General features: G+C 42.8%; 2 long non-coding RNA genes across 4 annotated transcripts; one reads left to right on the top strand and one right to left on the bottom strand.

The window, feature by feature from the left end:
• Nucleotides 1-26,794: 26,794 nt before the first annotated feature.
• On the bottom strand, nt 26,795-54,903 carry LOC139041156 (uncharacterized). 2 transcript variants are annotated; one of them, XR_011495946.1, is made up of 3 exons: nt 53,738-54,903; nt 34,450-34,641; nt 26,795-28,021 (listed from the first exon to the last, which is right to left on the bottom strand). It is a non-coding gene; the product is annotated as an uncharacterized lncRNA (long non-coding RNA). The 2 variants fall into 2 exon arrangements; XR_011495943.1 differs by lacking the exon at nt 53,738-54,903 and adding an exon at nt 53,125-53,217.
• On the top strand, nt 34,602-44,900 carry LOC139041162 (uncharacterized). Of its 2 annotated transcripts, none has more exons than XR_011495974.1 (3): nt 34,602-34,734; nt 34,919-42,980; nt 44,767-44,900. It is a non-coding gene; the product is annotated as an uncharacterized lncRNA (long non-coding RNA). The 2 variants fall into 2 exon arrangements; XR_011495971.1 differs by lacking the exon at nt 44,767-44,900 and having other exon boundaries at nt 34,919-39,552; nt 42,901-42,993.
• Nucleotides 54,904-72,089: the final 17,186 nt, after the last annotated feature.

Here is a 72,089-nt window from a genome sequence, read left to right as displayed (position 1 = left end):
CATGGCACTGCTCATCGGGCCATGCTGGGGAGGCATCCCACCTGCCACAGCTAGAAGAACCCACAACTAAAAATACACAACTATGTACTGGGGGGCTTTGGGAGAAAAAGGAAAAATAAAATCTTTTTTAAAAAAATAAACCCAGCTCAGGTCATGTTGCCAGAAATAAGTGGACCTGGCTGGAATAACGTCTTTGTTAAAATCTTCTCCTGATCCAGGAATTTTATACCTTCTATTTATTCTAGGAGTGGAGGCACCATTTCATCTACTGACAGACAAGCCAAGAAGTGATCCCAGTCCTCAGCATTTCCAGGTGAATTTCACTGTCACCAACCTACTCTATTCCCAGGACATAACCCAGCCAAGCACCAGCAAACACCAATAGAACAAGAGAAGTATGGAGGGTGCGGTGAGAATGGAGATGCTTGTCCACTCTGTTCTCATATAAGGACTGACCTATGGACACTGGGTGGTCAGAGTTTGACTTTTCTTAACAATTCATGGATACAGGTTCTTGTTTCTGTTTTACAAATTAAGAAATAGGCACTGAGAGTTCCAATAGCTGGCCCAGGGTCACATAGCTAAGTCATAGCCTGGAACAAGACATCCTTCGGTACACATACCTGGTCTAGTGTTCATTGAGACAAGAAAAAGTAAATGGGGAAGTTCATTCAGTAGCTTAAAACTCTCAAGATGGCGCCGTGAGTAGTCCTCTTTGTCTCTCGCCCTTCGAGTCTACAATTATTTGGACACTTAACGCTTGACAAAGGATATCCAGACAGCATCTCAGGACGTCTGAGACACCCACGCGACTATACATCGGAAGGCGGATGGACTTTCCTCCGGGAGGATGTGGAAATAGGTGAGGGCTCTCCGACCCCGACGGGCAGCCTGGTACCCGCAAGCGGCTTTCTTCCAACGGACGCCCCCAGAGGATCCACGCACGTCTAGGGCAGGAGCGAGAACACAACAGAGGAGCGACGGTGGAAACAGGTGACCAGAACCCTACCTAAACCCCCTGCAATTACTCCTAAACGCAGAGGGAAACTTTGGAGTTGCACACCTGAGCCCGCGGGGAGAGTCTCTCCCCGCCATTGGCGGGGGGATCCAGCCTGGTGCTCGGGGCGCCTGGAGGGTCCCAGAGAGAGACATGGAGGGCACGGAGATCTCCCAGCTGCCGTTGCCCGCCCCGTGGGACTAGGGATTGCCAGAGATCTCGGAGAGGACCAGGGCGGGGGGAATTTTCAAAGGCCGGTCCTGCGACCCGGAGGGGAAGCGCCGGAGCTCCGCCCGGGCAGCAGACAAAACTCTCTGTCTGCCATTAGCAGAGGGGCCACGCTGAGCATTCACGGCTCCGGGAGAGGCCCGGAGAGAATCCCTGAGGGCGGGGCGACCCCCAGCTGCTGTTGCCCGCCCCGTGGGGCTAGGGATTGCCGGAGATCTCGGAGAGGACTGGGGCTGTGGGAATTTTCAAAGGCCGGTTCTGCGACCCGGAGGGGAAGCGCCGGAGCTCCGCCCGGGCAGCAGACAAAACCCTCTGCCTGCGGTTAGCAGAGGGGCCACGCCCAGCATTCACGCTCCGGCAGAGGCCCGGAGAGAAGCCCTGAGGGCGGGGCGACCCCCAGCTGCCATTGCCCGCCCCGTGGGTCTAGAGATTGCCGGAGATCTCGGAGAAGACCGGGGCGGGGGGAACTTTCAAAAGGTCGGTCCTGCGACCCGGAGGGGAAGCGCCGGAGCTCCGCCCGGGCAGCAGACAAAACTCTCTGTCTGCCATTGGCAGAGGGGCCACGCCCAGCATTCACGGCTCCGGGAGAGGCCAGGAGAGAAGCCCTGAGGGCGGGGCGACCCCCAGCTGCCATTGCCCGCCCCGTGGGTCTAGGGATTGCCGGAGATCTCGGAGAGGACTGGGGCTGGAGAGAGTTCCAGAGACCCAGCTTAGTAGCCTAGGGGGAAACCCTACAGGCTCACAGCAGCCTTAGGGAAAGCCTCTGCACAGCACCAGTAGAAGGCACCCAGCCGCCAGCCACAAGGCTGGAAGACCCCAGGGCAAAAGCAGCATAACTAGGTGTACTAACCACAGACTGTAGAAGATGCCAATAGCTCTCCTGCGACCTATAGAGGACAAGTGAGATTTGGTGGGTGCCGACAGCAACGGAGCGACAAATATAAGTGATCCCACCCCTGGCTGCTGGAAAAGCCCATAACACCGTTGCAGACCCCAAGGAGAGAGCACATCTAGGTGGGCTGCAACAGTAGGCACCTGCAGCCTGAAGCCCCCCTGTGACGGCCCCCACAGCAGAGGAGGGAATCCAAAGGGCCACTGTGGCTACGAAGAGGGGCCCAGGCCCAGTTAGCAACTACGGACAGGGTTCCTGGTTGGTGAAATATAAACAGCTGCTCCTCCCACCGCAGCAGCTGAAACAAATGAAAGGAGCAACTAAACTCTATCTCCATGCGGAGGCACAAATCAACAACATCAAGCAATATGAAAAAATACATTAAATCTCCAGAACAGAAAGAAAGCAACAAATACACAGAAAACAATCCCAAAGAAAATGAGATGTATAACCTAAATGACGATGACTTCAAAACAACCATCATTAAGATTCTCAATGAGTTAAGAGAGAATTCTGACCGACAACTCAACGAGTTCAGGAGCTATGTCACAAAAGAGTTTGATACGATAAAGAAGAACCAAACAGAAATATTGGAAATGAAGAACACAATAGAGGAGATTAAGAAAAATCTAGATGCTCTGAACAGTAGGGCCGATAATATGGAGGAAAGAATTAGCAATTTGGAAGATGGCAATATAGAATTGTTGCAGGCAGAGGAGGAGAGAGAAGCAAGACTTAAAAGAAATGAAGAAACTCTCCGAGAATTATCAGACACAATTAGGAGATGCAACGTAAGGATTATAGGTATACCAGAGGGAGAAGAGAAGGAGAAAGGGGCAGAAAACCTATTCAAAGAAATAATGGCTGAGAACTTCCCAAATCTGGTGAGGGAGATGGATCTTCAGGTGACAGAAGCCAATAGATCTCCAAACTTTATCAATGCAAGAAGACCAACTCCACGGCATATAGTAGTGAAGCTAGCAAAAGTCAACGACAAGGAGAAAATATTAAGGACAGCCAGGCAAAAGAAACTAACCTACAAAGGAACCCCCATCAGGCTATCAGCAGATTTCTCAGCAGAAACTTTACAGGCTAGAAGAGAGTGGAATGATATATTCAAAAATCTGAAGGACAAAAATCTACAGCCGAGAATTCTCTACCCAGCGAAAATATCCTTCAAATACGATGGAGAAATAAAAACTTTCCCAGACAAACAAAAATTAAGGGAGTTCATTGCCACAAAACCTCCTCTTCAGGAAATCCTCAGGAAAACCCTCATTCCTGAAAAATCCAAGAAAGGAAAGGGGCTACAAAACCAAGAGCAGAGGAGATAAGTAGAAGGACAACAACAGAGAGTAGCAGCTCTACATCAGAACAGATTAAACCATGGGACGAGAAACAAAGGAAACTGAAGAAAACCGGAAAACAAGACACAAAATGGGAGTGGTAGGCCCCCACGTCTCAATAATCACTCTAAATGTAAATGGATTGAACTCCCCAATCAAAAGACACAGAGTGGCAGGATGGATCAAAGAACAAGATCCAACAATATGCTGCCTCCAGGAAACACACCTCAGCCCCAAAGACAAACACAGACTCAGAGTGAAGGGATGGAGAACAATACTCCAAGCTAATAATGAACAAAAGAAAGCAGGTGTCGCTATACTAATATCAGACAAGGTAGATTTCAAAGCAAAACAGATAAAGAAAGATAAAGAGGGACAGTATATAATGATAAAAGGGACTCTCCACCAAGAAGACATAACACTTATAAATATATACGCACCCAACACAGGAGCACCAAAATTTGTAAAGCAACTCTTAATAGAACTAAAAGAAGACATCAACAACAATACAATAATAGTAGGGGACCTCAACACACCATTAACACCAATGGACAGAACATCCAGACAGAAAATCAACAAGGAAATAATAGAATTAAATGAAAAATTAGACCAGATGGACTTAATAGATATATATAGAACACTTCATCCAAAAACAGCAGGTTACACATTCTTCTCAAGTGCACATGGAACATTCTCAAGGATTGACCATATTTTGGGAACCAAAGCAAACATCAATAAATACAAGAGAGTTGAAATAATATCAAGCATCTTTTCTGATCATAACGCTATTAAACTAGAAATCAACTACAAGAAAAAAGCAGAGAAAGGTGCAAAAATGTGGAGACTAAACAACACGCTTCTCAACAAACAATGGATCATTGAAGAAATTAAAGAAGAAATCAAATATTATCTGGAGACAAATGAAAATGAGAACACGACATACCAAATCATTTGGGATGCAGCAAAAGCAGTCCTAAGAGGGAAATTCATCGCAATACAGGCTCACCTCACTAAACAAGAAAAAGCTCACGTAAGCAACCTCAAACGACACCTAACAGAACTAGAAAAAGAAGAACAAACAAAGCCCAGAGTCAGTAGAAGGAGGGAAATAATAAAAATAAGAGCAGAAATAAACGATATTGAAACAAAAAAGACAATAGAAAGGATCAATGAAACAAAGAGTTGGTTCTTCGAAAGAATTAACAAAATTGACAAACCCCTAGCCAGACTCACCAAGAAAAGAAGAGAGAAAGCGCAAATTAATAAAATCAGGAATGAGAGAGGAGAAATCACAACAGATACCAATGAAATACAAGAGATCATAAGAGAATACTATGAAAAACTATATGCCAACAAATTGAACAACTTGGAAGAAATGGACAAATTCCTAGACTCCTACAATCTCCCCAAACTGAATCAGGAAGAAATGGAGAATCTGAATAGACCAATCACAAGTAAGGAAATAGAAACGGTAATCAAAAACCTCCCCAAAAACAAGAGTCCAGGACCAGACGGCTTCTCTGGAGAATTCTACCAAACATTCAAAGAAGACTTAATACCTATTCTCCTCAAACTGTTCCAGAAAATTGAGAAAGATGGAGAACTCCCTAACACATTCTATGAAGCCAACATCACTCTGATCCCCAAACCTGACAAGGACAACACAAAGAAGGAGAACTACAGGCCGATATCACTGATGAACATAGATGCAAAAATCCTCAACAAAATTTTGGCAAACCGATTACAGCAATACATCAAAAAGATTATACACCATGATCAAGTGGGATTTATACCAGGGACACAGGGATGGTTCAACACCCGCAAGTCAATCAACATGATACACTACATCAACAAAATGAAAAACAAAAACCACATGATCATCTCAATAGATGCAGAGAAAGCATTCGACAAGATCCAACACCCATTTATGATAAAAACCCTCAGTAAAATGGGTATAGAAGGAAAGTACCTCAACATAATAAAGGCCATATATGATGGACCCACAGCCAACATCATACTCAATGGACAAAAGCTGAAAGCCATCCCTCTGAGGACAGGAACAAGACAAGGGTGCCCACTTTCACCACTCCTATTCAACATAGTACTGGAGGTGCTGGCCAGAGCAATTCGGCAGGAAAAAAAAATAAAAGGAATCCAAATAGGTAACGAAGAAGTAAAACTCGCGTTGTTTGCAGACGACATGATCTTATACATAGAAAACCCCAAAGAATCCACAGAAAAACTATTAGAAATAATCAACAACTACAGCAAAGTAGCAGGGTATAAAATTAACGTGCATAAATCAGTAGCATTTCTATACACTAACAATAAACTAACAGAAAAAGAACTCAAGAACTCTATCCCATTCACAATCGCAACGAAAAGAATAAAATACCTTGGGATAAACTTAACCAAGGAAGTGAAGGATCTATACAATGAAAACTACAAGACTTTCTTGAAAGAAATTGACGATGACATAAAGAGATGGAAAGACATTCCTTGCACATGGATGGGAAGAATAAACATAGTTAAAATGTCCATACTACCCAAAGCAATATACAGATTCAATGCTATCCCAATCAGAATCCCAAAAACATTCTTCACAGAAATTCAACAAACAATCCTAAAATTCATATGGGGGAACAAAAGACCACGAATTGCTAAAGCAATCTTGAGCAAGAAAAACAAAGCCGGCGGAATCACAATCCCTACAAAGCTACAGTGATCAAAACAGCATGGTACTGGTACAAAAACAGGTGCACAGATCAATGGAACAGAATTGAAAGCCCAGAGATAAAACCACACATCTATGGACAGCTAATCTTCGACAAAGGAGCAGAGGGCCTACAATGGAGAAAAGAAAGTCTCTTCAACAAATGGTGCTGGGAAAACTGGACAGCCACATGCAAAAGATTGAAAATCGACCATTCTTTTTCACCACACACCAAAATAAACTCAAAATGGATCAAAGACCTAAAGATTAGGCCTGAGACAATAAGTCTTTTGGAAGAGAATATAGGCAGTACACTCTTTGACATCAGTTTCAAAAGAATCTTTTCGGACACTGTAACTCCTCAGTTGAGGGAAACAATAGAAAGAATAAACAAATGGGACTTCATCAGACTAAAGAGCTTCTTCAAGGCAAGGGAAAACAGAATTGAAACAAAAAAACAGCTCACTAATTGGGAAAAAATATTTACAAGCCACTTATCCGACAAAGGGTTAATCTCCATAATATACAAAGAACTCACATTGCTTAACAACAAAAAAACAAACAACCCGATCAAAAAATGGGCAGAGGACATGAACAGACATTTCTCAAAAGAAGATATGAATATGGCCAATAGACACATGAAAAGATGTTCATCATCGCTAATCATCAGGGAAATGCAAATCAAAACTACACTAAGATATCACCTTACCCCCGTTAGATTGGCAAAAACATCCAAAACCAAGAACGACAAATGTTGGAGAGGTTGTGGAGAAAGAGGAACCCTCATACACTGTTGGTGGGAATGCAAACTGGTACAGCCACTATGGAAAACAGTATGGAGATTTCTCAAAAAGTTAAAAATAGAAATACCCTATGACCCAGCCATCCCATTACTGGGTATCTATCCTAAGAACCTGATATCAGATATCTCAAGAGTCCGTTGCACCCCTATGTTCATCGCAGCATTATTTACAATAGCCAAGACGTGGAACCAGCCTACATGCCCAGAAACTGATGATTGGATAAAGAAGATGTGGTATATATACACAATGGAATACTACTCAGCCATAAAAAAAGACGACATTGGCCCATTCACAACAATGTGGATGGACCTCGAGGGCATTATGTTAAGCGAAATAAGTCAGTCAGAGAAAGACGAACTCTATATGACTCCACTCATAGGTGGAAATTAGTATATTGAGAAGGAGATCTGATCGGTGGTTACCAGGGAAAAGGGGGGGTGGGGGGAGGGCACGGAGGGGGAAGTGGTGTACCCACAACATGACTAACAAAAATGTACAACTGAAATTTCACAAGCTTGTAATCCATCATAACATTAATAAAAAAAAAAATTAAAAAAAAAAAAAAAAAGAACTCTCAGAGGCCACGGAGCCTGGGATTCTGACCTCGGAAATATTGCCGTGTCTTTCAGCTCAACCAGCTCTTCTGAAACAGCAGTGGCAGGAGTTATTTTTCTGACTGTCAAGTTTTAGCATTCAGTTGAGTTTCAACTCAGGACCTAATGACTCTGGAAAGTTCTCATTCTGTAAAAGTATTCCCATTCAACAGTCTCTCAGTTCTAGCTGTTATGGAAGAGAATCCTTGGAATATAGAACTGTTACCTAAAATCCAGTGTCTTCCTAAACCAGTGAGCCCAACAGGTTTAGAACCTCAAGGAAGCCTGTGTAAACTCAGAAGTCATGGAGGTACCTAGTGCTGGGAACCATGGAATATAGTGTGTAGGAATCATGCCTTAGTCAAGATTCATGGAAGATGGGGGCCTAGAACCAGTTGACTTAGGATCCAGCAGTCTAACTGTGCTGTTCAGTAGTGCATCCACTAACCACATGAGGCAATTTAAGTTTTTATACACCTGTTGTGATAGGGTTCACATACCGTGTGTTCATCTGCTTATCTCTTAGGATTTTCTATATATGATATGTCATCTGCAAAAGGAAATAGTTTCACACCTTCCTTTCCAACCTGGATGCCTTTTATTTCTTTTTCTTACCTAACTGCCCTGATTAGAACCTCTAGTACAATGTGGTTACCACATGAGATGAGGGCAGACATTGCTGTCTTGTCCCTGGTCTTAGGGGGAAAGTTTCAGTCTTTCACCATTGAGTATGTTGTTAGCTGTGGGTTTTTCAAGGATGATATTTATCAGGTTGAGAAAATTTCTTTCTATTCCTAATGTGTTGAGTGATTTCTTTTTTAATCCTGAAGGATTTGTATTTTGTGAAACCTATATTCCATGTGTGTATTGAGATTATGTGGTATGTGTCCTTTATTAATACGGCATATTACGTTAATCAATTTTTCAGATAAACCAAACTTTCAGCTAAAGGTGAGGGATTAAGACCTTCTCAAGTCTTTCCTGGTTATGCACAGAGCCCTGCACACTTACAGCCTTCTAGATAACCACAAATCCACTGGAGCTTTCCAAAGCCCCCTATGGACATTTCATTCCCACAATTTTTCTTTTATGCTTCTGCTCACCTCTTGCCTGCCTCAACTGGTATAGCTCACTCAGGCCTCTGAAATGTAAAACACTTACCACTGATGTTTTTTCTTCAAGTGCTCTGGGCTAAAGCTTTCCTTACTGAGCAAGCTCTGAGTCAACTACAGAGAAGCCCTGAGAGTGAGGCTTTTTCAAGGAGCTGCCAGACAGGTCAAATAGTGACAGTTCATTGGGGATGGGTCTTTTGGGAGCTCCAAATCCATTATGGCTGCTAAGGTGTTGGTTTTCAGAGCGACCATGGTTCTGCGACTGATGGTTTTCAAAGTTATTGAGAATATTGTGAGGACAGGATGGGAATAGTGCACGTTATAATGCCACAGAGCTTACTCTCTTCACCAAGAATCAAGTTTTTCTTAACCAAACAGTCCTCAGATTGCTGTAAGCCTTTGGTTCATTTCTAGACTTCTGAAAATATTGATTTTGACCATTTTGACCAGTCTTCTCATTTTTTTGTATTTTCAGAAATCCTTTCTCCAACATTTCCCTGTGACTAATTATTTATAAATCAATTATATTAAATTAAAATATATGAGAAATTTAGCTCCTTGTTCACACCCAAAAGGCACATTTTAACTTCTCAATAGCAACATAGCACTAATGATGACTGCATTGGGTAGGGCAGACAAATGTTCACATCCTTAGAGAAAGTTCTCTTGAACAGGACCTAGAATCAGGGTAGAATTCCAGACACCCTTGTGCATCACTTGCGCCCTTCTAGCTCTGTCCCCACAGTAACCACACTGGGGGACCGTCTGTGTAACTTCTCACCATTGATGTGGAGACTGGACAGAGTTGCCATCTGTGAGGAATTCCTGTGACTGACGCAGAATGGTACCCAGCTACAGAGCCTTACCCTTACCCTGGACAAGATCAGCGTCTTTGTGGATGGGAAGGCTCCCTGGTCACTGGGGCTGGAGTAGGTTTCCAACTTCTACACCTGGGGTTTTTCCTGGGAATCGGGAGGACTGGAGCTGAGAGAGCATGGAACCTTCTCAGGCTAGTGGGAGGTGGCATAGTCCCCCAGGCTTTACCCACCATTGAGGGAGAGAAAAGGAGACCCAGTGGAATATAAGAGGCCTTCTCCTAGACAGCTCTGTGAGCTCAGGCTGGTCACCTCCCCTCTCTGGACTCTGTTTCCTTATCTCTGCACTGAAAGCCACTTGGCCAGATGGTCAGTGAGGGCCTCTAGCTGTGTGTGAACCAGCATTGACAAGTGTGGCAGGGTGGACCTGTTTCCACATCCATAGGCTGTATAAAAATAGGAACGAGCCTGACTTGGCCCACAGGCTGTAGTTTGCCCAGTCCTGCTCTAGATCAGCACCATGCACTAGAGCTTTCTGCAAAGATGGAAATGTTCTATATCTGTGCTGTCCAGTGCATAACTACCTGTGGCTATCGAGTACTTGAAGTTACATTATTGTGACTAGGATTTATGGTTACCAATTTCTAACGGTACTGAAGTACCAGATTTTTAATTTTACTTAATTAAAATTAATTTTAATTTAAAAAGGCACTTGTTGCAACTCCACATTGGACAACACATCTATAAGAATTTGGCTGGAGAGAGGTTGCACAAGTACAGGTACCTGAAACCCTCCCCCCATGCACAACAGGTGCTGTGTGTCCAAACTCTCCCGGAGTTTATGTTGTAGTTGGTAACAACAATGATAGGTGATTCAAAATTATAAATTATGTGACGTGAAGCAATCCATGATTGGGAGTGGTAATCTGAGAAGGCTACTTGGAGGAAATTACGTTATAAGACAATCCTTAAAAATGAGTATAAAACAACTCAGTAAAGGAGAAGTGGATGAATATTTTTCTAGGCAGAGAAGAAAGCGTTTGAGTGAGAATTTACAAATTTAGAGAGATCCCATGGGCTTGCCAGGTATGATGATCCATTCTGCCTGCGACCATCATAAGGTGACTCAGCCCAATTTCAGTTCTCCGTGCCCAGAGGTATAAGTTTGATTTAATTTGTTACTCTCTTGTCGTGCGATAGTGACCTTGAATATGTAGCAAAATTCCCTGATTTTTCAGAGGTGCAAAATGGGGTTGAAACATCACGATGTCTACTTGACTTTAATATTTCAATGAAAATATCCATTTTCATTGAAGCAAGGGTGGCAAGTTTTAAGAATTTACACACTGGAAGAAATATTGTTTCACTTGGCTAAAATATACATTGTTAAATCTAGGTGATGGATGTTTCTGATATTGTTCTACTTTTCTGTGTTTGAAAAGTTTTATTTAAAAAAGTAAAACACACATGCATTCTCCATTCCATTCACTTCCAGGGTATTCTCCCAACAGAAATGGTGCCTTGACTGAGAATTCTGGTCAACCTCAAGGAAACCCCAGCCCAGGGTGGGGAGGCAATATCTTGATGCTCTGACCCATAAAAGATAACCATGCAAACAGGGTCTTGGGTGATGATGAAAGTTGGCCAACCCATGTCAAGGAGTGTTGCAACACAGTGAGGGGACAGCAGCAGCCCTGGGAGAATTACAAGAGGTGGCTCACAGGAACAATTGTCTGCCCATATCTCCCCTTCTAGACCATCGTTCTCATTTGCTTGGCAGGATTCATGGTGCTCATCACATGCCGGATCTGCTGTCTCCTGGCAAGCAGGGAAGTGTTGCTTGTCTTCTTACTATTGGGTTGTAAGAGCTCTTTGTATATTATAAACACATGTGCTTTGCTAGGGATATGTTTCGCAAATGTTTTCTCCCATTGACCACTTGGTATGCAGAGCTCCTTTAGAGCTTAAATTAATAGTGAAATTATCTACATGACTCTTAGTGACTCACTCCCACATCCCAGATATTTCCATCAACCCAAATGGTCTTGTGCAAAAATAAATAACTCAGAAAACATATCCGCCCACAACCAATTCCTGATTTCCAGTTTTTACTCAAATGCTCATACAACAGATACTCATTCCTCAAGATTGGAAATAATGCCAGATCACCACATCCTCACCTTCATTTCTCTTCTCCTCTTCATTCTCCTCTCCTATCATCCCAGGATTCCATGGGCTATGATCTCAATAATTCCCTTGGAATGATCCAAACTTTCTTACTGCTCATATCTGTCTTGTAAAACTTCAAACCCAGAAGATCCTGGTTATCTGCCATGCCCTACCTGCTGCTGGTCTTATGTTAACTGCTAAGAAAAGCACATAACATATGTTGGTACCACTGTATATCCAATATCATCTACCTCAACTGGGAAGCATCCATAAAGCCTGGACATTTTACTTTCTTTTTATGTGTCAGTAATTTAGAGCCTGTTTTTAATATTCTCCACTTTCCTTATTCCTTCCAACATATTCAAAGTCACTTAACTTTCCTCACATTTCACAGAGAAATTGCTGTCTATAACTCCTTTTCTGTAGTGGTGCACCATTGCGAAAAGATCATCTATCTTATGTGTCTCTGTCCCACCACCTCCTCAGATCCCCCACACTCCATCTGCCCTCAGTATTCTATGAGTGATTCCCTTGGTAAGGCCGCACTGACTCCTTTCTTACTAGACCCAAGAGAAACTTTTCATTATTCATCCTACGTGATCCTTAAATGGAAATCTTTTAAGCATGGTTCCAGCAACTTAGAGATGTGAATCTTGTTACAACTGTCAACGTTATAATATAATGTATATACGAAAAAATTCAAGTTACGAATGGAGATTATGCTACAGCTGAAGGGTACAAACTGGATTTGTGGAACCAATAAAACCCCCCAGAATGTAAACTCTCTCATTATTAATTTTTATATAGATTGCATCACGAATAATATCATGGTTATAATGGGTTAAAATATACTATTAAAATTAGGTTCAGCTGTTTGTTTTTACTTTCTTAAATGTGCCACTAGAAAGTTTTGATTTCATGTTATAGAGTGTAAATGCTACTATTGCACAGCACCGGTCAAGGCAGGAGTGAAAATAAAGCACAGAGAAAGTGGTTAGGGGGGCCCGCTGGGTGGTGCAGCGGTTAAGTTCACATGTTCCGCTTCTTGGCAGCCTGGGGTTCACCGGTTTGGAACCCGGGTGTGGACATGGCAATGATCTGCAAAAGCCATGCTGCGGTAGTCATCCCACCTATAAAGTAGAGGAAGATGGGCATGGATGTTAGCTCAGGGCCACTCTTCCTCAGTGAAAAGAGGAGGATTGGCAGTAGTTAGCTCAGGGCTAATCTTCCTAAAAAAAAAAGTGGTTAGGGAACATTTTTCCCAAGAAAAGGAGTGTACTCTGCCCCACACTGCAAGAGGCAGTAAACACTCTCATTCACACACACAGACACACAAAATGAAACAAATGTCATCCTAGGGTCCCACCACTACTTCTCAAGTGGCATGAAGTTGCACTCCTACATAGTCCTAAATAGACTAATCTCAAGAAAGTAATCAGAAATCAAGATAATTTACCAATCAGGAAGATCTAAAACCAGAGACTAAGGGTCAAAATTTTTTGTGTGAATTTTCCATCAATGGCTTCTGTTATTAATTCAATATGCTAGGGAGACTCTTTGAAGGAGAGTTCTTTTAAAACTCACTTTTTCTTTACTATGTAAATGTATACAAGATATGTAAAGAATAATTGAATTACACTAGCCAATCAATGAAAAGGAGATGATAGAATACAAACATCACTACTATAAATCACTACTGGATTAGCGAATTGGTCAGGGAACAGATGACATTGGATTAATTTGGACCTCATTGGGATGATTCTGACTTCATGAACCATCATATTGCAGGTATTATGCTAGGACCTATGAAACAGCCATCCCCACCCCACACACAGTTTAACTATCAAGGCCCACCAGCAAGACCGGTCCTTGCTGACAACTCCCCTGACTCCACCCCTCTGACAACACCTGGAGAGTTTTACACAAATCCCACCCTGTCACTGCATGCTTCTACCTGCCACAGGCCAGGAAACGTTTCTACAAGGCTCATGTTCTGTGCATGCCCAGATCTGGGGATGACACTTCTCCTTAGTGTGAAGAAAAGGATCAGAGTGCAGACCCTGTGAGCTGCAGCAATTAGGACAAGGACTGGGGTTTGTGACAGAGAGAAGAGAACTTTTAGAGGGAATCTTCACTAGGGTCCAAGAAGCCCCAGTGATTCCTGGATAGAATCAAAGAAGACACTTAAGGATAGAACACATAGGTTTGGGTGTGATTCTGCTTGGGAATGCCTGTAGGATGACATATGTGACAGTGGTAAAGCATTCAACAGTGTTGTTCATTCTTTTATTCATTGTATGTCATGGAGTGCTTTCTACATACATCCGGGCACTAGCCTCACCCTCTGGAGCTTATGAACAGGGTCAGAAGATTTTTTTAATTTTATTTATAATGCATAGATACAGTGCTTATGATATGCTAGGTGTTCCAAGCATTTTACAGACATTAACGCCTTTAATACTCTCCATGACTTTACAAAGTGGCTACACTTATCATTATTGCAAGATGACATTATTGACAGATGAAGAAACTGAGGCACCAACGACATAGTAATTTGCCCAATACACATATCTAGTAAGTGACTGTGGTAGAATTTGAGCATGAGATGTTTGCTCCATTTTCTATGCTCCTAATAATGATATTTGCTCTCTAAAGACTTCACACATTGAAAAAATTTGATCAACTTATCCATTTTCTTGGTGTATTCAATAGCCTATCTTATCTGTTTGAAAAAATATAATACCTGCATAGAAACTATTGCACATACACACCCAAAAACATTTACTATGTACCAGGGGACTTTTGGAGAATAAGCAAAAAAAAAGATTGGCAACAGATGTTAGCTCAGGTGCCAATCTTAAAAAAACAAAAAACTTAGACATGATCCCGTCACCTTGGCTGTATTAAGTTGTTCAGAATCCAGTAACTAACCACATCATGGTTACATGAGGATATGCACACCAGGAGGCAGGGAGTATTGGGAGCCATTGTGAAGAACCCATAGGCCAACATGAGGCACTTGGGTCCATAAAACAGGAGACCCTGGAAGGTTTAATGCCAGTGGATGACATTAGATGAATATCTGAATTTCATTTACTTTCAACCCTTTAAAGATGCAGGCCTGAATATGAGGCCTGGTGGGGCAGTGAATTTCCCAAGATCACACAGCTGAAACCCAGGCCAGCATTGAGAGATAGTCCATGGTATATCCCACGCTTTCTTGTAATTATTTCATCTGTAAGTTTGTGCATCAGACACATGTGACGCTAGCCCACAGGTGTTGTAGATGTCATCTCATATACACCTGACCATATGCCTAGGTAGTAGTTTTGAGCATCATCACCATTGTGCAGGTTGGGAGAGTGGGGAAGCCCTGAGAGGCACAATGGTTTTTCCAGGACACAGGACTGGTAGAAAAAAAGAGGTCTGAATTCAGTTCTGCCTCCTCAAAGCTGGAGCCCTGGCTTCATCCCCAAGGATCTGTGGGCAGGGTTGTGATGGATATTTGTGTACAGTTATGGAGATGACATGAGCAAGGAGGATGAGCAGTCAGAGCCCAGAAGGCTCAATGCCTCAGCACAATGCCTTGCGAGCACAACACAATGTCTGCCTGTTTAGCACTCAGCAGAGTGCTGTCCATTTGAGCATTCAGCACAGTGGTTGGTGAGCACTCAGCATAACGCCTGCATGATGAGCACTCAGCACTGTGCCTTCCTGTGACAAATAGAAATGGCAAGCAATAGGATATATTGGAGAATATGAGGAAGCCACTTGATGTAAACCTAATTTGGCCTGACTTTGTTTTTTCCAAAAGGGACTGAGCACAGCCATTGAGCACGCATTGTATATCTGCTTTAAAACATTTACTATGGCAAGAACAAATGGCCTTAATTAAGATAAAGGTGCAACTTCCCCCCACATTGGCATTTCCTTAGGGGTAAGCATCTTTCCTTAGTCTAGGAACTGATTGCTGTGCTCACCCTTGACCACCCAGCTCACCTGTGACCACCCAGCTCGAGACAGCAGACCTGCCACCCTGCTGTGTTCACTGAGACAGCAGACCTACCTGCTGTTTCCATCAATCATCATGCCGACACAGCAGTCTCACGACTGTTGTAAAAGGACATTTCAATCCTGTGTGAAACATCCTTTTTGGGGGTATATAACCACTCTGTGCACCCCACTTCTTTGGTGCCCTTTCTTCCTTTGGGAAGAAAGGGCCCAGGCCATGGTCCTCACATTTTAGCTCAGAATAAGCTCACCCAAATTTTCACTTATAGATTGGTTATGGATTATTTTCATTGACACCTGTGAGAACTCAACACTGTGCATGGTGCTCACTCAGCCGAGTGCCTTCCTGGTGAGCACTCAGCACAAGGCCTGCATGGTGAGCTCTCAGCATATTGCCTGGTGAACATTCACAAAGCTCACGCCAAGTGAGTGATAAGCACAGTGTCTGCCTGGTGAGCATTCAGCACAGTGACAGCCAGGTGAGTACTCAGCATAGTACCTACACTGTGAGCATTGTGCAAAGAGGCTGGTGAGCAGTCAGCACAGTTCCTATCTGGTGAGGACTCAGGATATTGCCTGTCAGATGAGCACTCAGCAAAGTACCTGGTCAGCATTCAGCAGACTACCTGCCTGTGGAGCACTCAGCAAAGTGCTAGGGGAGCACTCAACACGGTGCTTCATGAACACACAGAACTTCCCATATTTGCATTCTTAGCCCTGGCACCTCCATTCCCAGGTCTCTTTCTCTGAGGCCACCAACAGAGTTCTTCCTCAGGCACCTCTGCTACACATTTCCTATGAAGGGAAGAGGAAAAACCTGAAGACACTTTTTCCCTCTCTGACTCAGTAATCCACACTTCTCCACTCCTATCTCATCCCTCCTAGCCCCCAGCATCCAGAGAAAAAAATGAAGCCTTTTGTCTGGGGCTCTCCAAACAGTGAGATGACCCACATATCTGTGCTGATCCACATGACTCTCAACCAGTAAGCCATTCCATGGGAGAAAATTAAATAGGAGGAGACTAAATTTCCAGTTCTAGTTTCTTGCTTATACCATCACAGTAAGTGATTAAAGGCTTAACTCCTTCATTTTGGGTTTGTATTTTAATCAGTCACTCTGACACCTGGCAGTTCAGCTGTCTCTCTCTCAGCCCAGCTGATCTCCTGACACTATCTTTATATAATTGTGTTACAAGATTCAGGAGGATAAAAGACAAGTTTAAATATTCTGTTGGAGGGGCTGGCCCCTTGACCGAGTGGTTAAGTTCACGTGCTCTGCTGCAGGTGGCCCAGTGTTTCGTTGGTTTGTAATCCTGGGTGCAGACATGGCACTGGTCATCAAACCATGCTGAGGCAGCATTCCACATGCCACAACCAGAAGGCCTCACAACAAATAATATACGACTATGTACCGAGGGGCTTTGGGGAGAAAAAGGAAAAAAATAAAATCTTAAAAAAAATTCTGGTGGAGAAGTGGAAGATAAACTTTCAAAAAGACAAAGTAAATTTGGAGAAAGGAAAATAAAAATTCTAAAACTGACAAGTAAAATAATATTAAGAACTCAACTGATGTGTTTGAAAGTATACATCTTAGAAACAGCTAAGGAAAAATTAATAAGCAGGATAAATGGTTGGAAAGAAATCCAAAATAAAGTCCAAAGAGGCAAAATTTTGAAGAAGAGAGAGAGAGACCATGAGAATGAAATAGAAATAATTCTAAAATGCATTCAGCTATTACCACAGGTTAAAGGGACACATGGGCAGCAACAATATTGAACTGAAAATGACTAAGCATTTTTAAACTAATGAGTGACTACTCCATAGAGACAATAAGCTCAGTGGATCACAAGCACAACACAAAAAACAAATTCCACATCTACAGTGAGTATAATAAAATCACAAAAAAGAGAGGAATGAAAAGACAAAGAGAAAACCTGAAAGCAGTCAGGAGGGGGCAAAAACAGGAAGGAGAGGAGGAAATAAGGAAAGAGAGAAAGAACAAATTCAACAGATATCTCTTTTTTCAACAGCAAAAATGGAAGCTGGATCACAGTGGGAAAAAAATAGCTTTAATGTGCTGAAACAATAGAATGACAAACTCAAGAACTGTAAAGAAAACAAAAATATCTTTTGGAAAATAACAGAAAACGAAAACATTTCTAGAAAAACAAAAACTGAAATTTATCATTAATGTGTTGTCACAGAGCAGAATTTGCTACCCCAAAATGTGCATTTTTGGCTTGATTATTTTTTTTTAAGATTTTTAAAATTTTTTCCTTTTTCTCCCCAAAGCCCCCAGTACATAGTTGTATATTCTTCATTGTGGGTCCTTCTAGTTGTGGCATGTGGGATGCTGCCTCAGAGTGGCTTGATGACCAGTGCCATGTCCGCACCCAGGATTCGAACCAATGAAACACTGAGCCGCCTGCAGTGGAGCGTGCAAACTTAACCACTTGGCCACGGGGCCAGCCCCTTGGCTTGATTATTTTTAGGAACAAAAGACCAAGAAGATCCGTTGACTTTCCTCCTAACTTCCTAAAGGATTTTAAGATAGAAGGCCTGTTCCAGGAAGGAGCTCTCACCATAGATAACTATAGTGTAATATGTAGTAGGTGTGGCAGACAGGGAGGAGCCTAGCAAGGCCCATTTGATCAAAACTCTCCTCATGTCCCACACTCTCTGCCAAACATGACAAACATTTGTTGACCAAACACTTACTTTTCCTTCTCTTAGTGAATTGCCTCCCTCCTCTTTGAAGTCTCAAGCCACTACCCTCAAAACCCTCTTTTGTCTTCAGCTGAAGTATTTAAGGTATTTCAGGTGGTGGCTCCAGCCATTTTGGGGAATTACTCAGTTTTCCTGTGTTTCTCCCATGTATACATGTTCTTAACTTTCTTTGATTTTCTCCTGTTATTCTTTCTCATGTCAATTTAATCCTTAGACCAGCCAGAAGAACCAAGAGGAAAGAGGAAAATTTCTTGCTCCCCTAAAATATCAAACTGAAGGATAATAGTGAAGGATATTTTTTGAGAGAAAGGGAGGAAATCTCATGATGGAGAAGTAGGAACAACGTAAGAACAGCAAAATTAATAAATATGTGGGTAGCTCAAAATAAATAATCTATAAAACAAAGATAAAATGTGATAGGCTTCAAATATATATTTTCATATATTACATTTATAGTTTTATAGTTATATGATAATTTAAGCACACAACAATAATAATCTAGAAGTCAGAAAGAGGTAAATGGGATTCTTGCACTCTGTGGGAAGAAGGTATACATACTAATTAATGTTAGACCTTGATAAAGTAGGGTAGCCACTAAGATAATAGGAAAAATATTTACTCCTCTGAGAAGAGAGAGCACACAGGAACGAGAAGGGAGTATTACTAGAGATGTGGTGGAGGAGAAGGAGCAGGAGGAGGGAGAGATGGGGGAGGGAATTCAGGAGAGAAGGGGTGTCTGGAAATCCAGAGGAAAGTGTTTCAAGAAGGAGGAGTGTTCAATTGTATAATCGGTGTCAAATGCAGCTGAAAGGTTGAGTGAGATGAGAGCAAAAACTTAACCTTGAATTTAGCAAAATGGAAATCATCGGTGACCTGGAAAAAGACATTTCAGTGAAGTGATGTGGAGAAAACTCCTGAATTGGTTCAGGAGAGAACCTGAGGAGAGGCAGTTTGAATTTGAGCAGAGAAACAGAATGGGAAATGGAGAGGAATCTTGGGTCAAAGGAGGTCTGCCTGTTTAACACACATTAGGGCATGTTTGTACATGGATGTTGGCAAGGAATCAACCCAGATACAGGACTACAGCACTCTGAGATGCAGCCTGAAAGGACTTCCCAGCCCAATTTTACTCAAAGTTACCACTTTAGGTCAAGATGGTGGTGTAGGCAGACTCTGAACTCACCTCCTCCCGTGGACACAACAAATCTACAACTACCCTTGGAAAAATTAACCCTAAGAGAGAACTGAAAACTGGGTTAAAAGAACCCCCACAAAATGGGACAGGGCTGACTGAGGTGGAAGAGGCAGAAACTCCTTTCTGGAGAGAAAAAGACCACCTTCTAGCAGAGATGCTTCACGGCCAGCTGGGAGTAACCTTAAGCCTAGCCTCCCCAGGCACCTGCAGCAAGAGCAACACAAACAGAAGGGCACATATAGCGCACACAGGCGATACTCCTGGAACATTTGGAACTGGTGATGAGAGGGAAGCAAACTGCTGGACCTCATAAGGCATCTCTTATATAAGCCCACCTCTCCAAGATCAGGAGATGTAGCTGGCATACATGATACATAGATATAAGCACAGAGAAAGAGGCAAAATGAGGAGATAAAGGAATACATTCCAAGTAAGGAAACAGGATAAAACCCCAGAAAAAGTACTAAATGAAACAGAAGTAAACTACCTATGTGACAAACAGTTTGAAAAAAGAGTCATAAGGATGCTTGTTGATCTTGGGAGAAGAACTCAGTGAAAACATCAACAAAGAATTGGAAAATATAAAAAAGAACCAATCGGGGGCTGGCCCCGTGGCCGAGTGGTTAAGTTCGCATGCTCCACTGCAGGCGGCCCAGTGTTTTGTTGGTTCAAATTCTGGGTGCGGACATGGCACTGCTCATCAAACCACGCTAAGGCAGCGTCCCCCATGCCACAACTAGAAGGATCCACATTGAAGGATATGCAACTATGTATCAGGGGGCTTTGGGGAGAAAAAGGAAAAAAAAATCTTTTAAAAAATAATTTAATTTAAAAAAGAATCAATCTGAAATGAAGAATACAATACTAGAAATGAAACCTTCACTAGAGGGACTCAATAGCAGACTAGATACAGAAGAATGGATCAGCAAGATGGATGAAAGACCAGAGGAAATCACACAAGCTGAACAGATAAAAGAAAAAAATTTAAAAAGAGTGAGGGCAGTCTAAGGGACCTTTGGGACAACATCTAGCATACTAATATCTGTGTTATAGGTGTCCCAGGAGGAGAAGAGAGAGACAAAGGTGCAGAGAATCTATTTGAAGAAATCATAGCTGAAAACTTTCCTAACCTAAGGAAGGAAACAGACATCCAAGTACAGGAAGCACAGAGAGCACCAAATAAGAGAAACCCAAGGAGGCCCACACCAAGACACATTATAATTGAAAGGTCAAGAATTAAAGATGAGCGAGACTCCTAAAAGCCACAAGAGAAGAGCAACAAGTTACATGCAGAGGAAACCCCATAATGCAATCTGCTGACTTCTCAGCAGAAACTTTACAGGCTAGAAGGGAGTGGCGCGATATATTTAAAGTGCTGAAAGGAAAATCCTACAGCCATAATACTCTACCCAGCAAGTTTATCACTCAGAATGGAAGGAAAGATAGTTTCCCAGACAAGCAAAAACTAAAGGAGTTTATCAGCAAGAAACTAGCTTTACAAGAAATGCTAAAGGGACTTGATTGAATGGAAAAGATAAGACCACAAATAGGAATAAGAAAATTACTTTTTAAAAACCAATAAAATCACTGGTAAAGGCAAATATACAATAAATGTAGCAGCTAATATGAAGGTCAAAAGACAAAAGTATTAAAATTATCTATTTCCATGATAAGAGGGTAATGGATACACATGCAGAAAAAAAGAGGTTAGATATGATATCAAAAACAGAAAATGTGGGATGAAGGGAGTAAAAGAGTAGAGCTTTTAGGGCCAGCCCAGTGGTGCAGTGGTTAAGTTCACATGTTCTGCTTCAGTGGCCCGGGATTTGCCAATTCAGATCCCAAGTGTGGACCAATGCACCGCTTGTCAAGCCATGTTGTGGCGGCGTCCCACATATAAAGTAGAGGAAGATGGGTATGGATGTTAGCTCAGGGCCAGACTTCCTCAGAAAAAGAGAGGAGGATTGATGGCAGATGTTAGCTCAGGGCTAATCTTTCTCACACACACACACACACAAAAGAGTAGAGCTTTCAGTAAGAGGTCAAACTAAAGAGACCAGCAACTCAATATTGACCATGATACATGTAGACTATAATATATGAACCTCGTGCTAATGACAGACCAGACACCTATAATACACGAATAATTAATAGAACGGAACCCAAACATAATACTAAAGAAAGCCATCAAACTATAAGGGAAGAGAGCAAGAGAAGAAAGGAACTGAGAAGAATTACTAAAACACCCAGAAAAAAAAGCAACGAAATGGCAATAAGTACCTTCTTATCAATAGCTACTTTAAATGTCAATGGACTAAATGCTCCAATCGAAAGGCATAGGGTGGCTCATTGGATAGAAAAGTCAGTGGATACAGAGGAAATTATTAATAAATGCTATTTTGTATCAAGAAAGAAAAAGTACCAGCTCTAAGAGATAACACTAACACGTTCCCCATTAGCTCTTTCAAGAACGAACTTAAGGTAAAAGCAGAGCCCATGCCCACAAGTTCCTTTAGCTCATTATCAGAGCACTGCACACTATTTGTTGACCTTCACTGGAAGAATGGCTGCAGTGGACTTGCCGGGATGAGTTCTCTTACATATGAAGGGGGATCAGAATAAATAGTCTTAGTTGCAAAACGATATATTCTCCTGGTAAGAAAATAGATTCTTCATCATAGTAAATGTGGTGGCCACAAGATCATACCAGCTACAGGGAGCAGAACTGACCAATGGCCCCAGCCGCTGCTCTGAAATCCATCACTTCTTTGTGCTGAGGCCACGCCTCCCACAAGCTCTTCCCAGCCCATTACTGAGCTCAGCAGGGATAGCTTGGCTGCCCTCTTCCTGAAAGATGTGAGCTGCAGGGTTCCTCTATTGGTTGACTTTGGTTCAAGGTTGTCCCCCCTTTCCTCAAGTCAGACCTCTATTACAGTGTGAGAGCCCTGCCAGCTTCTCTAACTTCTACCACAATTTCTCTCTGAAATATTTCCCTGCCAAAATCCTTGTCATCTCTTGGAGGATCCAGATTTTCTTTAAGCAAAACAAGAAAATACTCAGTTTTCAAAAAATTTTTGCATCTATAATAACATCTATTCCTTATAAATATCCAATACATTACACAAAATGGAAATTGTAACCCCCACAGTTTGGATGAGGAAACGAGTTAAGTGATTTAGCCACGGTCCATTACCTTATTTTTGTTCAGTAGCTTCTCCATTTCCTAGTCTTCCATGATCAGTGTTCAGAAAAGAACTTTGAGTCTGCTTTCCCTTTTGATTAGTATTTCCCTACTATGGATAACAATAACACCTATAGTTTACTAAGCAGGCACTGTGTAAGCACTTTGCATATATTCAATTTTTCATTTAATCCTCACAACAACTCAGGGAGGTAGATACATCCCCCTTTATATATATGTGAGGAAATAGCTCCCAGGAATCAAGTGACCTGCTCAGGTCACTCACCTACTAAGCAGAAGGCCTAGGACCAGCCCCTGACTCTAAATCTAGTGCCATTAGCACTTATCATAACACGTCATATCTGTCAGCATTTTACTAAGCACACCTACATTCATTAGGAAGTGGGATGGGCACCCACCAGCAACTCCCCCTGCAGAGGTCTGGAGATGACAAGAGCCAGGGAAAGGAGGAGGTGGTGATAGGAGGTGACAAGGTACAGGCAAAGGTGAAGATGAGTAACCTTCTCCCAACTGCTCCATCTCAGGTTGCAGAAGAGTTGCTCATGGCCACCTGTACTCCAAGGGGTCTTATTTCAAAGAAAGTATGGGGGGAAGTAAGCTTTTATTTAAGAGGTTGCAGCAATTATTTTCGCAAATAATTCTCATAAAAATGTTAGGAGATGGGACCCAGCTCCCTCCCACCTGCCAGCCATGGAATGGGGAAGAAAGTATTAGACACTCAAGCTTCTCCATGGTCCAATCTTTAGCCTCCTCTCCAGCTTCATCTCCCCTCATACTCTGTTTTACTTGATGCTTCAATACAGCAGCATCCTTACCGTGCTGTCACATATCACTGTACATTCAGTCATGAAGTTCACTGTCTAGTTCACCCTTACTTCCCTTCCCTTGGCGAACTCTTACTCATTTCTCCACATCTCAGCTCAGCCACCATATACTTCAGGAAGTCTTGCTCAACAACCGAATTGAGAACTCCCAGAGGACACCTCCTCTGTGTTCCCCTATCCTACCCTCAGTGCTTACCTTGCCTCAACATTTCCCTTATTACGTGAGATTATCTCACACTAGAGATACAAACAAAATTTTCTCCTTAAAACCTCACTCATACCACATCACTCTGGCCCATAAAGTGCTTCAAGAGGCATCCTATGGAAGGTAAGAGAAGATACAGGTCCCATGCTCTGACCTTTAAGGCCCTAAATGGCCTGGTCCCTGACCTTCTCTCCAAACTCCTCCTTTGTCCTTGCTTACTGTGATGCCACTGTCTGTTTTCAGATCCATCACCCTGCCAAACCGTCTCATGCCTTAAGACTTATTTCCTGAGCTCTTAGCACAGTTGTTCCTTTTTATTCTCCAGGGCTTTGCTTGAAAGTTGCCTTCTTACAGGCACCTTCCATCTCCACCTCTAGAACTGTCATCCTTTCCCACTGTTCCCTATTTCTTTTCTTCACTGAAACCACAGAATTTTATAATTAAGATATTTATTGACTTATTCATTTATTGTTTTCTTGTTATTTAAATCTCTAATTTAGTGGAAAACACACCGTCAACTCTTCATGCTACTGGAAAGCACAATCCAGACTTTTTAATCTGTATCCTTCCAGGGTGTTTGGTGCACTGTTACATCCTCAAACGTGCCAAGTAAATGAATGAGCAAGCAAAGTTCAGGAATGACATAAAAAGAGAGGGAATTACAAAATAGCAGAGATTTAAATAAATTAAATATTAGTGTTAGTTTCCATAATAACTTGCATTGAGGGAACTCTGAGTGCTTTAAAAACACTAATTTACACTCTGCTCACAGGAAGAACTCATTATCTCTAACTTACGAGCAAAGAAAGTCAGCCAAATGAAGCGACTTTTCCAAAAGGAATATAATGCATTAAATAGGGAGCTTGGTCTAAACTCTGAATAGCTTTATTTTATACCCTGTCTTGTTCCCAAAGGATTTTCGATGGCTTTGAAAGACACAGACAGTTACACAATTTAGAGTGTTCACAAAAACAAAACAAGCCAGTTGCTCAGGAGAAGCACGATTATTCCTGGTACAAGGTCTGAAAGAAACTTCTTTCTTGGGTCCACACAAAGGACAGAAAACCACATCCTCAATCACATCCTCCAGGCAAGGAAGCAGTGGGGCTCACGGGGTTGTTTGCGGCACTCCTCAGTGTGGGCCAATGGCGCGGGGCCAAGGCTCAGATCCACAGAGCAATTCTCCAAGGAATCAGATCAAGACAGCCCAGGTGTGCAATTCTCTGATGGCCTGTCTTAATCCAAAAAGAACATCTGGAGATTCTGGAGGAATCATTTAACAGCACACTCTTCATACGCTGGGCTCTGTGAATTTTACTTTTCACCCAAAAACTTCTAATAAGTACTACCTAACAGTGAAATTGAATGTGACAAGCATCTGGAACACGGTCAATGTTGTGTAACAATGAAGATTTCCATCTGATTTATCAGTCAGATGACCTGGGGAAGGGTATATTAGCTAAGGTGTAGGTTAAGCTGTTCTAACAAAGAGACCCCAAAATACAGTGACCTAGATAAAACCACACTAACATTTTGGGAAAAAACACTGGGAACTTCTGGTCCTGTTGCCTGTGTTAACTAGGCCAAGAGGCCCATGGTGGGTAAGGAGGTCCTGTGGACCCACTGAGTGGGGCCTCAGAGAAGGGGCTTAGGGGGTCACTTACTGGGCTTCTGCGTTTCCTGTCTATAGTGCAGGAATTAGAGCTGTCCACTGTGATGTTTCCTCCTTTTAATACTATGGCTGGGGCTGTTCTTCTATGAGGCATGACCAAAGTGTAGACCCCTCAGCCAGGAGTTCTCCACTGTGAGGGTTCCAGCAGCCCGACCAGATGGAGGGGATGGAGGGAAAGGTGGCTTTGAAAATGCAAGTTCCACCTACCCGGGTCCCAGTATTTCCATTTTAGCCACTGAGCTTTTATCAGCCAGGGAGCTTTTGCTGGGTTTCAAGCTGCCTCAGGAGCCCTCAGGAGCCGGCCTCAGGCGCCATTAATTAAACCCGCTTTAGCCCGGCAGCATGGCTGCAGGGTCAGAGTGTGGAGGATGCCGGGAGGAAGGGGAGGGTCGTGAAGAAGGAAGGGGAGGGCCGTGAAGGAGCACAGAGCGTGGTGGGCGTGGGGAGGGGTGTGGGAAGGGGTGTGAGGGGAGGGGCTTGAAGGAGCGCAGAGCGTGATATGCGTGGTGACGGGCATGATGGAGGAAAGGGTGGATACATCGGTGCCTTCCTAAGAGCTGTAAGCAGCAGTGACTGTGACTCCTTTCAGCCCTCAGGCCATGGAGCAGTGGGCCTTTTGCTGCAATTTGCGCTTGCCCTGAATCTTTGGGGTGGGGCCTTCAGCCTGGGTGAGGCGTGAAGGGGGCGTTCCTGACGCCACAGGCGTCCAAGTCTTATGGCAGGCACCACTGTCACGCTCAGACTTCTCAGACTTGGTCTCAGGCTCACCTGCTGTCTCTATGGGGCGGCTGTGGACTCTTCAGGTGGGTCGGACTCACTTTGGGGGGCTCAGAGCTGGGGTGGGGTGAGCACAGCTCAGCAGGCAGGGGATGAGGGGCAGGGTGGGGGATGGGGTGGAGGGTTCTGTGGCCATTTGGGGTCTCCTGGAGTGACCATATACAATTGAGAGGCTGCTGTTACCTGTTATCAGATGCATAGGACTAAACTAAATGATAGCGGATGCTTGGAGGTCCCAGAGAAAATTCACAATGGAAGCCTCACTGCAGGTGGGGCAGGCTAGGGCCATCCTTCTGTATAGAAGTATCAGGGAACCTTGGGTTGTGTTTCTGGACCATCTGTCCTTCTACCTTGTAGTGAACACAGGGAATGTGTACAGATAAGAGACAGAGGCTGTACCTGCCGATCCGGGTTCTCTAAGTCTGTTCCATTCTGCAGAATGGTCAGCATGGCTTCATTCAAATAACATACTTATTACTTATATGCATTGAGTGTTTGATGCAAAAGAAGTGCTTTGCAAATTAGCTCATTGGGTTGGTCAACATTTGTAAGAGGTTGTTAAACCATTTCACAAAGGAGAAAGGTAAGGTTCCTATAGGGGAAATGTTTACACATAATCACAGTTATATGTCACAGGCAATTGATATTGCCTGCTGTGTGATGAGTCTGTGATTCACTTTAAATTGGTGAGGAGAATCTAGTTATGTATTCTTAAGTTGACAACCAATAAACTGTATTAAGCGTGCCAGTCTGTAAATGAGATTTACCATATTATTGCACATCATGTGATATTCCTTAATAATGAAGCTAGTATGTATTAAGGCTGTGTACAGACTGTATATACGTTTGCGGTTATGCAAGAATAACACATGCCAGATCAGCACAGGGAAGCGTTTGGCTAGAACCCCAAAGAGGACTTCAGCTTTATATACCTACAGCCTCATTTCCCCAACTCTATCATGTCAACTTTCTGCCCCTGGACTCTGGTAGAGATGTCCCTGTCTGAACCAGAATGTCCACAATGTTTTAGGAATCAGCGACCTTCATGGATGTGGTTCTGGGCTTCACCCAGGAAGAATAGGCCTTGGTGGGCGCATCCTGGCAAAAGCTACACAGAGATGTGATGCTGGAGAACATCATTCATCTTCTCTCTGTTGTTGAGTCTGTCAATAAGGATTTATTTACTCAACAAGTATCCAGAGAAGTTTCCACATATCATGCTCCCCTCAGCTCTCATTTTTATTCTTTCATAACACAACTACGAGAAGGTAACTCTGTTTATTGATTTAATGACATGTAGTTTGCCCCTTCACTAGAATATAGTCTTCTTGACCACAATTTTATGTCTTTGTTGCTGCTCTATTGCCAGCACCCAGAACAGTGCTGAAAACTCAATGGATTTTTTTTAATAACTAAAAAATAAGATTAAACAGTTCCTAAGTAATTATTCTGTTCTAAGCAGTAAGCCCAAAGTTTGAGGCCACAGTAGAAAAAACCACCAGGCAACATAAATTTAGGTTATTCTGGATTAACTAGAAACATTTAATTCCTCATTTGTTGAAAACACTGGGAATCTTTACTCTGTGAGCTTGCTCATGCACATCCACGAGTTCCTCAATGCTTTTGGCTTGGTGTCATGGTGTTCCTCCTGCTCTGCTCAAGGACTTACAAGGTTTTCTTCAATGCTCACTTAGTCGTTCATTGAGATCCTGTCCTTTACTTGAGGAATATGTATGGTTCCTAAAAGACAGTTCAAAATTCAAGTGGCTTTTCCCCATGAACAGGGTGGCAGGTCTGCAAATAAGACAGAATTTCCCATTGGAGCAAGGAGAGGAGTTGTGGAGGGAAGAAAGGGGATTCCCACAAGGCCTGAGGCTGGGTAAGCTCCAGGCATGTGTGTTCACTATGAGGAAAAGCCTAGTCAGTGAGGGATCAGGACCTTGGTAATGCCAACTGCAGATTTCCTTAAGTCCATGGTCTTTTCAGGAAAGTATGGGAATCCAGTGGGGAAAAATTCTCAATGTTGTCATTATTCCTAGCATTTATCAATGTCTTTTATTCATAGTTTATGTCCTCTTTGGATTGAAAGTTTCATATTGTGAACTTTGCCCTCATCCCTTCCCCTTGATGATTTCTTCTCTCATAACCTTACCAAAATCCGTCTTAGTTTTCTCTTCAATCTTGAGAACATTTTGTAATTGACAGTGCCCTAAAACATGTTTCTAGACACTAGTGCATTGCTCCATTTCACATTCTTGCCCTGTGTAAGGGTCAATATTTGCCTTGCATGCTGTACAACACTTTGGTTCCCTAATGCCTCTTGAGAAATTTATTTTTTAATTGACTTTAGGCAGGAGAAGTAACCTTTAAAACCAAGAAATGGTACCTATACCAGATATCTGCAGGAAGGATCCATCTAACTGCACAGTGATGGTAAGTTTCTTGGGTTGAACCCTGGTCCCCTACGTTAGAGGCCTGGGAATGGGATGATTACTAGTAAAGCACAATAACGGGACTATAATTTGAGTTGGGAGTAAGTGCCATCCCAGCAGAAAGTTTTGCATAATTTTAATTTAGGAAAGATATTGACCTGAGCTCAGAGCTACAACCTGAGTTCTTATAAAAGGAAAATTGTATAAACACGGCTCAAATACCTAGTCTATGAAACACAATGATGTTACAAAATTAACCAACTGTACAGTTGAGGTGTTATAAAGAGGAAATCTCTGGGCTGGTCCAGTGGCACAACAGTTGAGTTCACACGTTCCACTTCAGTGGCCCAGGCTTCACGAGTTTGGATCCCCAGTGCAGACATGGGACCACTTGGCAGGCCATTCTATGGCAGACGTCCCACATATAAAGTAGAGGAAGATGGACACAGATGTTAGCTCAAGGCCAGTCTTCCTTAGCAAAAAGAGGATTGGCAGCAGATGTTCGCTCAAGGCCAGTCTTCCTTAGCAAAAAGAGGATTGGCAGCAGATGTTAGCTCAGGGCTAATCTTCCTCAAAAAAAACAAAACAAAACAAAAGAAGAAGAAATCTCAATGCATGCAAGAGAGTAACACACCGTGCATATGTAACTTACATAGGGAAGGTTTTTAACCAGGAACTATGACTGACTGATTAGCCTAGAATTCATACATAGAGAAAAGAACAAATGAACGTCTGTGGGCAGTCTTTTAAGTGCCTCTTATCTCCTCCAATAAGCAGAAATCTCACGTTGGGGAAGAACCCATTGAACAGAACTAGTGTGAGATGTTTTCACTCACAGATTCACAGTGACTTAACATATGTGAAGTCACGTGGGCCCAGGAGGCCCACCTCTGTAAGCTGTTGGACCAACTGAGGCAGCAAAGCCATGAGGAAACACTGAAGTTTCACCTGGAAAATACCCAAGATATTCTCCAGAACATGAAATACTGGTAGGCAGACCAGATTCAAAAAGACAGAAGGGGATGGCCTGAAATCCATAATTAACGTCAGATGAAGCCTGCTTAGGAGCCCAGGGGTGTGCCCAGGAAGTTCAAGATGAAAATCTTGCCTCTAACTTTGGAGAATGTTGTGGACTTTGCTGCTCTGTTCTCAGCCAACTCAGGAGGTTCCAGGGAGAATTTTGATCTGAATAACTTATGGAGGGAGGTTTCAAGGTCATGTAATTTAAACAAGTGCAGTCAAAGAGATGGCTGTAAGTGAGGAAAGCAGGGCTCCTGGAGTGGTGAGAGTCACTAGGCCAGATGGGAGAGATGGGGGGCTGGGGAGGGTGTGGGTACACCAACGATGCACTCCTCGGGTCCCCAAGATGCCAGATGTCTGGGAAGCAGCTGCCACCATGGCCTTTACTGCTGCAGCCACCGCCAGTGCCATTTTCCCAACCACCAAGAACACCACCACAGTAGGCTGGACAGGGAAGTAAGAAGTAGGTTCCAAATTCACCACTGTGGTCTCAAATCTGGACGTGGGAATGTTGGGATTGGGTCTGATAGGAGTCGTTGGGCAAGAGGAATTATCCTGAGGCAGGGGCATGAAGATCCCTGAGCTCCTCTCCAAGTGTCATTTGTTGTATTTGCCTCTGTTGAGCTGAGGTGGATCCCTGCCCCAGAGGTGACCAGAGTCAGCCCACTCCACATGCCACACCACAGGGGGCGCCACCCCACCCAATGCATCCCAGGAGGTTGTGGGACACCACCCCCCGCTGCTGGTGCCCTTGCACCGGCTGCTGCCAAGTTCATCATCCTCCCTCAGGAGCCCGGCCTGGGCTGGAAGGAGCCAGAATGTGGAGGGGCTGAGACACAGTTTGGGCACACTAGCTGCCTGGCAGCCTCCTGCTCCAACCAGGCTGATGACAACTGCCAGGGTACTTTCAGGTCTCAGGGCCCTTTTCCCCATCGTAGACCCCAGACAGAGACTCATCCCAGGAAGCTGGAATGGCTGGCCTCCTTAAGACAAAGCAGGCTCCTACAGAGGATACACCTCTCCCCGTGCCCTGCCACAGTGCACCCAGGGAGATGGCCAGGGGAAGGCCTGCCTTGGCCCTTAGTCATGGATTTCTCTCAAGAGTAGAGCTCTGGGCAGCAGGAGGGCATGGCTTTAGTGACTCCAGAGTGAAGGGAGGTGCCTGCCCCTGGAAGGGCAGGCCTGCCAATTTCCCCACTATTTCCACAGGGGGCGTGGCATGCCTAGTGTGGCCAAACTCCTTTGGCTAGCATTGTGAGCCCTGTTGACTTGTCAAACATTTACTGCTCCCTGTGTTGAAAAGTTCCTTCCTGATGGGAGGCCTTGTTCTGTCAAACAATAAAGGAGGCCCCGGATGATCAGCATGCAGGAGGGATAGCCTTGCCCTGCCCCCTGGCTCCTGATGGGCAAAGAGGGGCAGAAAGCTATTTTCAAAGGATGGGAGTGGGACCTGAGCAGAAGGGGAGAAGGGGATGTGAGACACAGTTGTAGAAGTTGGGAATCCCAGTTCACCAGCAGCTGCACCCAGCCACCACCAGTGGGCTCCCCCACACTTTCAGTGCCACAAGGACCTGTCCCTCAGCAAGCCCAAGGGCCTTTCTGAGGCCAGTCACCTTTGCTGTGCATGCGTAGATAGAAAGGAGGGTTTTCCCTCCATGGAGTGGCGCTTCCAGAGTGCTAACAGTCAATAAGACCCATGGGATTTGTCAGTCAGTTGGGGAGGGGCGGGTGCACCCACCATCCTCTCTTCATTTTCCTGAGATCCTAGATCTGGTGAGAGTCACTTGAGGTTTCCATGAAATTAGTGGAGTTCTCACTGTGTTGTAGGGGATCTTGTTGAGGTAATGGCTGGCCTCTGTGATATCGGGTCTTGGTGAGGTCAGAGGGGGGTCTCTATAATGTCACTAGAGGTTTCTTGGAGGTCATGGGAGTTCTTTGTGTGTTCAGGGAGTTCTCTGTGAAATCAGGAGACCTCACTTTGAGGGAAGAGGGGTTCACTATGAGGTCAGTGGAGGTCTCTGGGTGGTCAGACAAGTCTCTGTGTGGGCATGGGATGTCTCTGTGTGGTCAAGGGGAGTGTCTAAAGTGTCAGGGGATGACTCTGTTAGGTCAGCTGAGATCTCTGTCTGTCAGTGAGGGCAGAAGGGGTCTCTATGAGGTCAGAGGTGGTCTCTGTGAGGTCACGGTGTTACCAAAATCAAAGTGGGTTGAATCCTTGCGAGTTAAGTTGGCATGAGCACACTAAAGCTATTTGGGGACATAAACCTTCCCTCGTTTGTTTGTCTTCCAGCCCTTGACTATTGGGGGCAACTGAGAATGCTGTGTAGTAGCTTCCCTCACTTCATCTGTAGTAAGTTCACAGAAGGTGTCAGTTCACACAAGGGCAGTGTGGAAATTAATGGTAACTAGAGAAGCTCTCCTGATGGAGCGGCCATTTTTGCAGCTGCAGCTGCCACGTTATGTCCTTTGAAGGGCTTTACCATGGATCCCAGCTACTTTCTGGGGGACCTGTACCACTTCTAACAGTTTAAGCATCTCTGGCCCATGTTTAACGTCCATGATTCACTCTGGAGACCTCTGTGGCTGGAGGTCACTTCTGGGCAAGCATGGCTTAAAGACCCATTGGAATCAAGGAAAAGGGCAGCAGAGTTTAAGATATGACAGGATATTAAAGAAATCTGAAGGGTCTCTGGCATCATATCTTGATACTGAAGTATTCTATTTTGGGATAGCCAGAGGCCTCATCAGTCACTGGTAGACTAGAGAATTGATGTAGGAGTCCAAACCCTCATAGGTAGGTCCATAGCCGATTTTTTTGCTTTCTTGATTAACAGGCAGATGGCAGCTACTGCTCTCTTGGGGGCTACACTTTAACCACGGTGTCCAGCTTGCCCCACTCAAAAGCGTCCGTTTATGGTCGCCATAGTTTATCAGAGAAGCTGATAGCCCTGCATCCAATGTAAAGAATCCAAGGAAGAAAAAACAGAGCCATCCCTTTAGACACATCATATCCCTTACAGGTCAAGAAGCTGAACATACTTAGCTCACATCTGACTCTATCCTCCTGGGGATAGAATCACACCCTGCAGGATTACCCTTCTCCCCGCCCCCATTTTCGATGCCAATTGCAAGTTCGGGTCGTGACCTGTGCTCCTGACAAAGCGGCCGCGAGACCGCAGGTTCCCACCACCCCCTCCCTGGGTTTGAGGGCTCTGATAGAGCGGCTCACACAACTCGGGAGAACCTCTCCCTTCTGAACAGCCACAGGGAAGAGGTGCATAGAGCAAAACATGTGTGGCAGGGAGGAGGAGCTCCCGGGGCCTCTCTGGGTGTGCCACTCTCCCCGAACCTCCACGTGTTCGCCAACGCGGCAGCTGTCTGAGCACCGTCCTTTCGCAGTCTGACGGAGACTCCATCGCCTGGGCATAGTCGATTACGGTCATTGGCCGTTGGCTACTCAGCGTGACCTTCAGCCCCTCTTGCCCCCGCCCCCACCCCAGGGCTGGGGGTGGGGATGGGGACGGGGACAGGCCTGAAACTTCCAAGGCCCGAATCGAATCGCACAGTTGGTTTCCCCGGCACCCAGCCCCCACCCTTAGGGCTTCTCCAACACTCACCTCGTTAACACCAGTTCAGGTGGCGTTGAAAGGGGCTTGTTAGGAATAACACCAGACAAACCACTTCGCCTTTCTGGCTCTGGACTCGTTTCAGGAACTGAGCCCTAAAGTAATTCTCCTAACCAAAGATGCGCCATGTGGCTCTCGTATGGGCAATCACAGGACTTTTAGGCACTCGGTGCCAGAAACCAAGGGAAGGCATTTACTGTTATAGCCCCAGGAGCGCACAGCATTGAGAGCACTAAGGTCACGGGCAAAGCTAGATTCCCCTGTTCTGAAAACTTACTGATTCCGGGAAAGCTTCCTCTTTATGGCTTCTGGCTTCAAGGGGCATATGTTTTACCCGGGGCCAGCCACCTACCTGCTTCCGTTTTACCTTTCCTGGCGTGGCACCAGCTGCTCACTCCACCTGTCCTTGGGCCCATAGTTCCGAGTTAGCCCTGCTTGAATCATGTAGGGGAATCTCTCGCTTCTCAGGGGCTGCTGTATCCTGCAAGAGGGCCATCAGCTCACCTCCCCCACTTTTTGGCGCTTGGAGCTCGGTTTTCTCCTGTTCCCGGCCTGTGGAGGCCCCTAACTCACAGCGCATGTCCCTCCCTAGAAGGGGGTGGGGAACGGGGCATTCTGGTACACACAGTGAGGAATCCTTCAGCAGTCTGGACCCTGTTTCACAGGTCCAGGGCTCCAGACGTCTTCCGGTCTCTCCCTTTCCTGAGACCTCCTTCAGTTCACACTTTCCTTCAGAAAGGTTTCCCTTGTGGGCATTCCACACCAAGAACACGGCTCCACTAGGGAGCAAAGATTCAGCCTGCTCTCCTCCTTCCTGCCGAGGTCACCGGGGCCTCCCGGAGCCAACCGGGGGAGGGGGCTGTCCCTCAGCCCCATCACGTCTCATCTGTGGTCAAGGGAAACTGCCACGGCTCGGTCTTCTTCGATCCCTTCCCTCCCTGGGGACGGTTCGGACAATCCTGCCACCAACGCCCTTCCTCTTGGCAGTCCGCACACCGATTAGCCCCCGACATTGTGGGTGGCCTCCTGGCCCCTCGGTGGGGGCCGGGGTTACTCACCCATGGCATATGCCCCCTCTCCCTCAGGATACCTTGAGGAGACTGGCGGGCCACAGCGAGCAGGGCGGCCTGCCTTTTCATCATCTTGTCTTCCTTTGCATCCTCAGCTTCAAGTCGGTTATGGAGCACCCTCCGTGCAGCCACTCGTAGCTGTGCGGGACTGGTAGCAGGACGGATCGCCAACTTTTGGAGTTTCCCACGGGTGTCTGGAGCACTTCTGAGATCTGAAACACGGATTCGGGATCACTGTACTGCCCCGGGCCTCCAGGTCCCAGTTTGTGTATCGCCTGAGGCAGTCCTGCGGCCTCTGGAACAAAGTGTGTGGGTGTGGTGGGGTGGGGGTGGGGGGGGTGGGCGCGGGGCGGGGAGGGGCGGCTCGGCTTTCCCCAGGGCCCTATTGGACCTGTCTGAATTTAGGCCATTTAATGGGTGGCCGGCTTACTCTTTTCATGGCTTTCAGAAGCAGACCCCGACAATATCCTCCCTTTCCTCCATCCCCAGGATCATTGGGATTTCACCCTGCCTCGCTCTCTGGCACAGCCTGTCCACCAGGCCTGCGGATGTCCGATCCTGGGTCATCTGCCTTACCCGCTTGTTCCCTGGCTTCGAACGGAATGGATGACTTTGCCTCAGGCATGCTAACCTTCTCCTCCAGAAGCCCACAATTCGTATGGGGTGAGAATTCATATGGAGTAAGTATAATAATATTGCTCATAATGTTATTTTTATTATTAATAGCTAACAATTATATAGTGCTTCCTATATTCCAAGCAATATTCTAAGTGCTTTCTCAATGTTAACTCTTTGAATCCTTGCAATTCCCCCATGAGGTAGGTATTATTTCTTTCAAATGAGGAAACTGAGGCACCAGAGAGAGGCTAAAACCAATATGTAACTGATAAATGAATTCCTCGATAAGGCTGAGTAAATGCAGGCTCTTTGTGTTCGGAGTCTTGGCTCTTGATACTCTATACCTGTTCTCCTGCAAGTCCTATGAAACTCAGAAGCTTGTACCGTGGTGGTGAGGCACAGGGGCTTTAAGCACACTGCTGAGTTCCAGAGCTGACTCCACCCTTGGCTTGGTAGTGAAAACAGTCCTGGATTTGAGAAGCTCAGTATCTACTGCCCTCTCCTCTAGGACCCAGTAGAGGTGGGGGATACAGATGCAAATGTTGGGAGACTTTTAAGTTCTAGGGGCAGGTTGTATCCAAAGAAGCTGAGGGCCTGCAGGTAACTTCTCCTCGCCAGTTTAGCACCTCCCCTACCCCTTCAGCCCCCATCCATGCAGAAAGGCAGCATGAGCCTGGAATCACTCAGGCCTAGATGGAAATCCTGGCTCTGAAATGCACTGGCTTTGGGTAACAACTTAGGCTTCATGATCAAGAAGGTAAAATCAGAGGAAGATGGTGCTGTTGAGTGAGCATCCCAGCAGCTGAGTTAAACGGTAACCAAAATGACTGCCTGACTCAGGGGCATAAGGCTTTAATGCACACACACTTCACATGTCCCAGGCACAGGCTAGACATTCTACACGGCTCCTCCCTTTTCATACTCCCAATAGCCCCAGGAGTTGTGTTGTTCTATACCCACTTCACAGATGAATAAACTGAGGTTCAGAGACCTTAAGTAAGTTGTACCAAAAGTTGGGCTTCTTTGAATCCTTGTTACCATTATGGGCTTAACTGTATCCTCCCAAAATTCATATGTTGAAGACCTAACACTTAGCACCTCGGAAGGTGATTGTATTTGGAGACAAGGACTTTAAAATGGTGATTAAGTTACATGAGGCCATTAAGGTGGAGCCCTAATCCTGTCTGACTGGGGTTCTTGTAAGAGGAGGAAATTTGGAATCACAGGGAGACATCAGGAATGCGCTCACACAGAGGGAAGAACATGTTAGCACAGTGAGAAAGTGGCCATCCACAGGTCCCCTACTATCAGCACATAATCAGGAAGGGCAAAGAGGTTTTCTGGTGCCATTTTGTCCCGAGGCTTTATCTCATATTTCGTAACTCCTAGCAGCTCTGAAAAATAAATGTTATGAATGTGGAAATATCAATGGATCTGGGACTTTTTCTTGCATTATTGTCATTTCTCAGAGGATCAGAAGATGTCATAGGCATAAGCCTGTCTCTCCTAAGAAGGCCTGGAAAGAAATTACAGAAAGTGTAGAAGGCAGGAGCTACTTCTACTATAGCTCATTTCCAGATTCGGGCTAATATCAGATCTTCATTGGATTATTAATGTTTCTTGAGAGTGCAGCTTCATCAAATTTCTCTTCCCTGCCTGGGCCTTCAGCAGCTGATACGGTCATCAGCTGTCTAGCTTGTGGCCCTGCATACCTATGCCTTACCTATTCATATGTCCAAAGTGACATGAAGCTCAGGACGCCATATTTTCTGATTTATGGTATCATTTTTGGAAAAGTTTTATGAGGTATAAACAAAGCAAACTAGTTAAAAATCTAACAATCCTTTTTATTTGAAGAGAATAAGATTATATGCCATTAGAACTCCTCTGCAAAACCCAGGACATATATCTCACAACTTGCTTGACATTTTTTTTTAAAGATTTAATTTTTTCCTTTTTCTCCCCAAAGCCCCCCGGTACATAGTTGTATATTCTTAGTTGTGGGTCCTTCCAGTTGTGGCATGTGGGATGCTGACTCAATGTGGCTGGATAAGCGGCGCCATGTCCGCACCCAGGATCCAAACTGATGAAACACTGGGCCACTTGCAGCAGAGCACGCTAACCTAACCACTCAGCCACGGGGCTGGCCCCCTTGCTTGACTTTTGATAGGTAAGAAGGAGATAGAAATTCTTACCAGTGGCTATCTGGTTGCTAGAAACAGAAACTGCCTTTTGTTAACATAAGCAAAAGAAATATCTTTAAAGGCTATGGAATGACATATAAAATTGAGGGAAAATAGAACTTCAGGAAGAACCAGAACCAAAAAATAATGAGAGATACAGAGACAGAGATAGAGAGTGGGGGGGAAGGGAAGAAGGGAGGGAAGGATGGGTGGAGAAAGTGATAGAGTTAATTGAACAAGGTGGCCACAGCATAGGCTAAGGGAGGGGATGGGAGATTGACAGTAGTCCGTGATCCCAGAGAAGAATGTATTTATATACAAATGGAGGAAGGATACTGGACAAGCAAGTATAAGTGATTTTCACTAACAAAGCATTCCTAAATTACTCATAAGCATTACGTGACTCCCTGATTGTCACATGCACAAGTATTGCTCCATGAAATTCCTGCTTGGGGACTTCACCAAATGTCATCTATTTACACTCAACACCCATTTCCATCTCCTTGTACATTCTTTCTTGTGTTGCAGTACTTCCCATACTTGAGAGGGCTAAAAAGAACGTTTCCAAAACTCCCTTGATGCCACGGTTCCAGAATTGATTTAAGTTCCATCAATGTAATGCAGTTGCATGAGATTTGAAAGGCAGAAGGGGTAGTGAAGGGCAGCAGGGACATTTCGTATATTTATTTTCCGGCATTAGTAGGAACTCCAGGCCCTGGCAGGCATCAGTTTTTCCAGTGGCCAAAAGGCACTTTGCACTGCCTAGTCACCAACCTCATGGTCAGGGGCACGGAGACATCAGCCAGAATTTCCTGCAGTTCCCCCATCTCTGGACTACATCTGCTGAGGCCTGACCCTGAGCCTGAGCCTAGCAGCAGACACCAAACTCCATTCTACTAGCCCTTGCAATAATTCTGTGGATGTCTAATTTCCTATAGTAAAGCCCTTTCTAGTGGAGATACTTAAAGTAGTTTCTGTTTCCTGCATGCACCCTGAATGATACAAGTATCAAAAAGCTCCTTCAGTATCAATTTAATTTCCAGCTTTATTGCACCTTCTTTCAGTGCAATGATATGGTTCACCCATCTTATGGCTCCTTTCCTTGCACAGATGACAGAGTTTTCTTGAGTAATTGAGCAGAGCTTCCTCTGACTTTCCTACAGGTGAGTTGAGTTATTTTGTTCCTTGAGATCACTCCCATTTCCCAGAACTATTGTTGACTATGCTGCTTAGCTTCAGTGGTTTCTTTGTTGTGTTTCATCTCATTACTCCCAGAAATGTAGATGCCTCACCAGTGAAGAAAGACTAGGAGTGATGATTGCCTTGATGGCTGTTCTTTTAGGCCAGTTGGATCATAAAAGGCATACTTCTCCAAATATTATTATATCATGAAGCATTCTCTGGTGATAGCCCTTTGATAGGTACACTTATGGAAGAAGTTAGAGTTGGTATTATGCATTAGAATTTCAGTCACATAGTCCCTTGGATCTAGGAATCCCAAAGCTAGGGACTTATGTTACTGATATCTCACAAAAAATCCTCTCAGATTTACATATAAGTTTAGTGCAGGAATTTTTTTTGGTAAGTGTTTTTAAAAATGAAAACAGCAAAACGATCATTCAGGGACCATTTAATTGAATTACAGTATATTCAATTGATAAAAGTATTCAGCTGTAAAATAACATGGTTGGCCCAATACAGGAACATTTCCAAGATGTAATATTAAGTGAAATGATAAGGATGAATTGCACAAAATATTTAGCATTTAGCAAGTTTTAAGTATGACAGGTGAAAAAATATGCATTGGTGTCAACTACACATCAACTGTTCACTAATTCCCCTTGGGATCAAAATACTAGGTTCTGAGGGTTTAGAGTGGGGGGGTGGTATATCATTTTGTGTTTCAGTGGAGAAAGAGAAACATTACCAGGTATTTCAAACAGAGGGAATTTACAACAGGGGATTGTGGGTTGGTTATGCCAGGATTGGACGACTGAGAATGAGGGTATTCATTTCCTAAGGCTGCTGTAGCAAATTACCACAAACTTGGAGACTTAAAATAATAAGCATGAATGAAAAAAGAGAATGAAATATACAAAAAGAAGTGTATATGAGACATATAGGAAATGCTGACAATACTCAGTACACATGTAATCAACGTTTCAGAAGGACAGGAGGAAGAGAACGGAGCTAAAGCAATATCTGAAACAATTATGGCTGAGAAATTTCCAAAAGTGATAGAAGACTTCAAGCCACAGATCCAAGAAATGCTATGGATTCCCATGAAGACAAATACAAAACATTTAGAGCCCACCAAACATGGTATGGTCTAAGGTCTAAAGGGGTATTTCACAATAAGGAAGTGTGGGCCCAACTTTGCATCTCTTCATTGTGGGGCCTGTGAGTGAGGGAGAGGAAGAAGCAGCAATCATGGAGCAGGGCTATAGCATGGCTGCTGATGGGGGATAATTAGGAGGGAATGAAGGTGGCCTCAGAGGCTCATTGATCCCCTCAAACATTGCTTGAAGACCTGTAACTCAAGATTTGACAGAAAAATGGCTAAGAGTTTGCCTTCCCTTTTATCAAGGAAAAAAAATAGCTATAGTAATTCTTACTTACAACTACTTATACAAAGGGACAGAAAACCCAACTCAGTGGGTATAGACCATGAAGAGATTTTGTTTTATGTAAGTGCAAAGTCTGGCAGCAGCAAGCCTTACAGGTGTGGGTTGATCTAACCATTCAGGTGTCAAAATCAAGGATCTGCTTTCATTCTGGCTCTCTGTTCTGCTTTACTTGGTGTTGGCATAATCTCTAGGCTCTACGTGGTAGTCCTCCAACTTCTCCAGGTGGGCACTCCTCTGCAATAGCAAAATAGCCATGGCAGCTATGTCATCATATCTGTACAGCTCCCTCTTTTGGTAGGTCCTTCTAGGAAGGAGAGAACATTACTAGCTAAGAAATTATAGCAGATATCTCCTCTCACCTCTGAGGCTCAGATTGAGTCTTATGCCCATCTTTGAACCAAGATCGTGATTGAGATACCACGTTAGTCTTCAACTAAGCAGAGACCAGGTTTAGAGTTGGAATTGGGGGTTAATACTACCAAACCACAGCACTGGGATGGGGGAGGAGTGGTCTCCACAAAGCAAAATATAGTTGCTAACAGTAGAAGTGGGTAATCACCAGAGGAGGAACAAATGCTGAAAGCCAAAAAAAAAAAAAAAAAAAAAAATTAACTCAAATCACATGGCATGACACTTGACCCACTTCTCTTCCCTTTTCCTCCTGGGTTAGCTCGGCTCTGTTCTCAACTGTTGCTTGAATGCACCAAACACCACGCCCTTGAGGCCTTTGCTCTCCCCAGAGCTTTATCCTGGAATGCTCTTTCCTCAGACATTTGCTTGGCTTTCTCCCTTGTTTTTCTATTCACGGCTCTATTTAAATGTCACTTCAGAGAGGCCTTTGGTGAATTCCCTATCAAAAATAGCAACTGCATTTCTATATACCCCCATAATTGGCTTTGGTTGTGTTTATAGCATTTATCACTATTTGACATTATTTTATGTCTCTCTTTGTCCTCACCACTGGAACGCACTCTCCCTGAGAAGATTCTCTCTTGCTCATTGTTGTATCGTGGTGCCTAAAACAGTGCCCAGCATGTAGTAAACATTAAACAAATGTTTGTTGAATGAATGAATGCGTTAGAATCCAAGACCTAACCCCACTTCTGTAATCTTAAGCAGGGAACTGAAGCCTTTATTGCCTCTGTTACCTTATCTGTCAAATGGAGATGCTTTCTACCACAGAGCATTATTCTTCAAGTAAGAAAATGTGTGGGAAATGTCTGGCATGTACAGATCTTTGATATATATTATTCTCACAAACATATATATTGATGTATATATATATATATATATATATATATATTCTCACAAAGCTTCATTCAGTGGACCCAATGAGGCCAGAATCCTTTATTTAAATCAGTTGTTATCGACCCTGGTGTCACTTTAGGATTACCGAGGGAATTCTTCACAGGTGCTGAGCTTGGTTCTCACCCTGAGTCTCTTATTTAATTGGCCTGGTGTGACGCCCAATCATTGGCAATTTTTAAAGCTCCCCAGCGGGGTCTAATATGCAGCCAGTGCTCAAGACCACTAGTTTCTAGTCATTGGTGGGCTGATGGCAGGGCTGGATGTGTAACCATCAGACTCATGGAAGCATTGTAAAACCTGGCCCTTCCAACACCTGGAAATCTCTAGAAGCCAGCTTGGCTTATTTTCTCCAGTACAAACCTTCAACTGGCAGACTACACAGATGATCCTTCCCACTGTGTTAGAAAGAAAAAACATCAGCCCTGCCTCAGATTTCTCAAATGATTTTTACATGTGCAAACCATGACCTGTTTCCACGCTTGTAGATGTTAGGGGGGAGAAAGGGAAGCTTAAAGGAGACCAGGGAGACTAGTGTGTATTTTCTTCTAAAGAAACTTTTAAAAGTGCAGAGAAACTGGCCTGGGACAGGGTCTAGGATCTAGATCTTATACTAACAGGGATGATGCATGTGAACAGTGCCCAGGACAATTCCTGGCCCATCGTAATTAGTGTTCAATTAAGCAAACTAGACTTGCCTAAGGTGTTATGATAATAATGACACAACAAACAATGAATCCTTTTTTTGAGCATCTTCCCTGTGTTAAGTATTTTAGGTAGGTAATTTTTTATCTCTACAACATTATGGTAAATCACTGGTTTTCTCCCCTTTCACAACTGGCAAAATTAGGATCTGAAAGCTTGCAGCTGGGAGAGGGAAGACTCAAGATTAGCATTCAGGGCTGACACCAAAGTTCATCTTCCTGCCTGTATACTCTATACTGTTTCTAGAATCCCCTTAACTCTCAAACTCTATGACTCGGAGCAACTTGGACCTTTTTCACCTGCAGTAAACAGAAAGCTTTTCCTTCACTTAAAATAATGTAAATAGTGATAAATGCTAGGAATACAACCGAAGCCAATTGTGGGGGTACTGGGTTAGAGATGCTGTTCAAACCTCATCCCATTCAGACCCTCTGACTATTGATAGGAGAGGGAAAGTGGAAGAGAGAGGTTTTGCCTGATCTTTGAGGCATACACCTGTGTGGAGAGAGGGGGCAGAAATGCCTGGTTTTCTGTTAAGAGGTAGGGCCATGGGAGGAAGCTGCTGCCCACTCCTCAAACTGTGCAAGTCCTCCTGATTCAGGGCAGTTCTACAGGCTCTTGTCTCTGCTTATCTGGAACTCTCTGCTCCTTGTGAACACCCACCATCACCTTTGCCTAGAAATTCCTATTCACCCTTTGGATCCACAGTTTAAGTGTCACTTCCTCCAAGAAGCCTCCTCTGGTTCTCCACCACTCCCACCCCTACCCTAAAACAAAATATTTTCACATCTTCTTTTGTTGTGTTTATGGTAGTTTGTAATTAAATAATAATTTTGAGTAATTGTTTAGCGCCTACCTCCCCTTTGTCAGCTCCATCAGGGCAGGAACCAGATCTTTCTGATCTACCTCCATATCCCCATCGCCTAACACAGTGCCAAACACATAGAAGGGCCTCAACATTTTATTTGCCTGGCTGTAAGTGTTACAATGAAGAGACCAAACTTAACCCTTCCATTTTTTCTATCTTTCTCAGGAAACAGAGGAAAGGGAACCTCTGCCACTCCAGTGCAGCCTGACATTCCTGAGATGACTCAAGACACAACTAAACAAATGGTATGCACCTGGGTATGTGGAGCTTGAGGAAGAGCTTCACTCATCTTTCACCTTCTATTCTCTGATGCTGGGTAGGGTCCTCCTTTCTGGTTTTTTTTTTTTTTGGTGTTGTTCATTTATTTTTTTAATGATTGGCCCTGAGCTAATATCTGTTACCAATTTTTTGTTCTTCTCTCAAAATTCCCCTAGTACATGGTTTTATATTCTAGTTGTAGGTCCTTCTGCTTCTGCTATGTGGATGCTGCTTCAGCATGGCTTGTTGAGATCCATTCCCAGGATCTGAACTGGTGAAGCCCTGGGCTGCTGAAGCAGAGCATGTGAACTTAACCATTCGGCCACGGGGCTAACCCCCCCTTCTTGGTTTTTGGTTTCCACCCACCACCGTGATGTCAGACTCTCTTTGACTTTGAGAATCTCCTCTGGCAGAGAAGGGAGGTAGAAACCTCTTCAAGTGTGGGGTGGTTCCTGCCTTAGCTGATATCGCTGCAGAAACCTCTCTCCACAACCTGGTCATGGGCTTGGCACCTGCCGCAAGAAATTGGACCTGTAGCATGTGCAATGGTTCTGAAGCCTGTGACCAATCCTCCCACTGCCATCAAAATAAAGGGTGGTTCTGAGACCTATTTCAACTTTTTTTTTAAAGATTTTATTTTTTTCCTTTTTCTCCCCAAAGCCCCCCGGTACATAGTTGTATATTTTACTTGTGAGTCCTTCTAGATGTGGCATGTGGGATGCTGCCTCAGCAAGGTTTGATGAGCAGTGCCATGTCCGCACCCAGGATTCAAACCAACGAAACACTGGGCCACCTGCAGTGGAGCGCACGAACTTAACCACTTGGCCACAGGGCCAGCCCCCTATTTCAACATCTTAAATTCAGCTTCCAGAGACTGAGGGTGACCTTTTCCCCAGACACCACATTTTAAAATGTAATGGGCTCTTTGATTTTGCAAACAAAATCTTGCAAGCAGTTAAATTACATTTTTAATATTCCCAGCACTTAGCCAGGAAAAGATGCAGACAGAATTGAAAAGCATCCTGAGGTTTTCTGTCGTTGTTTTTATTTAAATGCCCAGATTAGACCATAATTCATCTCAAAATGGCAGGAGGCCTCTTCAGGCACTTCACACTTCAAAATGTCTTAGAAAATCATGTCAATTTTGGCAAGCCTCTTGCCATGCCAGAAACAACAGCAGATGCTTTTCTCCTTGAGTATCATCTATTGTGAATCAGATTATTAAAAAATACACCTTGCTCTTTTATTTTTGCCTCTGTTTTGAGGATTTTATGGCATCTCTGCAGTAATTGATTTGTGTCACATTCCTGCATAAGTAGCATTCATTGTCCCACTTTTTAGAAGGGGGAATTGAAGCAGAGGTGTGGTAAACCAACTTTCTTATGATCCCGGAGAAACTCACTCATTCATTCACTTGTTCATTCAGTAACCATGTCTTGAGAACCAGCTATGCCCTGGTCACTAACCAGACCTTGAGGATACATAAACGACTATCTCACAGGCCAGTCTCCAGATCTCTGGTAGAAGAGAGAGTCAATAAATGATTACAACATTCCACGATAAGTGCTGAGGTGGATAAAGGGGCCACAAAGAATCGCCCCTCAGCCAGCTTGTCTGTAAGAGAAGGCTTCCCACAAGAAGTGAAATATGAGTCAAATCTTGAAGGATGAGTAGGACCCCAACCATCCAAGGCCTGAGTGGCAAGAAGGGCTTTTACAGCAGAGGGAGCAGCATGCACAAGGCACAAAACAGCTTCGTGTTTTCTGGTTTTAGGTGGTTGGAGAAAAAGATGTATATGTGGGATTGAAAGAAGATAGGCAAGAACGAGAACGAGAACAGTCTTACATGCCAATCACGGGACGTGGACTTCCTCCTGACACAGTGGGACGAAAACAGTATAGAGTGTGTTAGTACTCACTCACTTACTTAGTTCAGCCTAATTCAGGTTCATACAAATTCCCCCTTTCCCTGTCTTTAGTGGTCAAAGAGAGTGTTGATCTATCTGAAGAAATATAAAATTATTAAAATCACTTTTTCAGATCCAAGGACCTCTTTGAACTGTCTAAAGTCATCCTGCATGCAAATGTGCATTTGCCTGGGTAGATTATCTAAAGCCTTCGTTGGATTTCTCAAGTGATCTAAAGCTCTAAAAAGTATAAGAATCACTACTCTGTTTATTTTATGAAAACTTTCAGCCCTTCCCAAAGTTGATTTTATCCAAGTAGAATTCTTTTATATCAATCTCTTAAAATTTACTGGTTGCTTGTTATCCATGTGGGTACCATATCATGTACCATTCTATTATTTCAAACAAAACAATTCTTCACATTTCCCAGCAGCAGGTTAATCCATGTTTGTTAACCAACTAAAACTGGACTTCTAATCTCAATTACTATTCTTTAGACCTATGGGATTTTCATACTTTCTATGTGAGAAGTTTGAGACAAAGGTACTATATTGGAGAAATACAGGTATTTGAATGTTGGGGGAAGCACAGATGATTTTCAAAAGTTAGAGTCATAATTCTATGGTGAGTTAGTTAAGATTATTTGGATTGAAATTAAGAGAAGAAACTCTACTAAATTTATTGGAAGGAGAGAGAAGCGTATTATGCTACCTAAGGTTAGAAATGTAACAAGTAACAGTGAAGTAAAATCAGGGACTTGAACTTCATCATGACGTCCTATATCTTTTCTCTTCTCTCTGCTGTTAGCTTCATTCTCCCTCTCTCTCTCTCTGTCCGTCTCTATCTTTCTGGACAGATCAGCCTTTTCTCATTTCCAGTACACAGTGTGTAAAACCCGTGAGAGTTCCTACCTCTCACACAGAATGATCTCTGTTTGTATATCCCTCTGTCTTCATCTCTCACAAATCGTTCCAAAATCACTGAACAATGAGTGCATTGGTCCCTTTGCATTAGATACCCAGTCCTGCACTGTACACTTAGATATGGCTGTTCTGTCCCTAACCATATGGCTCGGCAGGAGAGAAAATTCCTGGAAAAATGAAGTTGTGAAGATCAAACAATGGATGCCACTCTGTACATGGTAGGTGACAGAATGCCTGTCATGGCTGCCGGGACTAGGTTGTCCATTATTCTAAAAACATCTCTATTTTGCAGTAGACATGAGATTAGGATGCCAAACTGAGCTAGACATAACCTCTACATCTCCTTATAGTTCTGTGTCTACCATTCACTGCCTGATCTCAGTAAGTCACTTCCACTCTCTGGGCCTCGTCTTCCTTAGTTAAATTAACAGGACAGACAGAACTAGAAGTTCTTTATGGTCCATTACAAGGAGCCCATGAGCCTAAGACAACGTCACTATTCTTTCAGTCATTCTTTGTCAAGAACCTCAGGCTCATTGTCCAGAGGTTATTCCGTGGAGAAGTTATAAGCAATTCCTGAAGACCCTCCTCCATGAATCCCACTAGTATAGAACGTCAAGAAAAATCTCAACCAGTTACAAAAACCTTTTCTTTGTGAAAATCAGAAATGCAAACTGATTAAAGTCATGATTTCACCCTTCTCTTAAAAACATAGAAAACATTCAACACAGTAATTTACATCCTGGAAGGCTTCACAGATGTAGTCCTATAGCACTCAGGACTTGAAACCCATCCTCCAAGCTTTACAAAGCCAGACATTACAGTAAATCTCGCTAGCTGTATGGCCTCATCTTTGGCCAAGAGACTGGAGAAGATCTAGGTGGTGAATGTGTTGCCAGTGAGATAGTTGTGTTGTTTTGGTAGAAAACTCTAGAAGAGGATCTGCAGCCAGAAAACCCTACTGCTGAGACTTCAGCCTCCAAAGATCCCCCAAGCTCTTTGAAAATCAGGCCAGTCTCACAGCCTTTCCTGAACCCAGTGATGAAGAACGAGTCTGAAGAATCGGAGACATGGATCAAAAGGTTCAGGAAGCTAGAAGATGCCCTATACTTGTGTGATCTGAATAATGCAGGTGAAGTGCGAAGCTTAAAGCTAATAAACTTCTGTTTGTGTTTTAGTCTGAAAGTGGTGATCTCATTTTCTTTCACTTGTTAACAAACACAATTTGTATATAACCCACGTGCCTGGCACTGTGCTGGGCGCAGTCAGGGAATACAAAGATGGATCAGATGTGTAACCTCCACCAGGTTGCTTAAAGTTTCTCTGTGTCTCTGGAGGAATCCACTTCACCACCTGGGTCTAACCCACAGTCCAATCTTGCAATTCCCTTGATTGACATTTTCAGCATGCTTGCTAACAGACTGAACTCCAAACTTCTTAGCAAAGCAAAACCTGATCCTTGTCTACCTGACCAGTGTCTTCTCCTTCAGTTGCTATTCTCTCAGCATACCCTATCCTGTCAGAGTCAACAACGTGCCTTCCTCAAATGTGATTTCTCCTGTGGCCATGCCCTCCATCTGTGCTGTCTGCCTCTCCTTTACCTACCTCACCCCCTCCCAACTCCCCGTCTTGTCCAACTGGCTAATTAATGCCTAAACATATTTTACGTTGGAACTCCACTCCACTCCTCTGAGACTCCACAGACAGATCTAGGCCAACCTTTATCTGATCACTTAGAGTTCATTAACATCCAGTATCATATTTGATATATTGTATTTTTTCAATCGAGGGCTTGTTACTATCTCACCAGTAGACTATATTCCCTTTTTATCCCCAGCATCTTGTGCAATTCTGTTCAACACTTTTTTTGAGGCAATAAGTAAATAAATAAATGTACATAAATAACTAAATCCAAGATGGGAGGTGATAAATGCCATTAGGGTGTGCTACGTGGGCATTCAGAGAAAGGAGGTTCCTTCCCATAAGGTGATCAGGAAGTCTCTGGTAATATGGGACTGATCATTAGAGATCAAGCGCAGTTTGTATACAAAGGGATGAAATGGAGCGCCCTCTCTGGCAAAGGTGCAGGTTAGCCAAGCAAAGTTATGTATGAAGCTCAAGGCAAGGAGTTTGCTTTGTATAAAATGTAAGGACTATTAAGAAGAATATCAAACGGTAGAAGATGGGACCAGATCCAGGAGGATCTTAGATGCCAGACCTGGAGATGAAGATTTCATTCAAAGATAGTGAGTAGTAGTGAGGGTTTCTAAGCAGGGGAGTGGTATGATCAAGTTGTACTCCAGAAAGTTGGTGTTTCTGTGCAGAATGAAGGAGAAATTGAAAGCAGGAAAAGGAGGAAGGAGGCTATCGGAGTGTCCAACTGAGAGAGAATGTAATCCAGAACCAGGTCAGAGGCCTGCAGAAGGGAGGAGCACATACAAAAGCACATGGGCTGAAATTGTTGTACTTAATCACACGCTGTGGCTCGTGAAGACTTAGTGTCCCCTATGTGGCTCTGGAAACATGAAACTTGTAGAAACAGAGATAAGAGTGGTTGTTTTCAGGGGACAGGGGGAGATGTTTAAAGGGTACAAACTTTCAGTTTTCAGATGAATAAGTTCTGAGGATCTAGTGTACAGCATGGTGAGGCTAGTTAATGTAGGGGAGGAAGACATTTCCTCTTCCCAAATGTGGGTTCGTCTGGCCGGAGAATGAATTAAATTCACCTGAGACAGAATAGCAAGAGAAAATTAAACAAAGCTTTATGAGGAACCATGGCCCGGGGCCTTTCTTCCCGAAGGAAGAAAGGGCACCAAAGAAGTGGGGTGCACAGAGTGGTTATATATCCCCAAACAGGGTGTTTCACGTATGATTGAAATGTCCCTTTTACAACAGTCACGAGCCTGCTCTGTCAGCACAGCCCTTGATGAAGGCAGATAGGTCTGCTGTCTCAGTGAACGCTGCGGGGTGGCAGGTGTGTTGCCTCGGGGCTGGGGGATCACAGATGAGCGCAGCAATCAGTTCCTTGACTACAGAGAGGGAGGCACCTTTACAGATAGAGATTTACCTTACAGATGTAAATGTGTCCTAACAAAGGGCAAGTTCCACTCCTCAGAGCCTCCTTCCCTGTCCCACTTTATCAAAAGCAATCAGCCTCAAATAATCCTGATGCCAAAGAGACATATCTTGGGGTGGCCAATTTCAGGTCCCTACAGTCCCGCCTTTGAAACTAAAAGTTTCACAATCCAGAAGCTGAGTGGTAGATTGTTTCATCTCACTGAACACATTTCTTAGTCCTGGTAATAGATCAGTCCAGTTAAATTCATTTTAGAAGGTGGCGACGCAGGTGGGCTCCCAAAGTTAGGCCTTTATTTTGGAAGCAAGCAATCAGGTGTTTAAGAAGTATTTCTATGGAAATAAAAAGAAAAACAAGGTTAATGGTTGGAGCAAATTATAAACTAGTTCCTGAGTCCAGGAGGCAGCCAGTCAAGAAGACTTCTGGATGTCGGAGTGAAGCATCTTTAGCAGCTTGAAATGTCTCTGATGATGTCATCAGGCATTCAGATATCTTTCTGAGTGGCTTACAGCTTACACAGCAGCAGACAGGAATCTCTCAAGTTTTTATCAAGTCATTCAGCTTTAGTTTGCAAGGCTTCAGGAAAAAGAGCAGGTTCAAATCTCAATGATTCCAAATGAAAATGAGGAAAAGATTGAAAACATTAGTTTAGAGATTTGTAACCAGATATTTCAGCAGAAGAATTCAGGATCCAGTCCAGTTCACAGGTGGAAAAAAACCCTCAAAGACAGTTAACAAAGCTAGGATCTAACATCCACAAATGTGTCTTATAGCTTTTCACTGAAACGTAGTTCTTCTCTCTAAAATCACCCTCATTTTTACCAAAGATAGCCAAATTAAGACTAATTCGTTTGCAAAATAAGTTTAGTTTCAAGAAACTTGGCCCAATTATTTACATAAGTGCAGCAAGAATAGCAGTTGATCATATAGGCTCTTACATCTGCTTTGCTGAAATTTTTTATGAGGAATCTCAGATTGAACTTTAAAGACCTCTCGAGGCCAGGAAAGCCACGCCAAGGACTTGCTGTCAGATTTTGCCTACAGTACCTACAGATTTGGGTGGACTCCTCTCTTCTTGAGTTCCCCCAAAATATTCCAAGTTTCCTTACATCTGCCAGATAAGCAAGCTTCCTTACTTACCGGGTAAGATTGCCATAATCTCTATACACAAGGTACCAGGCCCATGTTTCCAAGTGGCTTTATTTCCAGAAAGTCAACCTTATTCCTCAAAGGCAGTATTGTCATATCTGAGTCTGTACGTTTCTCTGAAATATGACATTCCAGTCAAAGCCTTGGTAATACAACCAATGTCCTGTTATAAGGAGGACAGATTCTTATTGAACTTATGCAAATAACAATATTGCCATGAAACAACCATACTCACTCACTTACTAGGTTTCCAAATTCTGGAGGGATCAGGTAGGGAGAAAAAGATAAATGTTTCAGTTTTGCTCATAATGGTATACTATCAGTAAATTGCTGTAAGTCATAGTCAGCCTAAGAGAAAAGATTTCCTATATCTGAGGAAACAAAACAAAAACAAACATCAAAAGAATCAACAATATTTCAAATAAAAGTCATAAAAAGTCATAATCATCCTCATCAGTTCACACAGTCCTGTATAATTGATTACTGTGCTTAAGCTCCTGTTAGGAGGATCTATGAGGTTATCCGTTTCTCCATTAGATTTCTGCAATTTCTTACCCAGTCCAGTTCTGTGATCTGAAAGTTTATCAGAAAACTGTAATCCAGAGTAAGTGTCAGAGTCTTTTCCATGAATGTCTCTGAAGATGAGTGTATTTGCAAAAGCAAAGAGCATCAGAGTAAAACAACCGACTGTAGGCAACAAAAGACTTAAAAATGACAATTGACAGAGAAACTTATTATTTCTGATATACAACACCTTAAAATGATAGTTAGAATTATGGCTGATAGCCAGGACAGATCAGAATTTTAGGAATGTTATCTAATTTTCAAAACACTTATATCAGTAATATTTACCCACATAATACCACTTAGGAAAGATTATCATCGCTTATCTGATAATGCTTCCAATGTAAATTAAGCTACCAAGGAAGCCTAATTAGTTTAGAATCTTCCACCTTACAGGAAGGGAGAACAAATGTCTCTCCGAAGTCCCAGGGGCCGTCTGAAAATCCACAGAGAAATCCTCCCCCTTCTACCAGGTTAAAAGACAGCCTTCATTCGGGACTTGAATATTCTTGAGGGAGAAGCTTGTCAAAAATATCAAAAGATTTGAAAACACTTGTTCAAACAACGCTCACTGTCAGACAATGCTCAGGTGTCCATTTAAAGTGACAACAGAAACAATCAAAAGTCTTGAGTGACCTCAGTCATTATACTAACAAAACGGATTTGTCTTTTATGTAGACTTACTCAAAGGAACACCTTTTATAACCTCTTTATCAAGAGCAGACCAAAAGTTCAAGATAATTATCCTTTGAGAGAAAACCAAATTTTAATTTCTGTACCACTTTACTTTTTCATATTAAAACCCATTTACTTAATTAGATTCATTTCAATCTTAGCCAACTTCACCAGGCATAAAACTCCTTTCAGAATTTCTCCTTCACAGACCTTCTACAACTTTCTTTTTGCCTTCAGAATTTGTCCCAAAGTCTTTCTTTTTTTTTTTCCACCTAGTACTTTAGGACAAGTTTATCTTTTCTTAACCCATCAAACAAAAATATTCCATTCTTCATACCTTCTTTACTAAAAATTTACACCTTACTTTCCTTAAATACAGAGCTGTTTTTCTTATTAATTTCTAGCAGCTTTAATCACATATATTAGAACTCTTTAACCTTTAACAAACCGTAGGAAACACGAAAATGGTAAGCAATTATGAATTGTCTTTTATATCAGCCTTCTAAACACTTTTCATAATTTCTAGAAACACCCCACACTTTACAGTAAAAGACCCAAAGACTTTTAGCCTCTCTGCAATAAGAAGGCAAAAGTAGATAAACTTAGATACGTCTGGCAATAATGTTTCAGTGTTCTATCCAATCCAAAAATGACCCAGATACTCAGATTTTTTATCATTTAACTTAACTTGGCAAAACTGAAGATTGTTACCAAAAAGAATTTCGAAGCTGTTTTTTTTCCCCAAGTATACAAACCATAAAACAGTTATTGTATCCACTTTTATCTATTTAAATCATTTGTTCCCAACAATTATATTCAGATTACCTACGGAAACCTCATGAGACATCAGACAAAACTGATCATTTATATCTGTTATTTTGCTGACGAATTTCTAACAGACAACCTGAGCTTATTTGACTAGTAAACACAGGCTTGCATGCCTGCATCATATGCAAATACCTACAACTCTTGAGGGCATGCATTTTCAATCAAACCAACAACTTAAACTTTCATTAAGCAAAGATTAATCTATGTCATGTTAACTTGAAAGACATTTGGGTTAATACTTCTTAGAGAAACTTTTTTGTAAGTGTTTACTTTAAGTCAAAGGAATAGAGCTCTTTAGAAATTGTACCATCTGGAGGTAAAGTATCACACATTTGTAACATATATAGATACAGACAGACATATAGAACAAAGATTTTCCTTAGATTTGATTTAGGTGTTGTCATAGCAGACCACGGTGAAAAAACTTGTTTTCCCAGTTTTTTTTTTTTCCTTTCTCTCTTTCTTTCTTTCTTTTCGCCTTAGCAATCTGGCTTGGGATACCCCCTTTGTTAAGCAATTGCAATCACAGCACGAAGCCAACCAGAGTCTGGAGGAAAGGCTGCAAATTCGGGAACTGATTCGGGCCTTTTCAGAAGCTCAATTTCCCGTGTCTCTTTTGATTTTCTTTTGTTATTGTGGGGACCTGGAATTGGCCACCCCAAGATATGTCTCTTTGGCATCAGGATTATTTGAGGCTGATTGCTTTTGATAAAGTGGGACAGGGAAGGAGGCTCTGAGGAGTGTAACTTGCCCTTTGTTAGGACACATTTACATTTTTAAGGTAAATCTCTATCTGTAAAGTTGCCTCCCTCTCTGTACCAGGAAGAAGAAAGGAGATGACCTTCTCTCTAAAAACTCTTAATCAATACCAAAGACAAGGACTTAAAATCTGCATTTTATTGTGCTACTCTGGTAACCTCCTGGAACTAACTTCCCTCCCCCTCCCAACGCTGGCATTTCTTAATGATTAAGCATCTTTCCTTAGGCTAGGAACTGATTGCTGAGCTCACCTGTGACCGCCCAGCTCCAGACAATCGACTTGCCTCCAGCTACGCCCTCTGAGACAGCAGACCACTACCTGCTGTGTCCATCAAGCACTGTGCCGACAGGGCAATCTTGTGACTATTGTGGGAGGGACATTTCAATCACATGTGAAACACCCCGTTTGGGGGTATATAACCACTCTGGCACCCCACTTCTTGGGTGCCCTTTCTTCCTTCTGGAAGAAAGGCCCCGGGCCATGGTTCCTCATAAAGCTTTGTTTAATTTTCTCTTGCTATTCTGTCTCATGTGAATTTAATTCGTTCTCCAGCCAGACGAACCCCTATTTGGGGAGAGGAAATGTCCTCCTCCCCTACAGTTTTGGCGTAGTTGGCAGGCTGAAATTTCCCTGGCTGGACACTGCTTGCTCCTAGACTGCTGCGGCTGAGAGATCCCAGACCCCTGACGAGAGCCGGCAAGAGGTAAGAGTTCTTACCACATCAGTCTCCCGGATCTCTGCCTGCAGAGTCCAAAGGAAGCAAGAGTGGTGAGGTTTTTGCTCTTCTAAATTTAGATTAGCAGGAGAAAATGTTGGTGGGGCTAGCTTCTCGGATTCAGCGACTCTAGGATTTGAGTACTCACTGGTTGTAGATCCTTTTCCTCCCAGAGATAGACTTTTCCTTGTCTCTGTCTTTTTGTTTGTCATACAACACAGGCATCTCTATAAGCCTGTTGTCTGGGCTTTTTGTCTTGTTCTATGTCTTGAGAGCTTGGCTTTGTGACCTTTCTGGTCTCCGCCATTGGAGGATGCATGTACCGGCATGCATCTTGGCAGCCAGTCACATAGACTGGGGCTCTGGGAAAGTTTGTCTTGAGAGCTTGGCTCTCTTTGTCTGGCTGTGTAAGCTCTCGGGGAAGTTTGTCATAAGAGGTCCCAACTGCTTTCATAAGGGGCCTTTGTCGTCTCAACATTTGTTGCTTGCCTTTACTTTCTTAGGCTATTTTTGGGAGTGAACTTTCTGGATCTCTTTTGGGGACGCCTCTTTGTCCTTGGTTAAGCTTTGGTTGAGTCGCTGTTAAGATCCTACTCGTCAAATCAGCCAGACGATGGATCATTTAAATTCGGAAAACTTCTAAATTGGGGAAAAAAATTGTGAGAGCTCTCATCATAATTTTTATTGGTATCTATGAAAAAAAGCCAAATTGAAAAGGAAACACAAGAAAATGGTAACTAGGTTTAAACCCTGACTCAGGTTATAATTGAACTGGTGAAATATAAAGGTCTATGTGTTAAGATTGTAAAGGTTGGAATGCTTGAGCTGATTTTCTTTTTATGAAGAGGTTATATCAACTTTGCTTGAGTATGTTTTAAAGCGTCTTTCTGGGAATGCTTCCTTATGCAATATTATAAGACTAAGACCTGTTAAGTCCTGGCCATGGGTCCTGCTGCCATGCTGCAGCTCTTCACTGCCCATAGGCCCTGTACCCACGCTATTTGAATAGAGGAACGCTATTTCCAGGCCTTGAGCCCAGGAAGTCTTTCTTTTGACTCCTTGGCTGCTGAGCCAGCTTGCTTCACCAGCTTGGGAGCCGAAGTTCTAGTTTTCCTTGTGCCTTTCTCTTTTTCAAGGATGGGTCTAAATTAACTGCTCCATCGGGAACCTTCTCAGACAGCTGTATGAATCCATGTTTGCTTGCCCATGGCTACTCTATGGGGCAAATCGTGGCATTCAGCCTGAATAGAATCAGTACCTTAAGCCTGAGGGTGATGGAAAATGAATTAATCCATTCTTTCCTGACTCTATCTGTAATAGACAAATTTTACATGGGCACGGGTCGGCCACTTAAGTCATTAGGATGGTCGCCAATCTCCAAGACTCCTGTGGAAGGTTTCTTTTCCTAAGGCTGGATTGGGATCCCTTCCTCTGGCACCTGATCACTCTCTGAACTGTGGGTAAGTCCCAATCAGGACTCCGGTTCAAGGCAAGTACCAAACTCTAACCTTTGGTTGAGTATGGGAACCCCTTCTTGGGAGAATGGGTCCAGGATGCAATTGGGTAGAATGTCCCCCAGACCGGAGGAAAAATTCTTCACGGTTTTTCTCTGTTCTTTGATCTTTGGGACAACTCACCTGGCACTTAACGACTGCCAGGCATAATAGGGAAGGCATACAAGAGATGCAATGCAGAGGGATGCGCCCCATCATCCCTTGCTATAGGAACCCCACAGGCAGAACAAGTAGGATGCTGCCCTAGGTTCGGGAGATTTTCAAGGTAATGGACCCTTTTCTTTCCTCTCTCTTAAAGTGATAGTGACCATTTTTGGGCTCTTTTTGAGCTTTGCAATTGAGAAACAAAGAAATCTTTAAAGTGTGAAAGGCTCGACCTCTGGGAGCCCCCACTCTGGTTTCTGGGCCTGATCACCCCAGCAACCACGTGGGGTGCCCTCTCTTGGCGATCGACTTGTTAAGCATTTTAGGTGCCTACTGAATTGGTTATGACAATAGGAGACCTGTGGTTTATTCTGTGAACTGTCCTGATGGTGTTGTGTGCCCCTGCACGGGAACTGCTGTGTGACCTCTATCTCGATAACCCTTGGGGAAGAGGCCATGAGGGTGAGGCCTGATCTCTTTTCCATTGTTCTCCAGGCCTTTGCCTCCTGCTTCCCTGCCTGGCTCACCTGTGCTGGCTCAGGGACTAAGTGCCCTGGGCTAAGTGGGATTTGACTAGATCTTATAACTATGTTGATGCCTGCGGTCAGGCGCCTTTGCACCCTTTCTCTGGCCTTGTCAATTGGACACCAGCTTTACCACCATGAGGAATGCCTCAAGCATCCTAAGAGACTCACCCCCTGGGTGCATTTTAAAGTTGGAAACGCTTTCAGTTGGATGGCTTATGCCCCAGAAACTCCAGCTTGGAGAAAACTTGAGGAGTTTCTCTGTCCCTTTGTGATGTAGTTGGACAGGCAGGTCAATCTAGAATGTCATTAAGTTAAACCCAGTAACTTCCAACTGTCCTTGGAAAATCCTTGCAAGACTGGACATACAGCTCTAGAGGCAGTTCAGATTCCACCCAGTTCCTTTATCTCAAAAGGATTATCATCTCCCCTCTCCAGGAACTACTATCTAGACCATCACTAATCCTAAGACTGAAGGAAAAAAAAAAGAGGGGAAAGGTCATAAGTGTGCCCTTGCTGAGAAAAAAAATCTAGCGTCTTGAGTGTCTTCTCCAGAAATATTAGTAAAAAGGCTCAGAACAAAATTTGGATTCATAACTAGGGAGTTTTGTATTGTACCAGATTCATGGAGTGATTTTTAAAACAATTGCTGTGGAAGTGCTGTGTCTGTGTGTGTCTATGTGTGTGTGATATTTTTACCCCGGGTGATATGGCCCAAACTAAGAGCTCTGTTTAATTGGATTAAAGTCAGCGCTTACATAAATTCTAAATGCAATGGAAATTAACCCAATGTCTTTTAAGTTAAGATGATATGGATTAATCTTTGGTTAATGAAAGTTTAACTTTGTTTGTTTGATTGAAAAGGCATGTCCTAAAGAGCTGTCAGCATTTGGATGTGATGCAAACATGCAGCCTGGGTTCACTAGTCAAAAAAGTTCATGTTTTCTGTTAGAAATTTGTCAGCATAATAACTTTAAATGATAGCTGTTTGTCTAATGTCTCAAAGTTTTTGTGGGTAATCTAAACATAATTATTGGGAACAAATGGTTTAGATATAAATGAAATAAGAGTTTATAGATAACTTTTTTTAGCAATAATTGTAGTTTACGGTATGTGTATTTAAAATAACTTCCAAAATCTTTGGTAACTTGAAATTTTGAAGTTTTGCTAGGTTAATTTAAATGATAAAATTCGTTGAGTAACTAGATCATTTCCAAATAAGATATTAGACATTAATTATTAAATGTAAGTTTATCTACTTTTGGCTTCTTATTGCAAAGAGGCTAAAAACATTTGGGTCTATTAGAAAGTATGCCTTGTGTTTTATTGTGAAGTGGAATGTTTCTAGAAATTATGAAGTGTTTAGAATGCTGATATAAAAGATAATTCTTAATTGCTTAGTTTTTAGTTTTTTACTATGGTCTGTAAGGGTTAAAAGTCTAATTAACACATGTAATTAAAGCTACTGGAAATTAATAAGGAAAATGCTCTGTATTCAAGGAAAGTAAAATGTGTGTTTTTAGTAAAGACGGTATAAAGAATGGAAATATTTTGTTGGATTAAGAAAGATAAATTTGTCCTAAAGTACTAGAAAGTAAGAAAGAAAGCATGGGACAAATTCTGAATGTAAAACAAAGTTATAGAAATTCTGAAAAGAGTTTTGTACCTGGTCAAGTTGGTTAAGATTGAAATGAATCTAATTAGGTAAATGGGTTTTAATATGAAAAAGTAAACTGGTACAAGAATTAGAATTTGGCTTTCTCTCTAAAAATGATAATTTTCTTAAACTCTTCGTCTGCTCTTGATAAAGAAATTATAAAAAGTTTTTCCTTCTGAGTAAGTTTCCAGAAGAAGATCTATGTTTGGTTAAGATAATCTCCTATGCAAAAAGACAGAGGTCTCTCTATTAAAGTTTTTCTTTTTTTTGCTGTTGATACCTGAGCATTGTTTCACAAATGTTTTAAAACCTTTGATATTTTTGACAAGCTTCTTCCTCAAAAATATTCAAGTCCTGAAATAAAGGCTTTCCTTTGACCTGGATGAAGGAAGAGGATTTCTCTGGGGATTTTCAGAGGGCCACTGGGACTTCACAGAGAAATTTGCTCTCTCTTCCTATAAGGTGGAAGATTCTAAACTAATTAGGCTTATTGGTCTGTTAAATTACATTGGAAGCATTGTCATATAAGTGATGATAATCTTTCTTAGCTGGTATTATGTGGGTAAATGTTATTGATATAAGTGTTTTGAAAATTATATAACATTCCTAAAATTCTGATCTGTCCTGGCTATCAGCCATAATTCTAACTATCATTTTAAGGTGTTGTATATCACAGAAATAACCAAGTTTCTCTGTCAATTGTCATTTTTAAGTCTTTTGTTATTTACAGTCAGTTGTTTTACTCTGATGCTTTTTGCTTTTGCAAATATGTCTCATCTTCAGAGGGATTCATAAAAAGGACTCTGACACTTACTCTGGAATACAGGTTTCTGACACACTTTCAGATCACAGAACTGAACTGGGTAAGAAAGTACAGAAATCTAGTGGAGAAACTGAAGACCCCATAAAACTGTTAACAGAAGATTAAGATCAAGAACTGATTATATGGGACTGAATGAACTGAGGATGATTATAATTTTTTTATGACTTTTGTTTGAAATATTGTTTTTGATGTGTTGCTTTGTTTTCTCAGATTCAAGGAGATCTTTCTCTCTTTTTCTCTTATGCTAACTATGACTTACCAATTTGGTGAAATTATACCTTTGTGAACAAAACTGAAACATTTATCTTTTTCTCCCTACCTGATCCCTCCAGAATTTGGAAACCTAGTAAGTGAGTGAGTATGGTTGTTTCATGGCAATATTGTTATTTGCATAAGTTCAATAAGAATCTGTCCTCCTTATAACAGGACATTGGTTGTATTACCAAGCCTTTGACTGGAATGTCATATTTGAGAGAAACGTACAGACTCAGATATGACAATACTGCCTTTGAGGAATAAGGTTGACTTTCTGGAAATAAAGCCACTTGGAAACATGGGCCTGGTACCTTGTGTATAGAGATTATGGCAATCTTACCCGGTAAGTAAGGAAGCTTGCTTATCTGGCAGATGTAAGGAAACTTGGAATATTTTGGGGGAACTCAAGAAGAGAGGAGTCCACCCAAATCTGTAGGTACTGTAGGCAAAATCTAACAGCAAGTCCTTGGCGTGGCTTTCCTGGCCTCGAGAGGTCTTTAAAGTTCAATCTGAGATTCCTCATAAAAAATTTCAGCAAAGCAGATGTAAGAGCCTATATGATCAACTGCTATTCTTGCTGCACTTATGTAAATAATTGGGCCAAGTTTCTTGAAACTAAACTTATTTTGCAAACGAATTAGTCTTAATTTGGCTATCTTTGGTAAAAATGAGGGTGATTTTAGAGAGAAGAACTACGTTTCAGTGAAAAGCTATAAGACACATTTGTGGATGTTAGATCCTAGCTTTGTTAACTGTCTTTGAGGGTTTTTTTCCACCTGTGAACTGGACTGGATCCTGAATTCTTCTGCTGAAATATCTGGTTACAAATCTCTAAACTAATGTTTTCAATCTTTTCCTCATTTTCATTTGGAATCATTGAGATTTGAACCTGCTCTTTTTCCTGAAGCCTTGCAAACTAAAGCTGAATGACTTGATAAAAACTTGAGAGATTCCTGTCTGCTGCTGTGTAAGCTGTAAGCCACTCAGAAAGATATCTGAATGCCTGATGACATCATCAGAGACATTTCAAGCTGCTAAAGATGCTTCACTCCGACATCCAGAAGTCTTCTTGACTGGCTGCCTCCTGGACTCAGGAACTAGTTTATAATTTGCTCCAACCATTAACCTTGTTTTTCTTTTTATTTCCATAGAAATACTTCTTAAACACCTGATTGCTTGCTTCCAAAATAAAGGCCTAACTTTGGGAGCCCACCTGCGTCGCCACCTTCTAAAATGAATTTAACTGGACTGATCTATTACCAGGACTAAGAAATGTGTTCAGTGAGATGAAACAATCTACCACTCAGCTTCTGGATTGTGAAACTTTTAGTTTCAAAGGCGGGACTGTAGGGACCTGAAATTGGCCACCCCAAGATATGTCTCTTTGGCATCAGGATTATTTGAGGCTGATTGCTTTTGATAAAGTGGGACAGGGAAGGAGGCTCTGAGGAGTGGAACTTGCCCTTTGTTAGGACACATTTACATCTGTAAGGTAAATCTCTATCTGTAAAGGTGCCTCCCTCTCTGTAGTCAAGGAACTGATTGCTGCGCTCATCTGTGATCCCCCAGCCCCGAGGCAACACACCTGCCACCCCGCAGCGTTCACTGAGACAGCAGACCTATCTGCCTTCATCAAGGGCTGTGCTGACAGAGCAGGCTCGTGACTGTTGTAAAAGGGACATTTCAATCATACGTGAAACACCCTGTTTGGGGATATATAACCACTCTGTGCACCCCACTTCTTTGGTGCCCTTTCTTCCTTCGGGAAGAAAGGCCCCGGGCCATGGTTCCTCATAAAGCTTTGTTTAATTTTCTCTTGCTATTCTGTCTCAGGTGAATTTAATTCATTCTCCGGCCAGACGAACCCACATTTGGGAAGAGGAAATGTCTTCCTCCCCTACATTAACTAGCCTCACCATGCTGTACACTAGATCCTCAGAACTTATTCATCTGAAAACTGAAAGTTTGTACCCTTTAAACATCTCCCCCTGTCCCCTGAAAACAACCACTCTTATCTCTGTTTCTACAAGTTTCATGTTTCCAGAGCCACATAGGGGACACTAAGTCTTCACGAGCCACAGCGTGTGATTAAGTACAACAATTTCAGCCCATGTGCTTTTGTATGTGCTCCTCCCTTCTGCAGGCCTCTGACCTGGTTCTGGATTACATTCTCTCTCAGTTGGACACTCCGATAGCCTCCTTCCTCCTTTTCCTGCTTTCAATTTCTCCTTCATTCTGCACAGAAACACCAACTTTCTGGAGTACAACTTGATCATACCACTCCCCTGCTTAGAAACCCTCACTACTACTCACTATCTTTGAATGAAATCTTCATCTCCAGGTCTGGCATCTAAGATCCTCCTGGATCTGGTCCCATCTTCTACCGTTTGATATTCTTCTTAATAGTCCTTACATTTTATACAAAGCAAACTCCTTGCCTTGAGCTTCATACATAACTTTGCTTGGCTAACCTGCACCTTTGCCAGAGAGGGCGCTCCATTTCATCCCTTTGTATACAAACTGCGCTTGATCTCTAATGATCAGTCCCATATTACCAGAGACTTCCTGATCACCTTATGGGAAGGAACCTCCTTTCTCTGAATGCCCACGTAGCACACCCTAATGGCATTTATCACCTCCCATCTTGGATTTAGTTATTTATGTACATTTATTTATTTACTTATTGCCTCAAAAAAAGTGTTGAACAGAATTGCACAAGATGCTGGGGATAAAAAGGGAATATAGTCTACTGGTGAGATAGTAACAAGCCCTCGATTGAAAAAATACAATATATCAAATATGATACTGGATGTTAATGAACTCTAAGTGATCAGATAAAGGTTGGCCTAGATCTGTCTGTGGAGTCTCAGAGGAGTGGAGTGGAGTTCCAACGTAAAATATGTTTAGGCATTAATTAGCCAGTTGGACAAGACGGGGAGTTGGGAGGGGGTGAGGTAGGTAAAGGAGAGGCAGACAGCACAGATGGAGGGCATGGCCACAGGAGAAATCACATTTGAGGAAGGCACGTTGTTGACTCTGACAGGATAGGGTATGCTGAGAGAATAGCAACTGAAGGAGAAGACACTGGTCAGGTAGACAAGGATCAGGTTTTGCTTTGCTAAGAAGTTTGGAGTTCAGTCTGTTAGCAAGCATGCTGAAAATGTCAATCAAGGGAATTGCAAGATTGGACTGTGGGTTAGACCCAGGTGGTGAAGTGGATTCCTCCAGAGACACAGAGAAACTTTAAGCAACCTGGTGGAGGTTACACATCTGATCCATCTTTGTATTCCCTGACTGCGCCCAGCACAGTGCCAGGCACGTGGGTTATATACAAATTGTGTTTGTTAACAAGTGAAAGAAAATGAGATCACCACTTTCAGACTAAAACACAAACAGAAGTTTATTAGCTTTAAGCTTCGCACTTCACCTGCATTATTCAGATCACACAAGTATAGGGCATCTTCTAGCTTCCTGAACCTTTTGATCCATGTCTCCGATTCTTCAGACTCGTTCTTCATCACTGGGTTCAGGAAAGGCTGTGAGACTGGCCTGATTTTCAAAGAGCTTGGGGGATCTTTGGAGGCTGAAGTCTCAGCAGTAGGGTTTTCTGGCTGCAGATCCTCTTCTAGAGTTTTCTACCAAAACAACACAACTATCTCACTGGCAACACATTCACCACCTAGATCTTCTCCAGTCTCTTGGCCAAAGATGAGGCCATACAGCTAGCGAGATTTACTGTAATGTCTGGCTTTGTAAAGCTTGGAGGATGGGTTTCAAGTCCTGAGTGCTATAGGACTACATCTGTGAAGCCTTCCAGGATGTAAATTACTGTGTTGAATGTTTTCTATGTTTTTAAGAGAAGGGTGAAATCATGACTTTAATCAGTTTGCATTTCTGATTTTCACAAAGAAAAGGTTTTTGTAACTGGTTGAGATTTTTCTTGACGTTCTATACTAGTGGGATTCATGGAGGAGGGTCTTCAGGAATTGCTTATAACTTCTCCACGGAATAACCTCTGGACAATGAGCCTGAGGTTCTTGACAAAGAATGACTGAAAGAATAGTGACGTTGTCTTAGGCTCATGGGCTCCTTGTAATGGACCATAAAGAACTTCTAGTTCTGTCTGTCCTGTTAATTTAACTAAGGAAGACGAGGCCCAGAGAGTGGAAGTGACTTACTGAGATCAGGCAGTGAATGGTAGACACAGAACTATAAGGAGATGTAGAGGTTATGTCTAGCTCAGTTTGGCATCCTAATCTCATGTCTACTGCAAAATAGAGATGTTTTTAGAATAATGGACAACCTAGTCCCGGCAGCCATGACAGGCATTCTGTCACCTACCATGTACAGAGTGGCATCCATTGTTTGATCTTCACAACTTCATTTTTCCAGGAATTTTCTCTCCTGCCGAGCCATATGGTTAGGGACAGAACAGCCATATCTAAGTGTACAGTGCAGGACTGGGTATCTAATGCAAAGGGACCAATGCACTCATTGTTCAGTGATTTTGGAACGATTTGTGAGAGATGAAGACAGAGGGATATACAAACAGAGATCATTCTGTGTGAGAGGTAGGAACTCTCACGGGTTTTACACACTGTGTACTGGAAATGAGAAAAGGCTGATCTGTCCAGAAAGATAGAGACGGACAGAGAGAGAGAGAGGGAGAATGAAGCTAACAGCAGAGAGAAGAGAAAAGATATAGGACGTCATGATGAAGTTCAAGTCCCTGATTTTACTTCACTGTTACTTGTTACATTTCTAACCTTAGGTAGCATAATACGCTTCTCTCTCCTTCCAATAAATTTAGTAGAGTTTCTTCTCTTAATTTCAATCCAAATAATCTTAACTAACTCACCATAGAATTATGACTCTAACTTTTGAAAATCATCTGTGCTTCCCCCAACATTCAAATACCTGTATTTCTCCAATATAGTACCTTTGTCTCAAACTTCTCACATAGAAAGTATGAAAATCCCATAGGTCTAAAGAATAGTAATTGAGATTAGAAGTCCAGTTTTAGTTGGTTAACAAACATGGATTAACCTGCTGCTGGGAAATGTGAAGAATTGTTTTGTTTGAAATAATAGAATGGTACATGATATGGTACCCACATGGATAACAAGCAACCAGTAAATTTTAAGAGATTGATATAAAAGAATTCTACTTGGATAAAATCAACTTTGGGAAGGGCTGAAAGTTTTCATAAAATAAACAGAGTAGTGATTCTTATACTTTTTAGAGCTTTAGATCACTTGAGAAATCCAACGAAGGCTTTAGATAATCTACCCAGGCAAATGCACATTTGCATGCAGGATGACTTTAGACAGTTCAAAGAGGTCCTTGGATCTGAAAAAGTGATTTTAATAATTTTATATTTCTTCAGATAGATCAACACTCTCTTTGACCACTAAAGACAGGGAAAGGGGGAATTTGTATGAACCTGAATTAGGCTGAACTAAGTAAGTGAGTGAGTACTAACACACTCTATACTGTTTTCGTCCCACTGTGTCAGGAGGAAGTCCACGTCCCGTGATTGGCATGTAAGACTGTTCTCGTTCTCGTTCTTGCCTATCTTCTTTCAATCCCACATATACATCTTTTTCTCCAACCACCTAAAACCAGAAAACACGAAGCTGTTTTGTGCCTTGTGCATGCTGCTCCCTCTGCTGTAAAAGCCCTTCTTGCCACTCAGGCCTTGGATGGTTGGGGTCCTACTCATCCTTCAAGATTTGACTCATATTTCACTTCTTGTGGGAAGCCTTCTCTTACAGACAAGCTGGCTGAGGGGCGATTCTTTGTGGCCCCTTTATCCACCTCAGCACTTATCGTGGAATGTTGTAATCATTTATTGACTCTCTCTTCTACCAGAGATCTGGAGACTGGCCTGTGAGATAGTCGTTTATGTATCCTCAAGGTCTGGTTAGTGACCAGGGCATAGCTGGTTCTCAAGACATGGTTACTGAATGAACAAGTGAATGAATGAGTGAGTTTCTCCGGGATCATAAGAAAGTTGGTTTACCACACCTCTGCTTCAATTCCCCCTTCTAAAAAGTGGGACAATGAATGCTACTTATGCAGGAATGTGACACAAATCAATTACTGCAGAGATGCCATAAAATCCTCAAAACAGAGGCAAAAATAAAAGAGCAAGGTGTATTTTTTAATAATCTGATTCACAATAGATGATACTCAAGGAGAAAAGCATCTGCTGTTGTTTCTGGCATGGCAAGAGGCTTGCCAAAATTGACATGATTTTCTAAGACATTTTGAAGTGTGAAGTGCCTGAAGAGGCCTCCTGCCATTTTGAGATGAATTATGGTCTAATCTGGGCATTTAAATAAAAACAACGACAGAAAACCTCAGGATGCTTTTCAATTCTGTCTGCATCTTTTCCTGGCTAAGTGCTGGGAATATTAAAAATGTAATTTAACTGCTTGCAAGATTTTGTTTGCAAAATCAAAGAGCCCATTACATTTTAAAATGTGGTGTCTGGGGAAAAGGTCACCCTCAGTCTCTGGAAGCTGAATTTAAGATGTTGAAATAGGGGGCTGGCCCTGTGGCCAAGTGGTTAAGTTCGTGCGCTCCACTGCAGGTGGCCCAGTGTTTCGTTGGTTTGAATCCTGGGTGCGGACATGGCACTGCTCATCAAACCTTGCTGAGGCAGCATCCCACATGCCACATCTAGAAGGACTCACAAGTAAAATATACAACTATGTACCGGGGGGCTTTGGGGAGAAAAAGGAAAAAAATAAAATCTTTAAAAAAAAAGTTGAAATAGGTCTCAGAACCACCCTTTATTTTGATGGCAGTGGGAGGATTGGTCACAGGCTTCAGAACCATTGCACATGCTACAGGTCCAATTTCTTGCGGCAGGTGCCAAGCCCATGACCAGGTTGTGGAGAGAGGTTTCTGCAGCGATATCAGCTAAGGCAGGAACCACCCCACACTTGAAGAGGTTTCTACCTCCCTTCTCTGCCAGAGGAGATTCTCAAAGTCAAAGAGAGTCTGACATCACGGTGGTGGGTGGAAACCAAAAACCAAGAAGGGGGGGTTAGCCCCGTGGCCGAATGGTTAAGTTCACATGCTCTGCTTCAGCAGCCCAGGGCTTCACCAGTTCAGATCCTGGGAATGGATCTCAACAAGCCATGCTGAAGCAGCATCCACATAGCAGAAGCAGAAGGACCTACAACTAGAATATAAAACCATGTACTAGGGGAATTTTGAGAGAAGAACAAAAAATTGGTAACAGATATTAGCTCAGGGCCAATCATTAAAAAAATAAATGAACAACACCAAAAAAAAAAAAAACCAGAAAGGAGGACCCTACCCAGCATCAGAGAATAGAAGGTGAAAGATGAGTGAAGCTCTTCCTCAAGCTCCACATACCCAGGTGCATACCATTTGTTTAGTTGTGTCTTGAGTCATCTCAGGAATGTCAGGCTGCACTGGAGTGGCAGAGGTTCCCTTTCCTCTGTTTCCTGAGAAAGATAGAAAAAATGGAAGGGTTAAGTTTGGTCTCTTCATTGTAACACTTACAGCCAGGCAAATAAAATGTTGAGGCCCTTCTATGTGTTTGGCACTGTGTTAGGCGATGGGGATATGGAGGTAGATCAGAAAGATCTGGTTCCTGCCCTGATGGAGCTGACAAAGGGGAGGTAGGCGCTAAACAATTACTCAAAATTATTATTTAATTACAAACTACCATAAACACAACAAAAGAAGATGTGAAAATATTTTGTTTTAGGGTAGGGGTGGGAGTGGTGGAGAACCAGAGGAGGCTTCTTGGAGGAAGTGACACTTAAACTGTGGATCCAAAGGGTGAATAGGAATTTCTAGGCAAAGGTGATGGTGGGTGTTCACAAGGAGCAGAGAGTTCCAGATAAGCAGAGACAAGAGCCTGTAGAACTGCCCTGAATCAGGAGGACTTGCACAGTTTGAGGAGTGGGCAGCAGCTTCCTCCCATGGCCCTACCTCTTAACAGAAAACCAGGCATTTCTGCCCCCTCTCTCCACACAGGTGTATGCCTCAAAGATCAGGCAAAACCTCTCTCTTCCACTTTCCCTCTCCTATCAATAGTCAGAGGGTCTGAATGGGATGAGGTTTGAACAGCATCTCTAACCCAGTACCCCCACAATTGGCTTCGGTTGTATTCCTAGCATTTATCACTATTTACATTATTTTAAGTGAAGGAAAAGCTTTCTGTTTACTGCAGGTGAAAAAGGTCCAAGTTGCTCCGAGTCATAGAGTTTGAGAGTTAAGGGGATTCTAGAAACAGTATAGAGTATACAGGCAGGAAGATGAACTTTGGTGTCAGCCCTGAATGCTAATCTTGAGTCTTCCCTCTCCCAGCTGCAAGCTTTCAGATCCTAATTTTGCCAGTTGTGAAAGGGGAGAAAACCAGTGATTTACCATAATGTTGTAGAGATAAAAAATTACCTACCTAAAATACTTAACACAGGGAAGATGCTCAAAAAAAGGATTCATTGTTTGTTGTGTCATTATTATCATAACACCTTAGGCAAGTCTAGTTTGCTTAATTGAACACTAATTACGATGGGCCAGGAATTGTCCTGGGCACTGTTCACATGCATCATCCCTGTTAGTATAAGATCTAGATCCTAGACCCTGTCCCAGGCCAGTTTCTCTGCACTTTTAAAAGTTTCTTTAGAAGAAAATACACACTAGTCTCCCTGGTCTCCTTTAAGCTTCCCTTTCTCCCCCCTAACATCTACAAGCGTGGAAACAGGTCATGGTTTGCACATGTAAAAATCATTTGAGAAATCTGAGGCAGGGCTGATGTTTTTTCTTTCTAACACAGTGGGAAGGATCATCTGTGTAGTCTGCCAGTTGAAGGTTTGTACTGGAGAAAATAAGCCAAGCTGGCTTCTAGAGATTTCCAGGTGTTGGAAGGGCCAGGTTTTACAATGCTTCCATGAGTCTGATGGTTACACATCCAGCCCTGCCATCAGCCCACCAATGACTAGAAACTAGTGGTCTTGAGCACTGGCTGCATATTAGACCCCGCTGGGGAGCTTTAAAAATTGCCAATGATTGGGCGTCACACCAGGCCAATTAAATAAGAGACTCAGGGTGAGAACCAAGCTCAGCACCTGTGAAGAATTCCCTCGGTAATCCTAAAGTGACACCAGGGTCGATAACAACTGATTTAAATAAAGGATTCTGGCCTCATTGGGTCCACTGAATGAAGCTTTGTGAGAATATATATATATATATATATATATATATACATCAATATATATGTTTGTGAGAATAATATATATCAAAGATCTGTACATGCCAGACATTTCCCACACATTTTCTTACTTGAAGAATAATGCTCTGTGGTAGAAAGCATCTCCATTTGACAGATAAGGTAACAGAGGCAATAAAGGCTTCAGTTCCCTGCTTAAGATTACAGAAGTGGGGTTAGGTCTTGGATTCTAACGCATTCATTCATTCAACAAACATTTGTTTAATGTTTACTACATGCTGGGCACTGTTTTAGGCACCACGATACAACAATGAGCAAGAGAGAATCTTCTCAGGGAGAGTGCGTTCCAGTGGTGAGGACAAAGAGAGACATAAAATAATGTCAAATAGTGATAAATGCTATAAACACAACCAAAGCCAATTATGGGGGTATATAGAAATGCAGTTGCTATTTTTGATAGGGAATTCACCAAAGGCCTCTCTGAAGTGACATTTAAATAGAGCCGTGAATAGAAAAACAAGGGAGAAAGCCAAGCAAATGTCTGAGGAAAGAGCATTCCAGGATAAAGCTCTGGGGAGAGCAAAGGCCTCAAGGGCGTGGTGTTTGGTGCATTCAAGCAACAGTTGAGAACAGAGCCGAGCTAACCCAGGAGGAAAAGGGAAGAGAAGTGGGTCAAGTGTCATGCCATGTGATTTGAGTTAATTTTTTTTTTTTTTTTTTTTTTTGGCTTTCAGCATTTGTTCCTCCTCTGGTGATTACCCACTTCTACTGTTAGCAACTATATTTTGCTTTGTGGAGACCACTCCTCCCCCATCCCAGTGCTGTGGTTTGGTAGTATTAACCCCCAATTCCAACTCTAAACCTGGTCTCTGCTTAGTTGAAGACTAACGTGGTATCTCAATCACGATCTTGGTTCAAAGATGGGCATAAGACTCAATCTGAGCCTCAGAGGTGAGAGGAGATATCTGCTATAATTTCTTAGCTAGTAATGTTCTCTCCTTCCTAGAAGGACCTACCAAAAGAGGGAGCTGTACAGATATGATGACATAGCTGCCATGGCTATTTTGCTATTGCAGAGGAGTGCCCACCTGGAGAAGTTGGAGGACTACCACGTAGAGCCTAGAGATTATGCCAACACCAAGTAAAGCAGAACAGAGAGCCAGAATGAAAGCAGATCCTTGATTTTGACACCTGAATGGTTAGATCAACCCACACCTGTAAGGCTTGCTGCTGCCAGACTTTGCACTTACATAAAACAAAATCTCTTCATGGTCTATACCCACTGAGTTGGGTTTTCTGTCCCTTTGTATAAGTAGTTGTAAGTAAGAATTACTATAGCTATTTTTTTTCCTTGATAAAAGGGAAGGCAAACTCTTAGCCATTTTTCTGTCAAATCTTGAGTTACAGGTCTTCAAGCAATGTTTGAGGGGATCAATGAGCCTCTGAGGCCACCTTCATTCCCTCCTAATTATCCCCCATCAGCAGCCATGCTATAGCCCTGCTCCATGATTGCTGCTTCTTCCTCTCCCTCACTCACAGGCCCCACAATGAAGAGATGCAAAGTTGGGCCCACACTTCCTTATTGTGAAATACCCCTTTAGACCTTAGACCATACCATGTTTGGTGGGCTCTAAATGTTTTGTATTTGTCTTCATGGGAATCCATAGCATTTCTTGGATCTGTGGCTTGAAGTCTTCTATCACTTTTGGAAATTTCTCAGCCATAATTGTTTCAGATATTGCTTTAGCTCCGTTCTCTTCCTCCTGTCCTTCTGAAACGTTGATTACATGTGTACTGAGTATTGTCAGCATTTCCTATATGTCTCATATACACTTCTTTTTGTATATTTCATTCTCTTTTTTCATTCATGCTTATTATTTTAAGTCTCCAAGTTTGTGGTAATTTGCTACAGCAGCCTTAGGAAATGAATACCCTCATTCTCAGTCGTCCAATCCTGGCATAACCAACCCACAATCCCCTGTTGTAAATTCCCTCTGTTTGAAATACCTGGTAATGTTTCTCTTTCTCCACTGAAACACAAAATGATATACCACCCCCCCACTCTAAACCCTCAGAACCTAGTATTTTGATCCCAAGGGGAATTAGTGAACAGTTGATGTGTAGTTGACACCAATGCATATTTTTTCACCTGTCATACTTAAAACTTGCTAAATGCTAAATATTTTGTGCAATTCATCCTTATCATTTCACTTAATATTACATCTTGGAAATGTTCCTGTATTGGGCCAACCATGTTATTTTACAGCTGAATACTTTTATCAATTGAATATACTGTAATTCAATTAAATGGTCCCTGAATGATCGTTTTGCTGTTTTCATTTTTAAAAACACTTACCAAAAAAAATTCCTGCACTAAACTTATATGTAAATCTGAGAGGATTTTTTGTGAGATATCAGTAACATAAGTCCCTAGCTTTGGGATTCCTAGATCCAAGGGACTATGTGACTGAAATTCTAATGCATAATACCAACTCTAACTTCTTCCATAAGTGTACCTATCAAAGGGCTATCACCAGAGAATGCTTCATGATATAATAATATTTGGAGAAGTATGCCTTTTATGATCCAACTGGCCTAAAAGAACAGCCATCAAGGCAATCATCACTCCTAGTCTTTCTTCACTGGTGAGGCATCTACATTTCTGGGAGTAATGAGATGAAACACAACAAAGAAACCACTGAAGCTAAGCAGCATAGTCAACAATAGTTCTGGGAAATGGGAGTGATCTCAAGGAACAAAATAACTCAACTCACCTGTAGGAAAGTCAGAGGAAGCTCTGCTCAATTACTCAAGAAAACTCTGTCATCTGTGCAAGGAAAGGAGCCATAAGATGGGTGAACCATATCATTGCACTGAAAGAAGGTGCAATAAAGCTGGAAATTAAATTGATACTGAAGGAGCTTTTTGATACTTGTATCATTCAGGGTGCATGCAGGAAACAGAAACTACTTTAAGTATCTCCACTAGAAAGGGCTTTACTATAGGAAATTAGACATCCACAGAATTATTGCAAGGGCTAGTAGAATGGAGTTTGGTGTCTGCTGCTAGGCTCAGGCTCAGGGTCAGGCCTCAGCAGATGTAGTCCAGAGATGGGGGAACTGCAGGAAATTCTGGCTGATGTCTCCGTGCCCCTGACCATGAGGTTGGTGACTAGGCAGTGCAAAGTGCCTTTTGGCCACTGGAAAAACTGATGCCTGCCAGGGCCTGGAGTTCCTACTAATGCCGGAAAATAAATATACGAAATGTCCCTGCTGCCCTTCACTACCCCTTCTGCCTTTCAAATCTCATGCAACTGCATTACATTGATGGAACTTAAATCAATTCTGGAACCGTGGCATCAAGGGAGTTTTGGAAACGTTCTTTTTAGCCCTCTCAAGTATGGGAAGTACTGCAACACAAGAAAGAATGTACAAGGAGATGGAAATGGGTGTTGAGTGTAAATAGATGACATTTGGTGAAGTCCCCAAGCAGGAATTTCATGGAGCAATACTTGTGCATGTGACAATCAGGGAGTCACGTAATGCTTATGAGTAATTTAGGAATGCTTTGTTAGTGAAAATCACTTATACTTGCTTGTCCAGTATCCTTCCTCCATTTGTATATAAATACATTCTTCTCTGGGATCACGGACTACTGTCAATCTCCCATCCCCTCCCTTAGCCTATGCTGTGGCCACCTTGTTCAATTAACTCTATCACTTTCTCCACCCATCCTTCCCTCCCTTCTTCCCTTCCCCCCCACTCTCTATCTCTGTCTCTGTATCTCTCATTATTTTTTGGTTCTGGTTCTTCCTGAAGTTCTATTTTCCCTCAATTTTATATGTCATTCCATAGCCTTTAAAGATATTTCTTTTGCTTATGTTAACAAAAGGCAGTTTCTGTTTCTAGCAACCAGATAGCCACTGGTAAGAATTTCTATCTCCTTCTTACCTATCAAAAGTCAAGCAAGGGGGCCAGCCCCGTGGCTGAGTGGTTAGGTTAGCGTGCTCTGCTGCAAGTGGCCCAGTGTTTCATCAGTTTGGATCCTGGGTGCGGACATGGCGCCGCTTATCCAGCCACATTGAGTCAGCATCCCACATGCCACAACTGGAAGGACCCACAACTAAGAATATACAACTATGTACCGGGGGGCTTTGGGGAGAAAAAGGAAAAAATTAAATCTTTAAAAAAAAATGTCAAGCAAGTTGTGAGATATATGTCCTGGGTTTTGCAGAGGAGTTCTAATGGCATATAATCTTATTCTCTTCAAATAAAAAGGATTGTTAGATTTTTAACTAGTTTGCTTTGTTTATACCTCATAAAACTTTTCCAAAAATGATACCATAAATCAGAAAATATGGCGTCCTGAG

This window comes from Equus asinus, chromosome 1 (genome assembly GCF_041296235.1).
Source record: "Equus asinus isolate D_3611 breed Donkey chromosome 1, EquAss-T2T_v2, whole genome shotgun sequence".
NCBI classification, from domain to species: domain Eukaryota; kingdom Metazoa; phylum Chordata; class Mammalia; order Perissodactyla; family Equidae; genus Equus; species Equus asinus.
This window is presented reverse-complemented; position numbering and strand designations above follow the sequence as displayed.